The sequence below is a fragment of the Haematobia irritans genome, chromosome 4 (genome assembly GCF_050003625.1).
Source record: "Haematobia irritans isolate KBUSLIRL chromosome 4, ASM5000362v1, whole genome shotgun sequence".
In the NCBI taxonomy this organism is placed as follows: domain Eukaryota; kingdom Metazoa; phylum Arthropoda; class Insecta; order Diptera; family Muscidae; genus Haematobia; species Haematobia irritans.
Window position 1 is genome coordinate 81,726,678 of NC_134400.1, and position 72,089 is coordinate 81,798,766.

General features: G+C 33.8%; 2 protein-coding genes and 1 long non-coding RNA gene across 3 annotated transcripts; 2 read left to right on the forward strand and 1 right to left on the reverse strand.

The window, feature by feature from the left end:
* The first annotated feature begins 12,454 nt into the window (after positions 1-12,454).
* LOC142235626 (uncharacterized) lies at positions 12,455-13,543 on the forward strand. The gene has a single exon (XM_075306889.1). It carries the CDS (start codon positions 12,455-12,457, stop codon positions 13,541-13,543), a length of 1,089 nt encoding a protein of 362 aa, XP_075163004.1.
* A 31,332-nt stretch (positions 13,544-44,875) lies between these two features.
* LOC142235629 (uncharacterized) lies at positions 44,876-45,247 on the forward strand. Its single transcript, XM_075306891.1, has one exon. The coding sequence runs from the start codon at positions 44,876-44,878 to the stop codon at positions 45,245-45,247; it is 372 nt and encodes a 123-aa protein (XP_075163006.1).
* Positions 45,248-69,122: 23,875 nt separating this feature from the next.
* Positions 69,123-69,799, reverse strand: LOC142236090 (uncharacterized). The gene is made up of 3 exons (XR_012721899.1): positions 69,685-69,799; positions 69,504-69,602; positions 69,123-69,429 (listed from the first exon to the last, which is right to left on the reverse strand). It is a non-coding gene; the product is annotated as an uncharacterized LOC142236090 (long non-coding RNA).
* Between the last annotated feature and the right edge of the window lie 2,290 nt (positions 69,800-72,089).

Here is a 72,089-nt window from a genome sequence, read left to right on the forward strand (position 1 = left end):
TCTTAGTCCACGAATGAAAGTATCCAAAGCTTTATCCCTATAGGTTTGGATTAGAATATCCATGGTTCTTTACCAATAGTCATACACGAAATATTATTTATTATTAGAGAAAGGTGGGTGTAAACGTTCTGATAGAAATCTTGAACTGTGTTATTACCCTGAATAAGAGTGGTCATTTGGTACTCTAAAGTACCAAGATCACGTTTATCAGCATAATGCAATGCTAGACAGCGCGAAATAGATTCCCAGTTCAAGGGAGTATTGTAAGATTCGAGAGCAGCATCGGCCGTCCCAATTATTTTATTTCTGATAACATTCAGGATTGCAAAATATTTCGGAGTACCTCTCGTTGATTCGTACAGGTTTAAAACCCGTTCCACACTCTTCTTCCAAGAGCTAAATTCTGTGTGATTGCCGGAGAATTCCCTCAGGCAGCGAACTATATCGGGAACCTTGTCTAAATCTGTAAGGTTCTCTCTATATCGTTCGTCTATGCCCTGATCTATCCCTGAAATATCCGCATTGGGATTTAACATATTCTCTACTAAATTTCTGCATTGCTCCCTACAAATTCTAGTTACTACGTTAATAATGTCTGCCTCAGATTGAGCATTATGATTGGTAGGTGGGATGTTAGGATTGTTGGGTTGATTATTGGGAGGAGTTAGTATTGGAGGGCGGATTAGATTATTTGGATTAGACATTTTTTTTTTTTTTTTTTTTTAGATATTTGTAGTTTAATAAGGATTTGAAAATATATTACAATTTCGTGTTTGAAAAAAATTTTTTTTCTTTTTATTGTTATTAACGATTTTTAGGATTCAAGTATAATTAATCTTATGGAAAAATAAAAATCAAATACTTATAATATCTTAACTAAAAACTCACAACCAAATTATAGCTGATTTCATATTGGGGGTAGATCTTCCTTTATGTAGATTTGATCCTTTTACGTTTTCAATCTGGTGACACGGTTTCCCTTTTTGTTCTTGGCAGGTATTCAGTTCACTATTAATTGCTTTAGTATCCTTTTTTACTATTTTAGTGTTTAGTTTAAGAGTTTGCATAAATGAATTACCAGTTCACTATTTTTTATTGCTTTAGTGTTCTTTTTTACTATTTTAATGTTTAGTTTAAGAGTTTGCACCAATGATACACTTCTTGAGTGTTACTTTTCTCACTACTTTAGTGATTTTTTTAAAATGATACACTTAAGTGTCTTTTTGAATATTTTTTATCTTAAAGATTTTTCACTATTTTAGTGTTCTTTTTATTTAAAAATTATACACTACTTGAGTGTCTTTTAATATTGTTACGAATTTGATAATTATAGATATAAGTTTATTTAAATTAGTTTCCGTTAATTTAAAATTTCAAATTGTAACGATAAAATTTCGCTATCACTTGTTGGAATCATCTATTCATTTTCTAGTATTTTCCTGAATTTCTTTTATGTTCTTTTGTTTGCTTACCGAAATGTTAGTTCTTACTCTCTCATAGAATAACAACCCCTTTGCTTTGTTATTTTGCTTTCTCATTTCATCTCATTGTCTATTGTCATTGTTGTTGTAGTAATGCGAGCATATATCTATGTGAGTGTGTATGTGTTTGGCAGCCACCAGACGAATTACTTAATGGTCGTAGATCCTTCTAGCATTGTCTAAGAATGTTCTGGCGTTGCCAGAATATTGTAGTGCTAACAGAATGTTCTCGTATTGCCACACCGTCATATATAAAAGCGCTCGCATGCTGCTAACGAGTCAGTCTTAATTAAAGCGTCAAACGAATAACTTCAGTGTGAACGAATTGTAAAGTGTGAAGTCATAGTAAATAAATTGTAGATTGTCGTTATTTAAAAGAACTGTGTTTTAATTGTCGGGTAATTAAAAACGCCTAAATATAAAAACGTAACAATTGGTGTCGGAAGTGAAATAACGAAAAAAAAATCTACAATGAAGTTTAATGAGCTTCGTGTGGAAGACTTAAAAAAGGAATTGAGCAAACTGGAGCTGCCGACAACAGGCAATAAGGCCCAGCTTCAAAAGCGTCTACTGGAAGAGTTTGAACGGCGTAATATGGACATTGCCACGCATGAGTTTGATTATAAGGAGGACATTGATGAATCAATACTCGTCAATACAAGCAGTGTAGAAACTCCATCTGTGGCTTCGAGTGTTGTGGATTACACATCAATGCTCAATGTTTTGAGCAAAATGATGGAAGCAAATTCTAGAAAAATGGAAGAAAAATTCGACGAAAATTCTAGAAAAATGGAAGAAAATTCTAGATTGCAGAAAGAAAATGCCCTACAAATGGAAGCAAGTTCAAGAAAATTGGAAGAAAAATTCGACGAAAATTCTAGAATTCTCAATGAAAAACTACAACAAATTTCTGAAGGCATGGAAAAACGTGTGGACCATATAGAAAATCAAATTGTGGAATTGGATAAGAAAGTTCTTTCTGTGGATGAGAAAATTATGGTTCATGATGAGAAGTTTCTGCACATCGAGAAAAAAATGTCAGAGCTGGAAATTAAAGGTGGTCCAGTGCGCGTCATTGAGGGCTCAAAAATCAAAACTCCTGTTTTCGATGGCTCAACGTCATTTGATGTCTTCAAATTCCAATTCGAAATGGTTGCTTCTAGAAATTTGTGGAATGACGATGATAAAGCAATTGAACTTCTATTGGCATTAAAGGGCAATGCTGCTGATGTGATACAAAGCATTCCCGCTGATTCTAGAAATAACTATAATGAAGTAATAGCGGCGCTTCAACGCAAGTATGGTGGAGAGCACAAGCAAGACATCTTTAGAATGGAATTAAGAGGTAGAGTCCAGAAATCAAACGAGACTCTACAAGACTTTGCAACAGAAGTTGAGCGGTTGGTGCTACTGACATACCCAGGAGAGAGTCACCCACTTGTGGACCGCATCAAAATTGAGACCTTTGTGAATGGCATTCGAGACCCAGACATAAAATGTGCAACATATGCGTCACAAAAGGCTACATTCGCAGAAACAGTAACATTTGCACTTGCGCAAGAAACTGCGAGATTGCTGGCACGGCCTCAAATTCACAAAGTACGCAGAGTAGAGACCGAGTGTGAAGAATCGAAATCTATCATTGACTCGATGAAAGAGGCAATGAAGCAGGTAATGCAAGAATTGAAACAGGATGCAACTAAATCCCGAATCAAATGCTATAACTGTGATAAGACGGGACATCTAGCTCGAGAATGCAAAGCACGACGCAAACGGTCAAGATCCACATCACCATCTCCATTAAACAATAACCATAAGAAGGTGACCCCACAGTCAAGTGAGTCACCTTTAAACTAAATCGAGCTAGTTCAGCGGGGCAAGAGCTGGCTCCCACAGACGATGGCCCCACCATCTCCATAGCAATAGTTCAACAGAAAAATAACAATTTAACTATTGCGGGTGTTATTAATGGCGACAAGCGTACTTTGACGTTGGATACTGGTGCATCAAAGTCTATCATTAGATCTGATTTAGTAAAAGGAAAAGTTACACCACTGATTGGAGTCAAGCTACGCACGGCTACAGGGGAACCCGCAACCGTATATGGAAAGGTAGCCGTAAAATTAACTATTGCTAACAAATCCGTTACTTATGATTTCATTGTGGCCGATATAATAGACGAAGTTATAATTGGAGCGGATTTCATGATTGCTTTTGGTATCAATCTGGATATGAAGCGTCGTGTAATGACATGGTGCGATGCCGAAATAACGGTAAACGTGGGCTATAGTGAGAATACACCCGTCAGACGTTTGACAACGAGCCAGTCAGAGTCTATACCACCGAATGCCGAAGCAATTATATGGGTTCCTATGAATGGAGATTGTGAAGTCGGCCAATTGTGGGTTGTTGAACCAGCAGAAAACAAAAGCAACAACATCTTGATAGCAAATGCCCTGGTAACAACGAACGAAGAGAGACTAATACCAGTTCGTGTCTTGAACTTGTCTGACAATCACGAGCAAATTGTAAAATTTTCTGACATTGGCAAATGTACACCAGCCGAGGCAATAGTCAATTTGGAAGGCAACTCATCAAAGACACATGGAGCAGTGAGAAAACATCTAGAAGCGTATGTCGAGGCTTGGACACGTCATCTATCGCCGTCAGAGAGAAATAAAGCCAAGCAATTGTTGTGGAAAAACGCCTGTGCTTTTGCTTCTGAAAAGGGAAATCAAGGAAGAACATCTGTAGTGAAACATGAAATTAAAACCGCAGAAGAAAAGCCCATAAAACAGGCACCACGAAGTGTTCCCCTGGCAAAAAGAGACGAAGTTCAAAAGCTCATAAAGGAAATGGCGGAGAGTGGAGTGATCGAGCCATCATCAAGTCCTTGGTGTTCCCCAGTTGTGCTGGTCAAAAAGAAAGATGGAAGTGCCCGATTCTGCGTGGACTACAGAAAACTGAATGATGTCACCAAAAAGGACAGTTATCCGCTTCCACGCATTGATGACACGTTGGACACACTAGCCGGAACAACATGGTTTTCTACGCTTGATTTGCAGAGTGGATATTGGCAAGTAGAGATCGCCGAGAAAGACAAGGAAAAGACGGCTTTTGGCGTTAATGGCGGTCTCTGGCAATTCAATGTAATGCCGTTCGGGCTCTGCAACGCTCCGGCTACCTTCGAAAGATTGATGGAGCGGGTACTGAAGGGGTTGCACTGGAAGTCGTGCTTGGTATACTTGGACGACATCATAGTGATGGGCAAAACATTTGACGAGCACCTTAAGAACTTGAAAGACGTTATCCAGCAATTGTCAGCCGCTGGTCTACGCCTTAACGCAAAGAAATGCTCCCTTTTCCAGCGGGAAGTTAAATACCTGGGTCATCATGTGACTGCAGAGGGCATATCCACCGATGAAGACAAAATCCAAGCTGTCAGAGATTGGCCACGACCCCGAAATCTCCACGAATTAAGAAGTTTCCTTGGGTTATGTACATATTACCGACGATTCGTCCCAAACTTCGCCAGCATCGCCGCTAGTCTCCATAAATTGACGCAAAAAGGTCAGAAGTTCCAGTGGAGCGACGAACAGGAGGATTCATTCCAACATTTAAAAGAACTTTTATGTTCAGCTCCTGTTCTAGCGTATCCTATTCCGGGCGAAAAATTTGTTTTGGATACAGATGCTAGCGCGCATGGTATTGGAGGTGTGCTATCCCAACAGATAGACGGCAAGGAGAAGGTCATCGGATATTTCAGCCGAACGTTGTCCAAGCCCGAAAAGAACTACTGTGTAACGCGACGAGAGCTGCTAGCCGTCATAGAGAGTGTAAAACATTATCATAAATATTTGTATGGACAACACTTCTTGCTCAGGACTGATCACTCAGCTCTACGATGGTTGCTCCAATTCAAGAATCCGGAAGCTCAACTGGCACGTTGGATCGAGAGGCTCCAAAGCTATGATTTCAGTATCGAGCATAGAAAAGGTGGAAAACACGGTAACGCTGACGCCTTGTCACGTCGACCTTGCAGTATAGAATGCAAGCACTGCTCGAAAGCTGAACACAAGGAGGAGATTGTTGATATTCGGCTGTTACACGTCGAATCTGGAGTGGACTGGCCAACAGAACAGCGTAAAGATCCCATTTTGATCAAAATTATTTCGGCAAAGGAAGAGAACAAGAAGCCCAGTAAGAAAGACATCGCAGCAGAAAGTCCACTTATGAAATCATACTGGGCTCAATGGGATAGTTTAGTTCTAGTTAATGGATCCCTGCAACGTAAATGGGAAAGCGAAGATGGCAAGAGCAGCCGAAATTTGATCATCGTTCCAGATTCCAAAATAAGAGATGTTTTGGCGGAGTTCCATAATGGTCCCAGTGGAGGTCATCTGGGAATAACCAAAACCGTCGAGAAAGTGAAGCAACGATTCTACTGGGTTGGATGCCAGAAATCAATTGCTGAATGGGTAGCCAATTGCGAGAAGTGCATGAAGGCGAAAGGTCCAACAAGGAAAAGTCGAGGTCCTATGCAAGAATATAGACCAGGAGCCCCGTTTGAAAGAATAGCAATGGACGTGGCAGGCCCTTTCCCAGTAAGTGATTCTGGAAACCGTTATGTCCTTGTGGTCATGGATTACTTCAGCAAATGGCCGGAGGTGTATGCAATTCCAAACCAAGAAGCAAAAACGATTGTGGATGTTGTCAACAAAAACTGGATATGTCGCTACGGTGTGCCGTCCGAGATTCACTCAGACCAGGGAAGAAATTTTGAATCGGCCATATTCAAAGAGATGTGTGAATCCCTTGGTATCAAGAAAACGAGGACTACACCATTACATCCACAATCCGATGGCATGGTAGAAAGGTTTAATCGCACTCTGGAGGAACATCTTCGAAAAGTAGTGGACAACGGCCAGAGGGACTGGGACGAGCATATACCAAAGTTTTTGCTGTCATATAGATCTGCCATTCATGATTCCACCTCTCGAACACCGGCCAATGTTCTATTCGGAACTGAGTTGAAGTTGCCTGGTGATCTGATATTCGGTGCTAAACCTAATGAGCTCGCCATGGAAGAAAACAGAAACGACATCCCAAACACTTTCGGTGAAGTTCACGAATCAGTGCGCAACAAAATAAAAATGGTCAGCAACAGAATGAAGGCGAGATACGATCGTGCTGTAAATACTGAAGGCTTCCAAGAAGAAGAATTGGTTCTGCTATTTAACCCGCAACGAAAGAAAGGATTGTGTCCTAAACTGCAAACACAGTGGGAAGGCCCATACAAAGTAATCAAGAAGGTCAATGATGTTGTATACCGGATTCAGAAGGACGACAGCCCTAGATCAAAGATGAAAGTTGTACATCTGGAACGATTGGCTCCTTACGGAACAGGTTCTGTGCCTGTTCGGGACGAACAGGCTTAAGCGGGAGGCAGTGTTACGAATTTGATAATTATAGATATAAGTTTATTTAAATTAGTTTCCGTTAATTTAAAATTTCAAATTGTAACGATAAAATTTCGCTATCACTTGTTGGAATCATCTATTCATTTTCTAGTATTTTCCTGAATTTCTTTTATGTTCTTTTGTTTGCTTACCGAAATGTTAGTTCTTACTCTCTCATAGAATAACAACCCCTTTGCTTTGTTATTTTGCTTTCTCATTTCATCTCATTGTCTATTGTCATTGTTGTTGTAGTAATGCGAGCATATATCTATGTGAGTGTGTATGTGTTTGGCAGCCACCAGACGAATTACTTAATGGTCGTAGATCCTTCTAGCATTGTCTAAGAATGTTCTGGCGTTGCCAGAATATTGTAGTGCTAACAGAATGTTCTCGTATTGCCACACCGTCATATATAAAAGCGCTCGCATGCTGCTAACGAGTCAGTCTTAATTAAAGCGTCAAACGAATAACTTCAGTGTGAACGAATTGTAAAGTGTGAAGTCATAGTAAATAAATTGTAGATTGTCGTTATTTAAAAGAACTGTGTTTTAATTGTCGGGTAATTAAAAACGCCTAAATATAAAAACGTAACAATATTTTTTATCTTAAAGATTTTTCACTACTTTAGTGTTCTTTTTATTTAAAATCATACACTACTTGGGTGTCTTTTATTATTTTTTATCTTAAAGATTTTTCACTATTTTAGTGTTCTGTTTATTTAAAATGATGCACTACTTGAGTGTCTTTTAAATATTTTGTTGGGCGCCAGTTAGTTTATTTAAAATAAAACTATCATTTCGAGTGCTTGACTACGACTAAAACTTTATTAATGATATTAAGCTTATAAATTAACAATTGTGCTTACGCTAACATTTCTTTTTGAATTCTATTTGGCAATAAGAAAACATGAGCTTATTAACGATTTCACTTACGCTAACATTTCTTTTTTAAGTTCTATTTAACAAAATGCCAATAAGTGAGAATGGTTTATGTTGCAATATGAGAAGTGACTTATTTAAATGTCATTTACCTTTTGTGAATGGTTTATGTTGCAATATGAGAAGTGACGTATTTGAATGTCATTTACCTTTTGTTCAATAAATTGACTGAATGCAATGTTTGCAAAAGTTAAAAGAATAAAATTGTTGTTAACTTATATATACTGGGATGATCCTAACGAGTTAGTAGATCGTTTGAAGCTCTTGTTAGCATCACAACCAGCTGGTAATAATAATCATTCCAATGAAATTGTATCAATTATTGAGGAATTGCGCGAAGCAAATATAATAAAGTAGAAAAAGAAAACAAAATATTAATACATTTTTTAAAACCTATGACGGTTGACTAATTTGGACATTATCAGCAACATTACCCGGATAAACAACGGCGAAATGTTTCGCAATTTTTGGGGATCACTCTGGACTCACATAACAACCTTAATGTCAAAAATAAAAAAATTAAAAACCTTGCTGCCCCAACGGAACCCACAGACGCAGTCAACCAAACATATTTACATTCACAAATGTAGTACATACGAGAAGATTTCCAGAGAGATTTTAATAATGAAATAACAAAACTTCGGGAAGAAATATCTCAAATTGAACAGAGCATTTTAGATTTGTTTGAATTCTTAAGACTTGGGGATAACTCAGCACATATATAATTTAGTTTAATATCGTATGAACGTATACAATGATGGAGAAAAGGAATGTAGTAAATGAACTACATACACAAGCTCGTAGAAATTTTAAAAAAACGCAGGGTTATAATGAAAGGAATTGATGACCTATGGCAGGCTGTTTAGTGGAAATGGGTGCTTATTCGAACCAAAATAATGGATATAGATTTCTGCTTACTCACTCTTAGAAAAATATGTTTTTCATATGCTCCGATATAAACAAAATGTGTTTCGGGCACAATTTTAAAACACAATATATTTAAGTGCAAACATGTAATGTTCCTAAACTAACACTAAATGTTTGGGACATCTATGTTAATATGTTAGAATATATTATGTTTGGGGCATGAATGTTTCATAAAAATCGTATGAGTGAATGCAAACATGTATAAATTTACAAATTTCGACTAAACATACATATGTTGTGATATTTTATTCAAAGCGACAGAGAGAGTATAGAGAAGGAAGTAGAGATGGAAACCGGGAGAGTTGACAAACGATATCAACATAACACAGCGAAAGAATCAAAAGAGAACAATTTCTATGAAACCGCTTGTATGTTGTTTCGGAAAACTGGTTTATGATAACGCCAAAAATTTGATATGCTTAAGTCTAAATATTATTTAATTTCAATAAAGAGAATAGACATTCGGAACCAAGATAATAGACATTAAAAAAACAGCATGTGTTTTCGCCGTGAGAGCAGCATTTTATGTATGTGTGGACATGTGTTTTGTTTATCATTTTGGCATTATGGGCACAATTTTTTTCTTGGTTCGTTAAAAGGAATCAGGGGTCTTCATAAAAATAACGAAAGGGCACTATACTCTTTTTACAGTTGGAACAGTAAAATGAAATAAGGAGGAAATAGTGAACAATTACACAGTAAAATGTATAAAAACAAAGTTTAGTTCCTCTTTATTAATAAGTAGTCCACGAGGAGTTGACGGACACCTTCAAATATAAAAGCGAGCATTAAGTTCGAGTTTTGCAGCTAAAACAATTTAAAAAGTTTATTTTCTTTAAAATGAATTATTAAAGAAAAATAAAAGGCATTCTAGAGCGATGGTGTTAAATGCTAGTAAAAAAACTGTTCACGCCTAAATAAATTTATGTTTATATTACAAAATTATATATGTATGTTTATACTCGACTCCACATTCTTCTTTTGTTAGAGTTTTTGAATTCCTTCCAAATTTTAAAGTTTTGTACCAAAAACAGGTTTTTGTTACAAATTGTTATTTTTGCAATAAAAAAATAATATGTTATCCAAAAATCAGTCAATTTCGTTTATATCAAGCACTGTTACTGACTATAAATCTTTAATAACCCACATTTCGAAGTTTCATTATAAAAATTTAATATAGTATAAATATAAATGCGTAAATTAAAAAAAAACCAATGGTGTTCGATCGGAGCAGGGATTGAACCCACGACCCTTTGCATGCAAGGCAGACATGCTAACCACTGCTCCACGTGACAAACAAATGTATGTTTCTGTTAAATAATATTATGTTTGCATGGGCTCGTGGGCGCTGCAAACTATGCTATATAAATGTAACTTATAACGATATTTATCTACTGGTGACTATAACAGCTACGTAACCCAGTGGATAGTGTGTTGGCTTACAAACTGTATGGTCCTCGGTTCGATTCTCCGTGCAGGCGAAAGGTAAAATTAAAATAATTTATAAAAATGAATAATTTCTTCAACATTATTTGTATTACAGAAAAAGGTGCCAAGAACTAAAATATTTCGTGGAAGTGGGAATTACGAGTATGTTAGGGAATGAGCACAATCGTCTTTGGGAAAAATTCTTCCAAGCATATAATATTTTTGGGCTCAAAATGCTTCCAAACATATAATATGTTCACATAATTTTTAATAAAGAATTTGATGTATTAATGAAAAACTACTCAATAAATCACTACTCAACGTACAGCGTAATGAAAGCTTCGATTGTAAAACGATTCAATAGAACTTTAAAAAGGTATGATGTGGAAGGAGTTTAGTCACAATGGAACATACAAATGGTTACACATTTGCAAAAATTTGGTTAAGCAGTATAATGAGAAAAAACATCGCACCATAAACATGATTCCTGCCAATGTTAACTCTTCAAACGAAAAATATTTGCTAAAAACAGTGTATAATCATTTGAAAATTTTTAAACCATCACGATTTCATATTGGAGATCACGTTCGCATTAGCAAGTATAAGCATATATTTGAAAAAGAATATACACCCAACTGGTGTATATCTTTTCATTATTCAACATTATTTGTATTACAGAAAAAGGTGCCAAGAACTAAAATATTTCGTGGAAGTGGGAATTACGAGTATGTTAGGGAATGAGCACAATCGTCTTTGGGAAAAATTCTTCCAAGCATATAATATTTTTGGGCTCAAAATGCTTCCAAACATATAATATGTTCACATAAAACAAATATGTTAATGTTTCGGCAGTATCCAATAATATATGTGCTTCCTGCAAAATATGTTTGGAACATATGTTAAAGAGGCGATTTTTTTTGAGGGTGCTATTATCGACACATTTTCAAAGTATGCATGGGCTGAAGCCATTAAATCAAAAAAATCTATTGATGTGTGTGAAGCATTTCGAAAAGTATTGGAGTGTGGAAGAAAACCTAAAAACTTACAAACTGATGGAAAAGAATTTTTAATAAAGAATTTGATGTATTAATGAAAAACTACTCAATAAATCACTACTCAACGTACAGCGTAATGAAAGCTTCGATTGTAAAACGATTCAATAGAACTTTAAAAAGGTATGATGTGGAAGGAGTTTAGTCACAATGGAACATACAAATGGTTACACATTTACAAAAATTTGGTTAAGCAGTATAATGAGAAAAAACATCGCACCATATACATGATTCCTGCCAATGTTAACTCTTCAAACGAAAAATATTTGCTAAAAACAGTGTATAATCATTTGAAAATTTTTAAACCATCACGATTTCATATTGGAGATCACGTTCGCATTAGCAAGTATAAGCATATATTTGACAAAGGATATACACCCAACTGGACCACTGAGATTTTTAAAATACGCTCAATTCAAAATACAAATCCAATTACATATCTCTTGGAAGATTATAAGGGAAATCTAATAAAAGGTGGATTCTATAAAGAAGAACTTTTGAAAACAAAATATCCTGATATATATCTTGTAGAAAAAATATTAAAAAGTAAGGAAAATAACGTCTTTGTCAAATGGTTGGGTTTTCCCAAAGAACATAATTCCTTGATAAATAAAAATAATATACTCTAAATTTACTATATAAACAATAAAATTTATTAAAAATTAAGTACCTTTTGTGTTTTTATTTATTCGTATTCCAAACTTCATTATGTTAAGAACACTAACTTTGAGCGGAAAAACTTCAACTTTGCATTCACTTTATTCCCCTTCTATAGACTTATCAGATAATGAGTATTAATGTTGTCTAATTGATTTCCAATCATATAATTCGATTCCAAACGTGGACAATGATAATAATCTCTTCCAAATCGGAGATGATACCATAGAAGTTCCGATTGGATCTTATGAACTACAAGTTAACTTTTTAAAAAAAGATCAGGAAGATAGATTAATAAATTTTAGAGGAGAAGAAATTACATTGCGAATTCACTTGCGTCCAAAACGAAAATGATAATTTATAATAAATATAAATCTGATAATTTAAACAACGTCATAAAACCACACAATAAATATAAAAAACTATTATTCAAACTGTCAAGCAGGAAAGACCACGCTTAACCAAGGAAAATAAAGCATTCGTAAAAGAAATCAATCTACAGGTGAATCAACATGTCTGAAATTTTAAATATAACTGAAAAACCATTTTCCGATGAGGATATTATAAAAGGAGACTATCGCAGCTATGTTCCTTACATACAATCCTTTAAAAACAATGATGAAATACGAATTACTATTCAAAACCAAGACTTATATATTTTACCATCGGAAAGTTATATTTATATTGAAGGAAGCTTAAAAAATTCAAGTGGAATAGATGTCGCCCGTGCCAGATTGAGAAACAATTGTGTGGCATACATGTTTGATGAAATTCGATACGAAATTAATGGAATTGAAATTGATCGCACCCGATATCTTGGAACTACGACAAAAATAAAACAAATTATTTCACTAAATTCATTTGATAATAATATGATGACTAACGCTGGATGGAACATAGATGGTGATTTTACTCAAAATTCCTTTAACTTTTGTATTCCTCTTAACCGATTACTAGGGTTTGCTGAGGACTATAATAAAGTAATTTGTAATGCGAAACATGATTTAATACTATTGCGTAGTTCGAATGATAATAGCGTCTGTTACTCAATAGATGATAAAGAAGACATTCGCTTAACGATAACCAATATTGTGTGGAAAGTTCAACATATACAATTATCTGATTATAAAAAGCTTAGTTTTTTGAAAACAATTAAGGATGGGAAATCACTATCAATTGCATTCCGAAGTTGGGATTGTTATATTAACCCCACATTTACAGGTGGAACCAAACACAGCTGGAATGTAAAACTTTCAGCCAATAGAGAAAGACCCAGGTTTATTGCATTTACATTTGAGAAATATAATAAGTTTGTACACTGCAATCTAATTTATTTGAAATTCAATCAAAACCGCTATGCTATACTATATGATATGTATGCAAAGTTCCAACAAAGTTTTTATATGAAAGAACCTCTGTTATCATTCAGTGAATTTAAGGAGAATCCCATAGCTGTTGTAGATATAAGCAATCAAAACGAAGCAACCAAAAGTGGCCCCATTGATTTGAAAATACAATTAGAAACCAGTACTGTAATCCCAGCAAATACTGTCGCATATTGTCTTATTATACACGATCGTTTAAAGAATATATACCCCTAAGTGGAACTGTTAGAAAAATTTTATAAAACATATTAGAATGCATTATACTTACCAAATCATTTTGATTTTTTAAATAATAAAACATAAATATTTCAAATAAATGTTTATTTATTTTTATTTATATATTATATTTTCCTAGGTTTGTTACACTATATACATTTAGTCTTATTCTATGTAATTTCATTACCTTCCTGTTCTAACGTATCTATATCTTCTAATAATCTATCCAATTCATAATCTGGATTATTACCTTCTAAAATATAATGATGCCAAGCAAGAGTATTTATTCCATCATTTTGAATATATCTTTTATCATCAGTACTACTTAAAATTACTTTATTTAATTTTGTAGTACATATTTGATGTAATTTTGACTTAAATGTATACATATTATCATAAAAATTAATTTTGTTAAATAAACAATCTTTATATTTATTAATATTATACGTATTTATAATACACGACTTCACTCCTTTCGCTTTTTTGGTTTCATCACCATCTTGTATAGAGTAGGAATACATCTTTGACCGCAAACCCACAAATTCTTTCATTATTTGTCCACAATTTTCATCTTTCATAAATCCCATAACTTTCTTATTTACTGAGGGAAATTTATAAGGGTTATCTGCAGGATAATCGGAAGTGTCAAAATATTTTTCTAAATATGGTCTTCATAAACATCTTCCGTTTCTAAAGAATATATGAAAGAGTCGATATCCATATAATTTAGTTTGAAATTATTTGGAAAAATTTCCTTCATTATGCTATAATGGAAATTATACATTTTCCATTTAGAAATTTCTAACATACAAAAACCTAAATATATAGGTTTATTGTAAACCACTTTTACCCGTTTCAGTTGTATGGCAACCATATCTTCAGAGAATATCGAAATGCTATGAAAATTAGGCTTAGATATCCAATCCCTTGCCCCCAAATGGTTAGGATTCGTTCGTTCCCAATTGGTTACAATTCTGACATCCTTCCTTTTATCGACATTTTCCATGCTTTTTCCATATACCGCATTACTCATTAATTTAAAGACATTTTTTTCGAAACTATTTTTAGCTAGTTTTCTTAGGTCGGTATTAATATCAAAATATTTTTTCATCCATGGTGATTGGTTATATTTTATAATACGATGGACATTCTTTAAAATCAATCCATTTTCCAAACATTGAATTAAATTTCTATAGTCGATTACATATTCAGTTTTTGGAGCAAAATCAGTAATAAGTTTTTTACATTTAGACTGACCTACCTTTTTGTTTTCAGCACAAAAAGGTAGGTCATTATGTTCATCGTGTTTATGGTATAGACATACGAGGTCTACTTCAAATGTATATCCAACTTTACCATCAAAATCTACTTTTTTTTATTATTTCAGGATTAGATAGGAATTCGAATTCTTCACCTTCAACCCAAATAAAACCACCACATGGTAGAGATTGTGACATTGCACAACCATACAAATTATTAAAGTCTAAATACATTATATATGAAGAAGGTTTTAACACATCGTAATCCCTTAAATATTTATTATTAGATTTACAATATCTGGTAACGCATTGTACTATCACACCGCGTATTCCTTTTTTATAGAAATTGTACATATCTACATCTGTTAAAAGCTGTAATGCTATATTCGAACTTTTTAGCATTGCGTCCCACGCCAAGCCTGGAGTTGTATAATAGTGACTGGCGTCAAGTTTATACACTCTTTTGCATAAACTTCTAAATTGTTGGAAAACATCTGTTAGCAGTAAAACGTCAACTTTTAAATATAATTCCAGATACTCTTTCATTGTTTCACATTTAAAGGTGTTCCAAACATTTAGAGCGTGATTATAATTTTCCAAGCTACATTCTTTATTATTTAGAGTACTATAGAAAGTATCTCTTGGTGGTAACTGTTTTTCATTTAAAACTTCAAATGAATTTAAATATTCATACGGAAAAACACCTTTCCTTTTGAGGAGTTTGAAATGCTCTTGACATTCAAAATGATATTTTATGGAATGTAGCTGGTCATCATCAAGATTATTTGCCAATGAGTCTAAATTTGCTGGCATAAATCTGAGTGTATCTAAGAAGCGTAGTTCTATTGTATTACCATTTTTCATTTTAGAGAAATGGGATAATGAAATGTAAACTTCTTTATTAAGAGGGAGCACCTTTATCTTGCTAGATAACTGTCCTAGTTCCTTAATAAACAAATGCGAATCATAAGAGGAATAATTGTGGATATAAATTGGTATGAATTTTGGTACTTGATATTTAAGATTACACAAATTGTGTGCAGGACCCCTATATTTTCCTGAAAGATGGCAATGATCGCGAACTTTATCATTGTTTAGACGTCTATTACAAATATAACAATATTTGGCATTTCGGAAAGCATCTTTTTCTTCTATAGTTAAATTTTCCATTTTTCTTATTTACTTTCTTATTTACTGAGGGAAATTTATAAGGGTTATCTGCAGGATAATCGGAAGTGTCAAAATATTTTTCTAAATATGGTCTTCATAAACATCTTCCGTTTCTAAAGAATATATGAAAGAGTCGATATCCATATAATTTAGTTTGAAATTATTTGGAAAAATTTCCTTCATTATGCTATAATGGAAATTATACATTTTCCATTTAGAAATTTCTAACATACAAAAACCTAAATATATAGGTTTATTGTAAACCACTTTTACCCGTTTCAGTTGTATGGCAACCATATCTTCAGAAAATATCGAAATGCTATGAAAATTAGGCTTAGATATCCAATCCCTTGCCCCCAAATGGTTAGGATTCGTTCGTTCCCAATTGGTTACAATTCTGACATCCTTCCTTTTATCGACATTTTCCATGCTTTTTCCATATACCGCATTACTCATTAATTTAAAGACATTTTTTTCGAAACTATTTTTAGCTAGTTTTCTTAGGTCGGTATTAATATCAAAATATTTTTTCATCCATGGTGATTGGTTATATTTTATAATACGATGGACATTCTTTAAAATCAATCCATTTTCCAAACATTGAATTAAATTTCTATAGTCGATTACATATTCAGTTTTTGGAGCAAAATCAGTAATAAGTTTTTTACATTTAGACTGACCTACCTTTTTGTTTTCAGCACAAAAAGGTAGGTCATTATGTTCATCGTGTTTATGGTATAGACATACGAGGTCTACTTCAAATGTATATCCAACTTTACCATCAAAATCTACTTTTTTTTATTATTTCAGGATTAGATAGGAATTCGAATTCTTCACCTTCAACCCAAATAAAACCACCACATGGTAGAGATTGTGACATTGCACAACCATACAAATTATTAAAGTCTAAATACATTATATATGAAGAAGGTTTTAACACATCGTAATCCCTTAAATATTTATTATTAGATTTACAATATCTGGTAACGCATTGTACTATCACACCGCGTATTCCTTTTTTATAGAAATTGTACATATCTACATCTGTTAAAAGCTGTAATGCTATATTCGAACTTTTTAGCATTGCGTCCCACGCCAAGCCTGGAGTTGTATAATAGTGACTGGCGTCAAGTTTATACACTCTTTTGCATAAACTTCTAAATTGTTGGAAAACATCTGTTAGCAGTAAAACGTCAACTTTTAAATATAATTCCAGATACTCTTTCATTGTTTCACATTTAAAGGTGTTCCAAACATTTAGAGCGTGATTATAATTTTCCAAGCTACATTCTTTATTATTTAGAGTACTATAGAAAGTATCTCTTGGTGGTAACTGTTTTTCATTTAAAACTTCAAATGAATTTAAATATTCATACGGAAAAACACCTTTCCTTTTGAGGAGTTTGAAATGCTCTTGACATTCAAAATGATATTTTATGGAATGTAGCTGGTCATCATCAAGATTATTTGCCAATGAGTCTAAATTTGCTGGCATAAATCTGAGTGTATCTAAGAAGCGTAGTTCTATTGTATTACCATTTTTCATTTTAGAGAAATGGGATAATGAAATGTAAACTTCTTTATTAAGAGGGAGCACCTTTATCTTGCTAGATAACTGTCCTAGTTCCTTAATAAACAAATGCGAATCATAAGAGGAATAATTGTGGATATAAATTGGTATGAATTTTGGTACTTGATATTTAAGATTACACAAATTGTGTGCAGGACCCCTATATTTTCCTGAAAGATGGCAATGATCGCGAACTTTATCATTGTTTAGACGTCTATTACAAATATAACAATATTTGGCATTTCGGAAAGCATCTTTTTCTTCTATAGTTAAATTTTCCATTTTTCTCTTACTTTTTAGATGTGTATTGTGTATATTTTCTACATCTTGAACTAGTAATTCTACAAATTTTTTGGGAGCATCTTCCCCTACATATGATTTTAGAATATTTAAATTACTATCGTAAGAACACACAATGTTATATGAAAATGCACATGGTATATGCTTTTGAACATTGCTGCTTTTTGAATTCAAGTCTACATCCATACCTTGTAAAATACATTCAAAATCTGCATATATGGCAAATGGTACATCCATTTGCCGTTCGTGATGGGTAAACTCTAACACAGCTTTATCCTCCATAGGCATAATAGTTACAACTCCTCCGCACTCTGATTTATGTTTTTTAAGGTGTTCAGGCTTGATGTATATGGTAGACATGAGTTGCAAAAAAATCTCTTATTTTTTGATTTCGTAGTTTGATTTTTCAAAAGTCTGTAAGAAAGTAATTTAAGGATGGTATTTAAAAGTGAAAATATAAAAATAATTGAAATTTAAAGATGGTATTTAAAAAGTGTAAATTATAAAAATAATTGAAATTTAATTTTTTAGTTTTGTTTAATAACTTACCTGGAAATTTCTTTAATCAAAATGTAATGGAAACCTTCGATTCCTTCCAGTAATATTAGATTTATGTGTTGTTGTTTTTCGTTTTTAGTTAAATAATATGGTCCCACTACCTCATTGATGTCTTCATCGAATCCAAATACATTCACGCTCACATCATTTTGCTCTTCAAACAGTTTTATATCCCGCAGTTGTGTTGGGAAACTCATATTTTTAAAGCTGACATTAACACCAGTTTGGAGTGTTATTATATCATGGCTTATGTCATTAATTTTATAGGTTCCACATCTTTCAGGATGCATATGATTTTTAACCGAAATATCCATAGCTGATATAATTGCCCATTTAAAACAATATTCATCGTTGTTTTCCACATTTAAACATGCCAGCTTCCTTTGGAGGACTTCTGGGGTACTTATCCACCGAGATCCTTTTACTAGAGCAAACTCATTTTCGCTCTGTGTACCATTAAACTGAATTCACTTCATCGTCACCACCAAGTTTAATATATTCACCAATTATAGTGATACTGAATTTTATAATAACATGTTTTTTTATAAGCAAATTCATAATTATGTTTTTTATCTCCACAAAGAAGTGTTCAAACATTAAGTCATCTTTTTTGTTTGGTATTCCATATGTAATAATGCGGTCTTTAAAAGCACGCTCTATTATATTATAAACATCATTTTCGTCATTATTTTCGAGGCTATTTTCATTTTCTTCTCCTTCATTTGGATTATTTAATTCTAAAACGGGTTCAGAATTTAATTCCATGGATATAGGAGAATATAACTCCAGACCTCTACCTTCAATAATGTTGTTAACATCATCAGAAATTTGTTGACTGCATAGTTCCATATTTTCTTTACCAGAACTTTGTTGGCTGCATATATCCATGTCAATAGGAGCATTATAAATTTGTTCTTCTTGGATGTAATCATTTCTATTTTCATATTGTGGTACTCCATACTCAAATTCGTTGGAATTTACAAACATTTGTTGTTGAGGATAGTGAGACCATTGTTGTTGGGGCTGCATGGGCATATGGAAATACTGTGGATAGGTGGGATATTGTGGGTATATATATATTGTGGATAGTTTAGTGGTGCATACCACATATTGTGATTAATTAGTTCGTAAGAACCGGGATATATCGCTTGTTGATGTATATATTGTGGCATCATAAACGCAGGATCAATATAATTTATTCTCTCTCCATCTTGGCCAAATGCAGCTTGCTCTTGTTGTTGAGCAATGAAATTATTTATTTGACGAGGATCCATTTTTATAAAATTTGTTTTCTTCTTTTTATTAAATTACTTGTAATATAACTTTAATTTCTTTTTATAATTCTAAACACAGTAAATATGTATATATTTTTTTTTTTGCTTGGTGCTTGTTTTTTATTATTTTGTTACGTTCTAATTTGCACTTTAAAAGTTTAATATAACTTTAATTTCTTCTTTTTTAGTTTTAAACACAGTAAATATGTATATATTTATATTTTTATTGCTTTGTGTGTGTTTTTATTATTTTGGTAAGTTTTAATTTGCACATATATAATTTCAAAAATAATGAATAAATTCACTTCAATTTAATATTTAGACACAGTTTGAATACGATTTTGTAAACGAACAATCTTTGGTAGACTCGAGAGAGGACTAAAAAAAGATTTTGTAAAAAAATGTTTAAATGCTGATTTCCACACAAGAAAGTGCAGTGTCCACGGAGTGTCTTGCAGTTTAGACCACACAAGATGGTTTCGACTATATGGCATAAAAATAAACATATACTTGAAAGTGTAAGATTTTACAATCTCGGTTTACACGCATGCATCAAAATATTTATATAGTTTCCCTTGTTCATTGATCTTGATAAAAGAGTTTCAATCGATAAATACTACTTTTACATTCAATTTTCCAAATTTAACGCATCCACATATGTTAAAATGCACATTTTCCCATAATTGTTAACCTTCATAGAAGAGTTCTGACTAAATTACAGGCGCACATATTTTTAAGGCAGCATACATTTCCAAAGACCAAGAAATTAATCCATTACACAGGCGCATATTCGTTTATACCCTCATAAAAAAATGCTTAAATGCTGTACAATCTCGGTTTACACGCATGCATCAAAATATTTATAAAAAGCAGCAATTTTCGTTGACCTTGACATATTTTTAAGGCAGCATAGACACATACATTTCCAAAGACCAACAAATTAATCCATTACACAGGCGCATACTCGTTTATACCCTCATCACTTAACACCTAGCGTTTCCAAGGCATATACATATATTATCCTATAGACAACAGATGCACACATATTTTTTAATATAGCATAGAAACATATATTTAGAAATACGGATTCACGTGCACAGGCGCATAGTCATACCGACCCACCATATTAAATGTAAACCCACACCCTCTTTAGGACACTTGTTCACACATAATTAAACACTCCATTAACAAATTAATGCTCTTTGTAATATGATATTTTTAATGGGGCGGTAGCCCTTCTCTTATACTACTCTTGTCTATCGTTTTCAGTGAAACAACACAGCGACTATACCCTGGATGGGGGTAGTACGTAAAATCGAGTCAGACTGGGACTTATTTATCACGATTTGGTTCCGATAAACGTTCAGGGGTGCTTCGACGTGTGGTATCAGCTCTGTTGCATCTTCCAGGGCACTATGTGCTGTATTTTCACTAGCAGTCAAGGTGGCAGAGTCCTCGTCTTCTACTCTTCTGTCGCTAGTTATCATGGTACCTTCACTAGCTGTTACGGTGGCAGAATGTCCGCTTTGTGCCTCACTTGCAGTGGTCGTTCTCGAATATACTCTCCCTTCACTGGCAGTATCAGTAGACGACTCGTCCACAATCTGAGCACAAAGGCCAATGGGTTCAGTACTCGAGGACCGATCAGAGTCTATTGATTCGGCTGAGTCTGTCCTTAGACGTGACAAGGCGTCTGCTACTATATTGGATCTTTCTGGTTTATAAAATAGTTCGAAATTGTATTCCTCTATCCTGGAGAAGTTCTTTAATTTGTCGATCAACTTCTTCACGCATACATTGCGGGTAGGGGTAGCTCTTTGTGTAAATTGGTTCGTCGGTGGAACATCGTATTTCTGCCCTAATGGAGGTTTTCACGGCCTGTTCATTGTCTACCGGTCCAAAGATATCTTTAAATTCACGCAACAAATTAGTTAGATCGTTTTCTACCTCCGCCGGGAGTTCGTTAAAACCGTTGACTCTTTTAATTTCAAGTGGAATGCAAATTCCGGGACTTATTGTTAATGAATTGTTTTCATGATTTATTACTGCTTTAAGCTCGCGCAGGGTGTCATCGCCAATTATACCGTTAAAAGAAGAAAACCCAGGCAATACATAAAAGGTAAGAGTAATGTCATTTCCAAAAGGAGCAAAGAATTTTCCGCTTATTTTTTCCTTGATCTTAATTTTACCTGAAGCTGTGCGAACAAAAAATGGTTTGTCTATTTTTTCAGTGTGGTGACACAAAGTTAGTTCAACGAAATTCTTCGTTGCCCTGTGTCTATAAGGAATTTAAGCGTTGAATTGTCTCGTAATTTATATTTTATGTAAGGTATGCCGGATGGGCCTGAGTCATAAAATTTATTTGCTCTCCTATATGTCCTGTGTCATCATTCCCGTCTGAAACTTGTTCCATGTGGAACAGTTTCTGTTGCTATGCATGACCTTGATTCTATCCTGACCGCGTTTGTTCCGAAAAGGTCCTCCTCTTCCTGTTCGACGAATAGCTACTGTTGTTACCGTGTCGTCGGAGCTGGGTACTGGGATCGACTTCCATTGGTTCAGGTCTATTAGAACGATTGTGGTGTGTAGATTGTCGATTCAGGAATGGATTTTAATTGGGCCTAAATTGACCACTTGAGTTGAAATTCTTTGAAAGACGTCCATATTGAGGTCTAATTGGAGGGCTTTGCGGAAAACCTACTGGTACGGAGATCTTATTCGTAAAATTCGTTGGATGCAATGACATTTTGTTTCTGTAATCGCTATTTCTCAACTCTATACATTGCGAATACGCCTCCGGTAGTGTCTTAGGTCTCATGAGCATCAACATCTTAGGTCTCACGAGCATCAACATGTCCCCATTAAGACCCCTAATAAAGACCTCGAGGACCCTGTTCCTGTAGGTCTCGATTAAGACATTAATTGTCTCCTCGGAGTAGCTTTCAGTTTTTAGTTTATTAATTATGAGAGAAAATTGATGATTAACTTTGGCGTAGAATTCATCCACGCTCATGGTTTTCTGAGTTAATTGGGTCAATTGGTGTTCCAAGGTCCGAACGTCGAGTTTGTCCGCATAGTGAAGTCAAAGGCAATTTTTTATTGATGACCAGCTATTGTCAAAAATATAATAAGAAGTGAGAGCTGCATCTGCACTTCCTCTACATTTCCTGCGAATAGCCTGAAGAATGGCTCTGTATATTGGTTTATGTCGTACTATTTCATAATCTTTTAAAATAGTCTCAACACTATGAACCCAGGATACATATTGCGTGGGATCACCTTCGAAGGTCTGAAGGTCCTTAACACAATCGGGTAGTTTTCCAATTTCGTTTAGTTGCTCTTCCGTTGTCGGGGCAACCAGTGGTTGCTAAAATTTTTATAAAAGTTTTTAAATAAAATTACTCCTGGTTTTATTTCTGTTGTTTTAAACTTTATAAATGTGCAACTACATATTTGTTTGTATAACACTTTTAATACAATTATCGTTAACAGTTTTCAAATTTTTATACATATTAGTGGTATTGGGATAAAATACGTTTTTTTATTACTATCTATGATTATCCGATTTGTTTCAAGGTATAAAGACTTGTTTTCTCTATTAGGGATTGGTTCAAGGATTATTTGGGAAAAGGATGAATTGGTAAATATGGGAATGGGTAGGATAATGATTATTTGGTCTTTGTTGAAGGAATCGGCAACTTTTGTTTTTGAATAAGTTTCGAAATTATCCACGATTTCTATTTCTTTCTCGTCTAATAAGTCAGTTGGTATCACTCCTAGTTTACTCGTAAAAATTACCCTACCTATGTCGTCTATGTGGTTTTTTAGTAAATTTATGTCACTGTCTATCTGATAAACATGTCTAAGGAATACAACTTCGTCTTCTAATGTAGACATTCTATTCTGTATTTCATAGCGAAATTTATTAATATACTTGCTAACGATATATTGTTGTCTATTTATATATTTTGCACTTGAGAGGAAAGTGTTTCGCTTATTCGTGCAAGAACGTTTATTTGTCCGGAATCATTCCTGATGTCCGTTGTGAAATTTATTATTGCCGATTTAATTTCTCTTTCGTCGTCATTATCCATATTTCCTGTAATACATTTTATACCTTTGCCTAAACCGTTTATGAGTCCTCGTTTAGTTCTGAAATGTGGAGCTAGGTTATCTAATTTTGATTGGAGTAATTTAAAGTTCTTTTTGTTTGAGTCGAGTAGTGGTAGTAAATCTGATAATGGGTTGTCTAGTGATTGAATATTTTTATATATAGTTTCTATCGTTTGATAATATTTGTTAGGTTGATAAAGTGAAATATTCTGCTGTAGTGGTCGATCATCTGTATATCTTTTTCTTTAATAGAGCAAACTCATTTTCGCTCTGTGTACCATTAAACTGAATTCACATTCATCGTCACCACCAAGTTTAATATATTCACCAATTATAGTGATACTGAATTTTATAATAACATGTTTTTTTATAAGCAAATTCATAATTATGTTTTTTATCTCCACAAAGAAGTGTTCAAACATTAAGTCATCTTTTTTGTTTGGTATTCCATATGTAATAATGCGGTCTTTAAAAGCACGCTCTATTATATTATAAACATCATTTTCGTCATTATTTTCGAGGCTATTTTCATTTTCTTCTCCTTCATTTGGATTATTTAATTCTAAAACGGGTTCAGAATTTAATTCCATGGATATAGGAGAATATAACTCCAGACCTCTACCTTCAATAATGTTGTTAACATCATCAGAAATTTGTTGACTGCATAGTTCCATATTTTCTTTACCAGAACTTTGTTGGCTGCATATATCCATGTCAATAGGAGCATTATAAATTTGTTCTTCTTGGATGTAATCATTTCTATTTTCATATTGTGGTACTCCATACTCAAATTCGTTGGAATTTACAAACATTTGTTGTTGAGGATAGTGAGACCATTGTTGTTGGGGCTGCATGGGCATATGGAAATACTGTGGATAGGTGGGATATTGTGGGTATGTATATATTGTGGATATTTTAGTGGTGCATACCACATATTGTGATTAATTAGTTCGTAAGAACCGGGATATATCGCTTGTTGATGTATATATTGTGGCATCATAAACGCAGGATCAATATAATTTATTCTCTCTCCATCTTGGCCAAATGCAGCTTGCTCTTGTTGTTGAGCAATGAAATTATTTATTTGACGAGGATCCATTTTTATAAAATTTGTTTTCTTCTTTTTATTAAATTACTTGTAATATAACTTTAATTTCTTTTTATAATTCTAAACACAGTAAATATGTATATATTTTTTTTTTTTGCTTGGTGCTTGTTTTTTATTATTTTGTTACGTTCTAATTTGCACTTTAAAAGTTTAATATAACTTTAATTTCTTCTTTTTTAGTTTTAAACACAGTAAATATGTATATATTTATATTTTTATTGCTTTGTGTGTGTTTTTATTATTTTGGTAAGTTTTAATTTGCACATATATAATTTCAAAAATAATGAATAAATTCACTTCAATTTAATATTTAGACACAGTTTGAATACGATTTTGTAAACGAACAATCTTTGGTAGACTCGAGAGAGGACTAAAAAAAGATTTTGTAAAAAAATGTTTAAATGCTGATTTCCACACAAGAAAGTGCAGTGTCCACGGAGTGTCTTGCAGTTTAGACCACACAAGATGGTTTCGACTATATGGCATAAAAATAAACAAATACTTGAAAGTGTAAGATTTTACAATCTCGGTTTACACGCATGCATCAAAATATTTATATAGTTTCCCTTGTTCATTGATCTTGATAAAAGAGTTTCAATCGATAAATACTACTTTTACATTCAATTTTCCAAATTTAACGCATCCACATATGTTAAAATGCACATTTTCCCATAATTGTTAACCTTCATAGAAGAGTTCTGACTAAATTACAGGCGCACATATTTTTAAGGCGGCATACATTTCCAAAGACCAAGAAATTAATCCATTACACAGGCGCATATTCGTTTATACCCTCATAAAAAAATGCTTAAATGCTGTACAATCTCGGTTTACACGCATGCATCAAAATATTTATAAAAAGCAGCAATTTTCGTTGACCTTGACATATTTTTAAGGCAGCATAGACACATACATTTCCAAAGACCAACAAATTAATCCATTACACAGGCGCATACTCGTTTATACCCTCATCACTTAACACCTAGCGTTTCCAAGGCATATACATATATTATCCTATAGACAACAGATGCACACATATTTTTTAATATAGCATAGAAACATATATTTAGAAATACGGATTCACGTGCACAGGCGCATAGTCATACCGACCCACCATATTAAATGTAAACCCACACCCTCTTTAGGACACTTGTTCACACATAATTAAACACTCCATTAACAAATTAATGCTCTTTGTAATATGATATTTTTAATGGGGCGGTAGCCCTTCTCTTATACTACTCTTTTCTATCGTTTTCAGTGAAACAACACAGCGACTATACCCTGGATGGGGGTAGTACGTAAAATCGAGTCAGACTGGGACTTATTTATCACGATTTGGTTCCGATAAACGTTCAGGGGTGCTTCGACGTGTGGTATCAGCTCTGTTGCATCTTCCAGGGCACTATGTGCTGTATTTTCACTAGCAGTCAAGGTGGCAGAGTCCTCGTCTTCTACTCTTCTGTCGCTAGTTATCATGGTACCTTCACTAGCTGTTACGGTGGCAGAATGTCCGCTTTGTGCCTCACTTGCAGTGGTCGTTCTCGAATATACTCTCCCTTCACTGGCAGTATCAGTAGACGACTCGTCCACAATCTGAGCACAAAGGCCAATGGGTTCAGTACTCGAGGACCGATCAGAGTCTATTGATTCGGCTGAGTCTGTCCTTAGACGTGACAAGGCGTCTGCTACTATATTGGATCTTTCTGGTTTATAAAATAGTTCGAAATTGTATTCCTCTATCCTGGAGAAGTTCTTTAATTTGTCGATCAACTTCTTCACGCATACATTGCGGGTAGGGGTAGCTCTTTGTGTAAATTGGTTCGTCGGTGGAACATCGTATTTCTGCCCTAATGGAGGTTTTCACGGCCTGTTCATTGTCTACCGGTCCAAAGATATCTTTAAATTCACGCAAAAAATTAGTTAGATCGTTTTCTACCTCCGCCGGGAGTTCGTTAAAACCGTTGACTCTTTTAATTTCAAGTGGAATGCAAATTCCGGGACTTATTGTTAATGAATTGTTTTCATGATTTATTACTGCTTTAAGCTCGCGCAGGGTGTCATCGCCAATTATACCGTTAAAAGAAGAAAACCCAGGCAATACATAAAAGGTAAGAGTAATGTCATTTCCAAAAGGAGCAAAGAATTTTCCGCTTATTTTTTCCTTGATCTTAATTTTACCTGAAGCTGTGCGAACAAAAAATGGTTTGTCTATTTTTTCAGTGTGGTGACACAAAGTTAGTTCAACGAAATTCTTCGTTGCCCTGTGTCTATAAGGAATTTAAGCGTTGAATTGTCTCGTAATTTATATTTTATGTAAGGTATGCCGGATGGGCCTGAGTCATAAAATTTATTTGCTCTCCTATATGTCCTGTGTCATCATTCCCGTCTGAAACTTGTTCCATGTGGAACAGTTTCTGTTGCTATGCATGACCTTGATTCTATCCTGACCGCGTTTGTCCCGAAGAGGTCCTCCTCTTCCTGTTCGACGAATAGCTACTGTTGTTACCGTGTCGTCGGAGCTGGGTACTGGGATCGACTTCCATTGGTTCAGGTCTATTAGAAAGATTGTGGTGTGTAGATTGTCGATTCAGGAATGGATTTTAATTGGGCCTAAATTGACCACTTGAGTTAAAATTCTTTGAAAGACGTCCATATTGAGGTCTAATTGGAGGGCTTTGCGGAAAACCTACTGGTACGGAGATCTTATTCGTAAAATTCGTTGGATGCAATGACATTTTGTTTCTGTAATCGCTATTTCTCAACTCTATACATTGCGAATACGCCTCCGGTAGTGTCTTAGGTCTCATGAGCATCAACATCTTAGGTCTCACGAGCATCAACATGTCCCCATTAAGACCCCTAATAAAGACCTCGAGGACCCTGTTCCTGTAGGTCTCGATTAAGACATTAATTGTCTCCTCGGAGTAGCTTTCAGTTTTTAGTTTATTAATTATGAGAGAAAATTGATGATTAACTTTGGCGTAGAATTCATCCACGCTCATGGTTTTCTGAGTTAATTGGGTCAATTGGTGTTCCAAGGTCCGAACGTCGAGTTTGTCCGCATAGTGAAGTCAAAGGCAATTTTTTATTGATGACCAGCTATTGTCAAAAATATAATAAGAAGTGAGAGCTGCATCTGCACTTCCTCTACATTTCCTGCGAATAGCCTGAAGAATGGCTCTGTATATTGGTTTATGTCGTACTATTTCATAATCTTTTAAAATAGTCTCAACACTATGAACCCAGGATACATATTGCGTGGGATCACCTTCGAAGGTGGGATCACCTTCGAAGGTCTGAAGGTCCTTAACACAATCGGGTAGTTTTCCAATTTCGTTTAGTTGCTCTTCCGTTGTCGGGGCAACCAGTGGTTGCTAAAATTTTTATAAAAGTTTTTAAATAAAATTACTCCTGGTTTTATTTCTGTTGTTTTAAACTTTATAAATGTGCAACTACATATTTGTTTGTATAACACTTTTAATACAATTATCGTTAACAGTTTTCAAATTTTTATACATATTAGTGGTATTGGGATAAAATACGTTTTTTTATTACTATCTATGATTATCCGATTTGTTTCAAGGTATAAAGACTTGTTTTCTCTATTAGGGATTGGTTCAAGGATTATTTGGGAAAAGGATGAATTGGTAAATATGGGAATGGGTAGGATAATGATTATTTGGTCTTTGTTGAAGGAATCGGCAACTTTTGTTTTTGAATAAGTTTCGAAATTATCCACGATTTCTATTTCTTTCTCGTCTAATAAGTCAGTTGGTATCACTCCTAGTTTACTCGTAAAAATTACCCTACCTATGTCGTCTATGTGGTTTTTTAGTAAATTTATGTCACTGTCTATCTGATAAACATGTCTAAGGAATACAACTTCGTCTTCTAATGTAGACATTCTATTCTGTATTTCATAGCGAAATTTATTAATATACTTGCTAACGATATATTGTTGTCTATTTATATATTTTGCACTTGAGAGGAAAGTGTTTCGCTTATTCGTGCAAGAACGTTTATTTGTCCGGAATCATTCCTGATGTCCGTTGTGAAATTTATTATTGCCGATTTAATTTCTCTTTCGTCGTCATTATCCATATTTCCTGTAATACATTTTATACCTTTGCCTAAACCGTTTATGAGTCCTCGTTTAGTTCTGAAATGTGGAGCTAGGTTATCTAATTTTGATTGGAGTAATTTAAAGTTCTTTTTGTTTGAGTCGAGTAGTGGTAGTAAATCTGATAATGGGTTGTCTAGTGATTGAATATTTTTATATATAGTTTCTATCGTTTGATAATATTTGTTAGGTTGATAAAGTGAAATATTCTGCTGTAGTGGTCGATCATCTGTATATCTTTTTCTTTAATAGGAATGTATCCTTCGTTTTCGGTGAGGTCTTGTATTTCCATGATTTGGAGGTGAGCAACATGTAGATTTAGGAGAGTAAATATTATCGTTGATGGAGTTTCATCTGTAAAAGAAAAGTAAATATTTTGTTCTGAGTTATATTAAGTTGGATATTTACAATCCTTTTCCTTTTTATAAGCGAGTTAAAATTTCGTTTTGTATTAGGATGTTTTTTGTGTCGAAGGGTTACAATTCATTCTTCTTTTTATGTGCGATTTATAATGTTTGTAATTTCCATCTGTTATTACATGATAATCGTCTAATTTTGAAACGTTCAATTGTCTGAGTTTTGAGTGGTTTTTACCGCCTCTTTCGTCTTTTATATAGACTTGACCGGTTTGTATTTCAACATTTTCTCTATTTCTATTAAGTTTTTCTATGATTTTTTCTCTTACTTTGATTATTTTTTCTCTTATTGAGGGGTATTCGTCTTGACTTATTTTGCCGTTTTTAAAATCAATTGGTTTTTTACCTGTAGTAGAATGGATTGTGTTATTATAATATATCATTATTCTATCAAGTTTTTCTTCAACAGACTCTGTGTCCTTATTTGGATCATGTTTTAATATTCGTATATGCTCGTTCATTGTGTTGTGAAGTCTTTCGATATCGGAGTTGGAAGTGTGATTATTATTTGACGTGTAATGGGTATCAATACCTTGTTCTCTTAGGAATGTCAAGAGTGGTAACGCTTTGAAGCCAAGTTCGTTATCGACTATAAGTTTCTTGATACTACCTATTGTAGAAATGTATTGTGTGAGTGCTATTTTGAACTCAATCCAAGATCTGTTTCTAATTTTAATAGCTTGGGCATGTTTGGAAAACTTGTCAATAAAAGTTAAAAATAAAGTTTTATTGATAGAATAGAATACATAAGCGTGAATAATTTCTCCTGGGGCTTCGGGAGTCTCTGTTATTTTGAACTGCTGTTTAATCGGATTTCTATCGTATTTTTCCTTGTTGCATATGTCGCAATTGTTGATGAATTGGTTAATGCGTAACTTCAAGTTTGGGTGATATATATTTGTTTTCAATTGAGAGAAATTTTCATTTATTCCTCCGTGGTTATTTTTAGAATGCTCCCTTTCTATTCTTTCGAAAAGTTCATTTTCATCAGTGATATCTTGTAGGACTGTCTTACATCTTGTAATTTTGAAGTTTTCATTGTCTCCGAAGTACTTGTTTATAACTTCACGTAGTTGCTCGAAAACGTTTTCATCGTTGATATAAATTGCATTAACTTGTTCTGGGTTAAAATGATTTTTAACCAAAGTCTTTAAAGTATCTTCATCAAAATGTTTTGCCGATATTATTTTCCTGTAGTTTTTGAATATTTGTTCAGTTTTTATTTTGAGTGATCCAGATGTAGTTTTATTTAATACAATTTGTCTGCGATAAAAATTTAAAGGTGTATTTGTTTCTGAAATAACTTGATTTTCTGGTATATCTAGGTTCTCGCTGATTAATATGTTTGCTCTTGAGAGTGCATCAGCATTACCGTTTAAAACTACTCTTTTATACTTTATTTCATAATCGTATTCCTGTAATCTTAGCCTCCATCTTACTAATTTTGAGTTAGGTTCTTTAATTGAAAATAACCATGTCAGGGGTCTATGATCTGTTTCGGTCAAAAATCGTCTAGCGAATAAGTACGGTCTTAATTGTTGTGTGGCCCATACGATCGCTAATAATTCCTTTTCGATAGTACTATAATTTTGTTCATGGTCATTAAGTGTACAACTCGCATAGCAAATAGGATGTCCATCTTTTGATAGAACCGCTCCTAGTGCGAGGTTGCTGGCATCTGTTTGTAATGTAAATTTTTTATTGAAGTCGGGATACGCTAGTACTTGCGAGTTTACCAATAGTCTCTTTAAGGTTTCCAAACTTTCCTTATATTCCTGATCTTCAGGATAAATACGTGAATTCTTTTTTAAATATTTAGTCATCGGCCTTGCGATTTTTGAGTAATCTTTTATATAAAATAAAATCCAGTTAATTCTAGAAATTGTTTAATTTCTTTGGGAGTAGTAGGAAGTGGAAATTTTTGAACACATATTATTTTATCCGGATTAGGTTTAATACCGTTTTCGGTCACAATATGTCCCAGAAAATTGGTTTCTCTTTTCAAAAATTCGCTTTTGTCAAGCTGAATTTTCAAGTTGACTTCTTTTAGTCGTTGGAAAATTTTAGTTAGTGATTCTATATGTTCCTGTAAGGAAGTAGAGAATATAATGATATCATCTAGATATACTAGACATATCTTGTTGATGAAATCTCCTAATACGTTGTTCATTAATCTCTGAAAAGTAGCAGGCGCTGTCTTTAAGCCAAAGGGCATACGAAGGAACTCGTAATGACCGCCTTCTACACTAAATGCTGTTTTTGGAATGTCTTTTTCGTGAATTTCGATTTGGTGGAAACCTTTCGCTAAATCTAAAGTGGTAAAGTATTGACAACGTCCCAATTTTTCTAATATTTCATCTATGTTGGGAATGGGGTATTTATCGTCTATAGTCACCTCGTTCAATTTTCTGTAGTCAATAACGAGTCTCCATTTCTTTTTCCCATTCGCATCTAACTTTTTCGGTACTATCCAGACTGGTGCTGAATAAGGTGAATGACTATTTCTTATAATTTTTTTGTCTAGCATTTCTTTTATCTGTTTCTGAATTTCTTGCTTATGTGTGTAGGGATATCTATACGTTTTTGTAGAAATTTGAACATTATCGGTTGTTCTTATCTCATGTTTGATGGCATTAGTGAATGAGAGGTCACTTTCATCAGTGTAAAAATTACTGCTGTATTTTCTGATTATTGGTAGGAGTTTCCGTTTTTCTTCCTCATTTAGATGAGATATTCGAATTTGATCCATTATTGGTTTATTCGGAGTTTGGGTTTCCTCATCAATATCTTGGATATAGAAATTCTCTTCTGTAACTTCTGTTACTAGCGGAACGTATAAATTAAATGGTTTATTTAAATCTCCATTTCTTTTACTAGGGCGTTTATTTCATGGTTATCCGTAAAATAAACTCCTTCTATAATCTCGATGTCTCCATTACCTATAAACGTTTGAGGATTATACACTAATCCTTCTTTTTGGTTAACTGGCAAAGTGACTTCGTGTATACCAATTTTTTCAAAACAGTATTCCGCTTTTTCGTTCAAATAGTAACGATTAGCATATTATCGCTGAAGCTTATTGTAGCTTTAAGCTTCTGTAAAATATTATTTCCTATCAAACCGTCGTATTTATGGTGGAATTTACAAACTAAGAATTCTATCTTTTCATCTATGTTTTCACCTAACTCTTTGAATATTGGAACCGTAACTTTTTCTTTTACTTGTATATGGTGTAAAAGTGTTTTTATATTTATGGTTTCAAATGGTATTTGCCATTTTGGATGGCATAAACCCGGATTAATTATGGAGTTGGATGCTCCAGTATCGATAATGAATTTTAAGAAGCCTAATTTTGTTTTAATTGCTATATATGGATGTTTGCCGTTGAGACTCTCTGCTGAAAATTTTCTGCAGAATTTGCTTCCATTGGTTCTGGAGCAATTTGTGCTTGGTTATTATATCGATTTTGATAATAGTTTTTGTCTCTAGGAAATTGGTTGTATCCTTGTATCCTAAAGTTATTAGTGTTGTTACTATTTCTGGTGTTGTTATTGCTGTTTTGATGAGTGGTTGAGTAATAGTCATTTCGGTTGTGGTTATTGTAGTTATTATTCGAATTATTTCCATTATACCTTTTTTGTTGATCTTGATTGCGTTGGCGATTTGTTACATTATGTCGTTTATTTTGGAAATTAAAGATGCGCCCATCTTTACCCATTTTCTCGTACCCACTTTCAAATAATATATCCATTGCGGATTCTAAACTATCTGGATTTCTACAAGCTAGAACCGTTCGCATTGGTTCTGGCATTTTATTTTTGAATACGTGTAGAGCAGATCTCTGATTGTTGAGTGCTACTTCATTAGCAGCTTCTCCTGCTCCGAGGACCATTGCAGCCTTATTATTTAAACTTCTCAACCTATATTTAATGTCATTATAAAAATTTAACGTTGTTCTATTGAACGTTACTGATCTAAGATCATCGAAAAGTTCCTCGCATGTTTTCTTTTCACCAAAATTATTTTGTAGTACTGTTTTATTTCGTCCCAAGATTGGACCTGTGTATTTATTTCGATGATTTCCTGTGCTTTTCCTACCAACCTACTTTTTATTATGTCCGAAAATACAAGTTGTGAAAGTTCGTCATAAGTCCTAAGGATAGGGTGTATCCTGTCTATCAGTTTGATGAAATTGTTTAAGTAATTTTTGTTGCCATTATATATAGATATATTGTTGAGGTATTTAATCGGATCTAATAGAATATGATTTGGTTGAGCCATTTTCTTTATTTAATTTAATAATTTTCTTTAAAAAAAATATTTAAAATCTATGTACTATATAAAACAATATATGATAAATATATATTGTTCGATGGGGTTGGATCAGCCTTTTGGTGTTGAATTTGTTTCCTTGTGTTGGATCGGGCTCTTGGTATTTTAGGTTTTTTTTTACTTTATTTAGTCAGTCAAATTTTGGTTTTCACTTTGGTATTTGGTTGAGTTTTTTATTCTCTCACAATGTTCACAATTCAATTTTTTTTTGGTCTTAACAGAACTACTGTCTTTTGGTCGTTTTTCTTTCACAATGTTCACAATTCAATTTTTTTTATTTTTTTGTCTTAGCAGAATACTGTCTTTTTTTCACAATGTTCACAATTCAATTTTTTTTTTTAAATTTTTATTGTCTTAGGCGAACTGCTGCCTTTTTGGTCGTTTTTTTTTAAGCCACTTAGTTTTGTGTGTGAGTGTTTTTTTTTTTTTATAAACTGTATATATTTTGTAGGGGTTTTCACTGTCACTTTTATTGTGCTTTTTTTTTGGTATCGCGTCAAACAGTAATATGTAAAAAGGATTTATTAATTCTTTAATCGTAATCCTTTTCGCGATATCCCATCCTCGTCGCCAATTTTATTTTATGGGTTTGTACCCGAAATAAAAAAATATTATTATTTTTTTGTTTATTATTTTATCACTTTGGTTTTTACCAAATAAAAGATATAATTAATTTTTATTTTGTAGCTTCTGCTACATCTTTATTATTCAGAGTGAGTTTTATAACTGAATTAAAGAATTACAATTTGTGTTTTTATGTCTTTTGCTGATTGATTGAGTTGCATATTCGTAGACACTGGTTAATAAGAATTTGATTACAAATATAGGGCAAACGGAAACGTATATTTAGGGAATATGAAATGTGTGCAATATTCATTATTAAGAAGAAAAGGTAAAAATTATTGAAGTCAAAAATATGTTATGAACGGAAGGCAACCATCAAATGAACACATTATTCTATATTATAATAGGGTGGGGTTTAACCATAACTTTTAAATTCGATCATTTCTTTGGTACATGCCCTTCCAATAGTCTCCTGTGATTCCTTCCCGAATATTGAGGTGTCCAGTTCCTTCAGTTGATTTCTAGCCCAAACAAAGTTTGTGGCGTTGTCTGAATATATCGTTTGGCATCGCCCGCGGCGCGAGATGAATCTTTTTAGGGCTCCAATAAAGGCGTCTGTGGTTAGATCTGTCACAACTTCCATGTGGATATACACCTTGTGGGGACGCAAAATGGACCGCAATAATCTACTCCGGTGTTTAAGAAGGGTCGGCATGGCGTTATTCTGTCTTCTTGTAAATCACTGATATTGATACATTTTTGGTTTGGCCTTGTACAACGAATACAATTGTGAACTGTGTTCCTTGCCATTGTTTTGCCCTTTATAATCCAGAATCCCCTTTCTCTTGTAGTGTTTAGCAACGTTTGTGGACCACAGTGATGGTTTTCATTGTGCAGCATCACGAGGATTAGTTTGATGATGGGGTCATTACAAAGCAATATTATTTGATGTGCTTTTTTTTTCGTATGAGAGATTTGACGCTTCTAGTCTTCCGCCAACACGAAGCATATCTGATTCGTCAAGGGGGATAGACTGATAGTTGGGCTGGATCTGCGGAGCTCCTTGGTTGTCTTTAACTTGTTAATGTCGTCTTTGAAGTTAGCTGATTGTATGGGTTTGACTATTAGATGCAAGGCTGAAGTTAATTCTATTGGGCTTAGAAGCTTGGTTGCTGGTCGGTCGGCTGACGATGTCCTGCTGTTTTTGATAAATCGCTGCATATAAGCCACAACTCGTTGAAGACAACCGAACGAATTGCGGTGATTGATTTTGTAGATGATTTCCTCTAATCCTATTTGCGCGGCTGCAATGACAATAACAGGCTTTCGTTTGAATTCTAATTCACTTGTTGGATGCAATTCTTTCGCGAATTCCTAGGCCAACTGTCTTCATTTCCATGTAGGAAAAGTGGTCCATAGAACCACATGTTGCACTCCGGTAATTGTTCTGGTTTTAAACCTCTGGAGATTAAGTCTGCGGGATTGTTTTTGGAGTCGACGTGTCGCCATTGGCTATTGATGGTGAGGTCTTATATTTTGCTGATTCGGTTAGCAACAAAAGTTTTGAGTGATGATGATGCCGAATTTATCCAATGCAAGACAATTTCGGAATCAGTCCAGAAGAAGAGCTGTTTGTCTTCGTATCTTAGTTCATTTTTTGTTTTGTTGGTCAGTTCTGCTCTTAGAAGTGCTGCGCAAAGTTCTAGCCTTGGCAGCGATACCCTTTTAAGAGACGCAACTCTGGATTAGTCCCAATGCCTTAATTGACGCGTTTTCAAAATCAAGGTTGACTTCTTGATCGTCTTGCGATATGTCTTGGAGGAGTTGGCGATGGTTTGCACACCACTTCCGCAACTTGAAGCTTCCTTACGTAAGGAGGTGAGTTGAGATTGCATTTCCTTAGCTGTTACCAAACTATGTGAACCGCTCATCCCGTCATCGACGTAAAAGTCCTGCCTCAGGATCGTTGCGCCAAGGGGATATATGTCCATCCGGATAGTTGCTAGCCTTTGAAGACACTTTGTCGCCAGAGAGGGAGCTGATGATGTTCCATAAGTGACGGTGCTTTGTTGAAAGTGTCGTACAGGCTGCCCTGGATTATCTCTCCATAAAATGAGTTGAAGGTTCCTGTCTCGTTCATCCACGAGAATCTGACGATACATTTTGTCGATGTCGGCGGTGAAGACAAATCTGGGTAATCGGAATCGTAGAAGCATTCCAAATATGCCCCCTTGTGTGATGAACGCCTTAGACAAACATTTCATGGTTTAAATTTATTTAATACATTTTTTTAGAATATTTATTCATGAAAAATTAGGAAAAAATAAAACTAAAAAAACATATATATAATAAGAAAATTATAAAATAAAATGAATAACTAAAACATATAAATAAAATAAAATAAAGAAATAAAATATATACATAAAATAACATAGGTAACAAAATAAAATAAATAAATAAAATGAATAAATAGCATGAATAACATAAATAATAGAAATTAATAAATTAAAATAATATAACAATTCCGAAAAAAAATGGGCAAGTAGTTTCCTTCACAATTCCACATTAGCATTGTTAATTCTTTCCTGAAATAGCGTTTTTTTTACTGACGGCTAAAGTGGCAACTACCGTATTTCTTTAATAGACATGCGATATTGGTAATTCGAACCTTATGACAGATAATTCTACAGCTTTATTAAGTCAGCGATAGATTCTCCGACTTCGTTTCTGTTTGAGCTTTCAACCTATTAACATCGGAAAATAAAGTGGAAATTAATTTTTATAAAATTAAAGAAATCTTAAAAGATTTTAAGTTCATATTGTTCCCCTTTGAAATATTTAAGTCTGTCATACAAACAAAAAAAGGTAATTTTTACAAAAATTCTGGAAAATCATTAAGAATCTTGGCGGCAAAATTAACAAAATTTTTATGTGGTTTTCCAGTATCTTGCCCGGAAATTTGTGGCCCTAATACACAGAATTTGGGCAAACAACATAAATTTCGTATTTGCAAGCTCCAAATTCTTGGTCTTCAAAAAACGCAAAAATAAAAAGAGGCCACATTAAATTCGGCCCACGTGGCTGCCGCAATTTTCCGAGCCCATTTTTTGGAATTTATTGACGTCATTTGGTGGACATTTCTTTGAGAGACGGAAAAAAGCCCTGTAATTTGCATGAAATCTGGAAGTCAGGAAAAAACCATAAAATCTACCTAAATACGGCTTGTGGTTATTTTCTTCCATCTACAAATTTGACTGAAGTTGATTTAAATCTACTCAAAGCTTTTCAAAAAACCACCAGAAAAACTACACTCTTAATGTTGGTGGGGATGCTGCGTTATTTCTAGTTGCATTGATCTTCATCTCCACTTTTTCATCAACATCAACTCGCCAGTTTAGTGAATGAATTTCTGCCAGAAGGCAGCAAAACGTAATTGTTGCATCATCGACGAGACAAAAATTATTTATTAATTTATTTTCACCTGGTGGACTAAATTTTACCATATCGGATATTAGTCTTCGAAAATCGTGACCGGTTCTATGAAAATTTCGTAGAAAATATTTTATGTGTTTCTCATAAGCCAGTATAAAGTTTTGAAAACTCCATCGTCGTGTCGTTGAAATGAAATCATTTCATTGATAACTCAAAATCAAAAGAGTAACTCCAGTTTAATCCTACATCTCTACGAATCATCATAAAAAAGCAAATATCCTGAATTTAATTATCATTTGGCATGAATTAAGTAAAATTAAACAGCATCAACATTAGTTAAGTTTAATTAGCATATGTAAGTATTTCAACGCTAGTCAAAAAAAAAAGTGAAGTTCATTGGAATAAGAAAAAAATCCTAACGCAAAAATCATCATTCCAAAACAACAACCCCTTTACCCTTTAAACCTCTAGCAACAGCACGTCGAACAAAAAACTAAGGAGGCCTCTGCAGTCATTGATCGAAACGTGAGTATGTCATAACTAGCTATATTGCTACATACATAATTACATTTTGAACTTCATTATCGTGACTACTAGCATTGAAAAAATAAATGATGATCGAAGAATAATGAATGAATGTGTAAATTGTTGATAAAGTGTCATACTCTATGTTGAAGTGTTATACATTACTCTCCGATTATCATTTATGTAGGGTCTCTTGTTATGAATGAAATGTTATTTTTTTTTCTGTTTCTATTTGCTTCACTATGCTTGTTCTTGATTAATTTTTAACGAATTTCTTTCTTACGAGTTTTGATGCATAGCAAAATCATATAATCGTTCAATTTTTTTTTATTTTGTTGTGATAAATTCATTCATAAATTGCATTCCATGGAATACCCTACAAATGATATATTTGATTCACTGCATTAGTTTTTCACAATTATATAAATTTAATTATTTCCTTAATATCTTTTGATTTTTTTATTACTATTCTAAAAAAACTTTTATATTTCAAATATTAGTATGGTATGTTTAATGATAATTTTTATTACTGAAATGTTATTTTCCATCTTTTGAATTTTTTGTTAATAAATAAGACGTACATTCTGTCAACATGAATTGGTAAATAATTTCTTGTGTTTTCCTACAACGATGGTGAAGTAGTCGGTTGCTAAAATTTCGGATATGGGGTTCTATGAAATTAAGCCTTTAGGACCAAAGGTTAGGGTGGGTTGTGAGGCCAGGCTCTCTAAATAAGACCAGGAGATGTCTTGAGTTTGTATTTGATCATTCATTCGTCAATCCATTTTGTTTTTCAGTCAGATTCAAAAAGAATAGTGATGCTAGAATTTCAGGGCTTAGTTTTTTTCAGTATCTTTAGCATCATTTGGTCCCTCCAGTATTATAGATTTTTTTTAAATAAAAAGGGAGTCTATATAATATTTATTATAATGTGGGAAAATTGAGTATGAAATGGCAGGACACGAACCCACTGCACTGACTGATTAGCTAGTTTTAAAGGCTCCCGAAGTCCTCACCAGTTCATGACTCTTAGAGATTAGAACATGATATTTTCCAAGGAAAATTATTTATAAACACTGTGTGTTCATTACAGTAATTTGGCGCCCAACAAGTGGGACCGGAAAGTGACTATTTATCTTTTCGGTTCTACATTAAATTTCATTTATGTACTTGGATTTGATAGAAATTTGATTGTTTGTAAAATTGTTTGGGAATAAAGTATATACATTTTCAGGATCTTTTGGATACTTGAGGTTACCCCTCAAAGTTCGAGTAATTCAACCGTAAATTTATATATTTCCTTTTTCACTCAGTGGAGCATACTCAAGGTTTTTTTTTCAATTTAGATATTAGCCCTAGTTGAGCTCCTGGAATACAATGTTTTCGCCGGAGGCAGCTCATTGTCCGGAGTAAAACTAGAAGTCAGTTGATCGAATATTTACGACTTTGCTGGTTTATTTTAATATATGAAGTATTTTCTTGCTTACGTTCAACACCATAGACCTGTTTTCTTAAGCTCGGTATTGACTATGAATGATTTGTTTTTACAACCGCTATTTTAAAAATTCACCATCAGTAGGGAAACCATATTATGCTATATATTTTGTTATTTGGGATAACTTTAAGAGTAATTCTTAAAGTCGCTCATTTTAGAAAATTTCTCGATAATATAATTTGTGGAAATTTTAATTTTCATTAGAATTTTTGCGTTATTCGAAATGGCCCTTGCTCGTACGCCGCCGATTTCGAACAGTTTGGTGCAAAATAATGCTGACTTGATTTGTACAATTTGTGGTGAGCAAATCATTAGCTCACAAGATTGTCTAATTATAAGTGAATGTGGCCATATATTTCATCGACCTTGCATAGAGACATATCTAGAATCCTCTTCAGAATGTCCAATGTATAAAAGGGTCTTTCAGTTATCTGAACTCAGGAAGTATGATTTCCTTGCGACAGGCTTACCCGTTGTAGATATCGGAGCATCTGCTAACGATACTAATTCGGACGGTAACCAACCAAATCCAAGCGGGACGATACCTAAACATTCGCATAGAGGGAGGGGCAGAGGAGGTGGAAAGGGTTATTATAAAACAAGAAGTAGGACACTATCACAACAAAATCAGTCACTTAATGTTACACAAGATAACAATGAGCGTACGCCAAATCGGAATTCGTACAATAATCCTCCTAACTCGACTCGAACTCCTAATAAGGCCAATGACAACAATGGGACTGCCAGTGTTGACTATGGGCAAATCAATCATATGATTGAGCAAACGTTGACCCGATTATTAGGAAGTCTTAATATCATACCTCAACATTCACAGCGACCAAATCCTGGTCATGCAAATGATTGTTCCCTGGATCTGCCCAGACGGCAGGATGATTACGACTTGGATCCAATAAGGCCAAGGAATGAACTTAACCCGGATAGACCAACGACAAATATTCCGAATATTTTATCTCCTGATAACCATGTAAATGGAGTTTCGACTACCCCTAGTTCTGTACGAATGTCATTTACTTTCGATAAAATTTCAGCTATCGTACAGAGTTGGAATTTGAAATTTGACGGGACACCGGAAGGTCTAAATATTGACGAATTTCTGTACCGTGTTCAATCTCTGACGGATGATACCTTTAATGGGGATTTCTCAGCTATATGCAGAAATCTTCAAATTTTGTTATGCGGAAAGGCCAGAGACTGGTATTGGCGTTACCGCAAAAGAGTTCGATCTGTTCAGTGGGAACATTTCTGTGAGAGCATACGCGCTCAATATCGAGATAGCAGGTCATCATATGATATTCGGGAAGAAGTACGCAATAGGAAGCAGAAACCAAACGAATCATGTGATGCATTTTTTGAAGCGGTTTCCGGCATGTTAGACCGATTGCCCTCGCCTATGTCAGAAACGGATTTGATAGAAATCCTGTCCAGGAATTTAAGACCGGAAATCCGCCAAGAACTTTTGTATGTACACATAACTTCTGTATCTGAATTACGAAGGCTCGTTCAAATCCGAGAGCATTTCTTAAATGATGATTACGTAAAGCGTAACCTTTTAGGAAGAGGGACTCAAAACTATCCTCCACGCAAACATATTGCGGATATAGATTGTTCTTCAGATATGGGAAATGAATCTGTCGAGACGCCATTATCAGCTGAGGCTATTCGAAGTTTCCCGTATCCGGCCAGATGCTGGAATTGCGACGACACGGGGCACCATTGGCATGATTGTGTTCAAGACAGGCAAATATTTTGCTATGGCTGTGGCGCAAAAAATATTTATAAACCAAATTGTGCTAATTGCAGTTCTAAGAACTCAAAAAACTTGAATACGTTTGTTCCGCCAAGGGAACAAAAATAGGAACGACAACAAATTTGGCTCCGCCTCAGAACCATGTCAATCAAGAAGGCAAATCTGAGGAAACAACTGAAATTATAACCATTTTGAAGCGACCTTCTATAACGAATAAATGTAATCTTAGTAAACCCCCTTTGCTGCGTCCGATTTTACCCTATCATGAGAGAATGGAAAACTATATGAATCGTCGAAGAGCCATATTCAATACTGCGTCCGTCAATTTGAATGAAATTTCAAAACCCAAAAGATCAACTTTAAGAATGAGGAAATATTGGCATTTAAGGAAAATGTCAAGAAAGCTTTTGGTACCCCCTTTGCTGCGTCCGATTTTACCCTATCATGAGAGAATGGAAAACTATATGAATCGTCGAAGAGCCATATTCAATACTGCGTCCGTCAATTTGAATGAAATTTCAAAACCCAAAAGATCAACTTTAAGAATGAGGAAATATTGGCATTTAAGGAAAATGTCAAGAAAGCTTTTGGTATCTGGAATTGTAGCGAATCCTACGGATTTGCGATATTATGCCAAAGTCGAATTTTTAAAGTTTTCGGAACTTGGGTTAATTGATACAAGTGCCAATGTGAGCTGTATTGGCGCAGATCTGGCTTTATGGGATTTTTCCCAATTTTCCAATTACGTGAATTTTAGAACTTATGCCAAAACCGCAGATGGAAAACCCCAAGTGGTAATCGGTTGGCTAGACGTTGAACTTAGGTTCAAAAACCAAACAAATAGGATCATAGTACCATCTCTGTCACAGTGCTTGATATTAGGTATAGATTTTTGTAGGGTATTCAAGATTTTTGACAACATAATTGCATCCGTGGATATGTTTAACATCAAGGATATGAAAGATATCCCAAAAATTTCTTTTGAACCATCCGTAACGTCAGAGAAAGTAGTAGAAGATACATCTCCTACAATACCAATGGATGTATATTACCCTCTCTCGACTTTACAGAGGAAACAATTAGATACTGTAATATCCCTTTTCCCGAATTTCGAGAAGCAAGGTTTAGGGCGAACATCTTTCATAAAACATTCCATTGATGTGGGTAATGCGACCCCGGTAAAACAACGTTTTTACCCTGTTTCTCCCGCCGTGGAAAAGGTGATTTATAAGGAAGTAGATAGGATGCTTTCCTTAGGCGTTATTGAGCCGTCGAATTCTGAATGGAGTTCTCCTATGCGTCTAGTGCTAAAACCTAACAAAGTTAGGCTATGCCTAGATGCTAGGAAACTCAACCTTGTTACCAGAAAGGATACATATCCCTTACCTTCTATTGAAGGGATTTTTGCAAGACTCCCGAAGGCTCATCTGATATCGAAACTGGATCTGAAAGATGCCTATTGGCAGATCGCTTTGGATGATAAGTCCAAAGCCTACACAGCGTTTACCATTCCGGGGAGGCCGCTATATCAATTTGTTGTTATGCCCTTCGGGTTATGCAACGCCCCCCAAACAATGTGTAGGCTGATGGACGAAATCATTCCAAGTGATCTTCGCCACAGCGTATTTGGCTATCTTGACGATTTAGTTATCGTATCAGAAGATTTTGAGACTCACTTAGAAGTTCTTATTAGAATTGCGTCCCAATTTAGAAGAGCAAATCTTACACTTAACGTATCTAAGAGTAAATTTTGCGTAACAAGGGTTAACTACCTGGGCTATGTCATAGGTAATGGTGGAATTTCAACAGATCCTGAAAAGGTAAGTGCAATTGTGAAGTGGCCGGTACCGAAGAATTGGAAACAAGTCCGCGGATTTCTTTGACTTGCAGGAAGGTACCGCCGCTTCATTGAAAACTTTTCATCCGTTGTATTCCCCATTACCGAAGTGCTATCTACCAAAAAGAAGTTCGTATGGACAACTGAGGCTGAATTGACATTTCAGAAAATTAAATCCCTGCTAACCACCGCTCCAGTTTTGATTAATCCGGATTTCAACAGGAAATTCTATATCCACTGTGACGCCAGCGACTATGGCGTAGGCGCTGTGCTGGTTCAACTAGACGACGAGCAAAACGAGCGTCCTATTGCTTATATGAGCCGAAAGTTGAACTCAGCACAACGCAATTACAGCGTCACCGAGAGGGAGTGCTTAGCAGCAATCGAAGCCATTAGGAAATTCAGATGTTACGTTGAAATGCAAGATTTTGAAGTCGTAACGGACCATGCCAGTCTCGTATGGCTAATGCGACAACAAAATCTGAGCGGTAGGTTAGCTAGGTGGACTTTGGAACTACAGTCCTATAATTTCACGGTAAGCCACCGTAAAGGCAAGGAACATATCGTACCAGATGCTTTATCAAGGATGTTTGAGGGTGAGATATGCTCGCTTGAATCGATTGGAACGGAAGTGGACTTGTCATCCACTCACTTTGATGATGATGACTATCTTGAACTTCAAAAGAAAGTGACAGAAAATTCGGAAAAATATCCGGATATTAAGATTGTGGACAAATATGTTTATATACGCACTGAACACTATACCGGAGATGAGAGTCAGGAGAGGCAAGCATGGAAGCTCTGGATTCCTTTGCATTTGCGTTCACAGCTTATGCGAAGAGCCCATGACTCCCCTTTACGCTCTCATGGTGGTACTTTTAAAACGCTTGAACTGATTCGCCGATTATTTTACTGGCCTGGAATGGTGCGAGACGTTCGCAACTATGTTAAGTCATGTGAAATATGCAAAATGTCTAAACACCCGAATCAGGTCCTGGGTCCTCCAATGGGAAATCAAACTATATCGATACGACCATTTCAACGATTCTACGTTGACCTCCTGGGACCCTATCCCCGGAGTAGATCTGGATTTATTGGCTTGTTGATAGTGCTTGACCACCATTCAAAGTTTCATTGGTTGTGTCCAGTTCGAAAATTTACTGCCTCAGTGATTCAGGAATTTTTGGAGAAACAGATATTTCATATTTATGGAGTCCCAGAAACAATCGTTAGCGATAATGGTAGTCAGTTTAAAGCCAACGATTTTAACGCTTTCCTGACTTCTTATGGAGTGAACCATATGTATAGAGCTATATACTCACCGCAGGCTAATGCCTCGGAAAGAGTCAACAGATCGATCATTGCAGGTATAAGGGCATACCTTAAAAAGGATCATAGATTATGGGATTTGCAATTAAGTGCTATTAGTTGTTCGCTACGAAATGCTTACCATCAGACAATCAACACCTCCCCTTGTTCGGTTTCAACATGATCACCCAAGGGTCATCATATGCCTTGTGGAAGAATTTGAACTTGTTAGATGAGCCCTGTGCAAATCTTACGAGAGATGATGTTTTACAAAATGGGAGGCAGGATATCAGGAAACATATTAGAAAGGCATACGAAACGAATCAAAAACAATACAATCTTCGATCTCGGTTACCCACATTTAAAATAGGACAAGAAGTATTCCGGAGGAATTTCGCACAAAGTAGCATGGAGAAAGGATTTAACGCTAAGTTGTCGCCAGTTTTCCTTAAGGCCCGAATACGAGCAAAGGTTGGAAATCAATATTACATTGTTGCAGATTTGGAAGGCAAAGATTTAGGATTTTTTCACGCAAAGGATATTCGATCCTAGGCGTTCGTTTTCGAGCTAATCCTGTTCAGTACCTTCCAGTATTATCTGGTTTTGTGATGAACGCCTTAGACAAACATTTCATGGTTTAAATTTATTTATTAAATTTTGTTTAGAATATTTATTCATGAAAAATTAGGAAAAAATAAAACAAAAAAAAAACATATATATAATAAGAAAATTATAAAATAAAATGAATAACTAAATCATATAAATAAAATAAAATAAAATAAAATAAAGAAATAAAATATATACATAAAATAACATAGGTAACAAAATATATAAATAAATAAAATGAATAAATAGCATGAATAACATAAATAACAGAAATTAATAAATTAAAATAATATAACAATTCCGAAAAAAATGGGCAAGTAGTTTCCTTCACAATTCCACATTAGCATTGTTAGCTCTTTCCTGAAATAGCGTTTTTTTTACTGACGGCTAAAGTGGCAACTACCGTATTTCTTTAATAGACATGCGATATTGGTAATTCGAACCTTATGACAGATAATTCTACAGCTTTATTAAGTCAGCGATAGATTCTCCGACTTCCTTTCTGTTTGAGCTTTCAACCTATTAACATCGGAAACTAAAGTGGAAATTAATTTTTATAAAATTAAAGAAATCTTAAAAGATTTTAAGTTCATATTGTTCCCCTTTGAAATATTTAAGTCTGTCATACAAACAAAAAAAGGTAATTTTTACAAAAATTCTGGAAAATCATTAAGAATCTTGGCCTCAAAATTAACCAAATTTTTATGTGGTTTTCCAGTATCTTGCCCGGAAATTTGTGGCCCTAATACACAGAATTTGGGCAAACACCATAAATTTCGTATTTGCAAGCTCCAAATTCTTGGTCTTCAAAAAACGCAAAAATAAAAAGAGGCCACATTAAATTCGGCCCACGTGGCTGCCGCAATTTTCCGAGCCCATTTTTTGGAATTTATTGACGTCATTTGGTGGACATTTCTTTGAGAGACGGAAAAAAGCCCTGTAATTTGCATGAAATCTGGAAGTCAGGAAAAAACCATAAAATCTACCTAAATACGGCTTGTGGTTATTTTCTTCCATCTACAAATTTGACTGAAGTTGATTTAAATCTACGCAAAGCTTTTCAAAAAACCACCAGAAAAACTACACCTTAATGTTGGTGGGGATGCTGCGTTATTTCTAGTTGCATTGATCTTCATCTCCACTTTCTCATCAACATCAACTCGCCAGTTTAGTGAATGAATTTCTGCCAGAAGGCAGCAAAACGTAATTGTTGCATCATCGACGAGACAAAAATTATTTATTAATTTATTTTCACCTGGTGGACTAAATTTTACCATATCGGATATTAGTCTTCGAAAATCGTGACCGGTTCTATGAAAATTTCGTAGAAAATATTTTATGTGTTTCTCATAAGCCAGTATAAAGTTTTGAAAACTCCATCGTCGTGTCGTTGAAATGTAATCATTTCATTGATAACTCAAAATCAAAAGAGTAACTCCAGTTTAATCCTACATCTCTACGAATCATCATAAAAAACAAATATCCTGAATTTAATTATCATTTGGCATGAATTAAGTAAAATTAAACAGCATCAACATTAGTTAAGTTTAATTAGCATATGCAAGTATTTCAACGCTAGTCAAAAAAAGTGAAGTTCATTGGAATAAGAAAAAATCCTAACGCAAAAATCATCATTCCAAAACAACAACCCCTTTACCCTTTAAACCTCTAGCAACAGCACGTCGAACAAAAAACTAAGGAGGCCTCTGCAGTCATTGATCGAAACGTGAGTATGTCATAATTAGCTATATTGCTACATACATAATTACATTTTGAACTTCATTATCGTGACTACTAGCATTGAAAAAATAAATGATGATCGAAGAGTAATGAATGAATGTGTAAATTGTTGATAAAGTGTCATACTCTATGTTGAAGTGTTATACATTACTCTCCGATTATCATTTATGTAGACTCTCTTGTTATGAATGAAATGTTATTTTTTTCTGTTTCTATTTGCTTCACTATGCTTGTTCTTGATTAATTTTCAACGAATTTCTTTCTTACGAGTTTTGATGCATAGCAAAATCATATAATCGTTTAATTTTTTTTTTATTTTGCTGTGATAAATTCATTCATAAATTGCATTCCATGGAATACCCTACAAATGATATATTTGATTCACTGCATTAGTTGTTCACAATTATATAAATTTAATTATTTCCTTAATATCTTTTTATTTTTTCATTACTATTCTAAAAAAAAACTTTTATATTTCAAATATTAGTATGGTATGTTTAATGATAATCTTTATTACTGAAATCTTATTTTCCATCTTTTGAATTTTTTGTTAATAAATAAGATGTACATTCTGTCAACATGAATTGGTAAATAATTTCTTGTGTTTTCCTACAACGATGGTGAAGTAGTCGGTTACTAAAATTTCGGATATGGGGTTCTATGAAATTAATCCTTTAGGACCAAAGGTTAGGGTGGGTTGTGAGGCCAGGCTCTCTAAATAAGACCAGGAGATGTCTTAAGTTTGTATTTGATCATTCATTCGTCAATCCATTTTGTTTTTCAGTCAGATTCAAAAAGAATAGTGATGCTAGAATTTCAGGGCTTAGTTTTTTTCAGTATCTTTAGCATCATTTGGTCCCTCCAGTATTATAGATTTTTTTTTAAATAAAAAGGGAGTCTATATAATATTTATTGTAATGTGGGAAAATTGAGTATGAAATGGCAGGACACGAACCCACTGCACTGACTGATTAGCTAGTTTTAAAGGCTCCCGAAGTCCTCACCAGTTCATGACTCTTAGAGATTAGAACATGATATTTTCCAAGGAAAATTATTTATAAACACTGTGTGTTCATTACACTTGCACTGTTGGACCAGTCAGTTAAATGTCGTTTAGTGACCGATTTGTTGACGTTTTTGCTGAAGCATCAAATACGACTCGAAGTTTAGTTGTGCTGCTCTCCGGACGCAAAACACAGTGATGCGGAATGTAGTACCGAGGGCCTGGCAGTTTTTTAGGATCGATTTGAGTCATGTGACCAAGATCTTCGTATGACTACATGAAGTCCTTGTATTGTTTTTCAAGATTGTTATCGCGTTTGAATCGTCGTTCTAAGGCAAGGAACCTGGAGTGTGCAGATGTTTCTGATTCACCAAGTGTTGCGGCATCTTCAGACAGGGGTAGACGAACAACAAATCTTCCATTGAGATCTCTGGTTGTAGTTTGACTGAAGTGAGTTTCACACGCCTGTTCTGCAACTGTGAGATTGCTTTCTGCAGGAACTTCTTCGATTTTCCAGAATTTTTCAAGTAGTTCGTTTGTTGATATATCGTCTTCACTAAAAATTGCACATGTTGCTTCGGTTGTGCTGTCGTCAGCTAATCGTCAACTGGCGATCCACCCAAGTTTTGTGTTCCTCAGGACGGGTAAATTGTCTGCTAAGTGTAATTATCCTGATAGCAGCAGATGGAAGTAAAACTCTGCGCCAAGTAACACATACATTTTTGCCGAACTTTGGAACGATGGGTCTGCCAGCATTATGTTTTCGGGAATAGATCAGGATGAGATGTCGAATGATGCACTTGGTTGATGTGGTATTATGTGTGGGAGAACATAAGCCTCCAGCCTGGACGAAAACTTGATTGTGAGTAACTCGAATTTTTCGTTTACTCGCTGTGTGGCCTGTCTGGATCTTCCACTAATTCCTTGAATACCTAGTGTTGCTCGTTCTGGTTGAATGGATAGAGCTTTAATTAGTCTCACAGAGACTATGTTAATTTAGGATCCTGAATATAACAATGCTCGGAATTTTCCGGATCGCCCATTGTTGGCTGTTATTTCTATTACTGCTGTTGCGAGTAGAATCCTTGCCGGGCGAGCGTTCGCTGATGCCACTGAGGTTGAGCGTAATGCTTCACTACTAGATTGTGAGGGTCTGTTGCTGGCAATTTGTTGTTTTTCAAGATGCAGCAGCGAATTGTGTTTACATGAACACTTAGTGCATGTCATAGATGTGCATTCCTTGGAACGATGATCGGGTTTAATACAGTTTACGCAAAACCCCTTCTTTTGTACCCACTTAAGGCCATACGCAATGCTCATTGCCAAGAACTGTTTACAGTAATATATTGGATGGCCTTCCGAACACAGGGGACATCCGCTTGATTTGCACGTTGTTGTTGTTGTTGCTATTTGCTTTGCCTTGTCCTTTCCACCAACAGCTTCAAGTGCTTGGAAGCGGTTTCGTAAGACCTTCGGGAAATTGTTTAACGTCTGTAGCTCTGTGGGTTTTCCAGCCATTGTTCGTACATGATGTGTGTTTGTCGATCCAATTTTTTGACCAACATATGTTAAAGTACCAGGTCCCAGTTGTCGATGTTGATCCCAATGTTCGTCAGTGCGGACAGACTTTCGTTGAGGACGTCGTGGAACTCTTTCAGAGATTTGGTCTCGGCCGTTAAGTTTCCCCAGCAATTTTTGAAGTATTGTGGACACCAGGACTCGCTTGTTGTCGTACCTGTCCTTCAAAGTGTTCCATGCCGTTGTGTTCCCTTCAGTGAGATCCAGGTAACGTATTAATCGTTCTGCTTCCCCGCTCAAATTGGACTTGAGATACCACATCTTTAGGATTGCCGGAATATCTTGTTCATGTATCATTTTCGAGAATTTGTCTGAGAATGGTTGCCACGATAAGCAATCTCCATTGAACCTTGGTATGGATATCTTTGGTAGCTGTAGGTTGGAACTACCCTTTGGTTGTTGCACTTTCCGAGGTTATGCTTTCGCTTGATTGTGTTTTAGAAAGAGACGCTATTTGAATTGCTACGTTCTCTTCCAAGGCTTCACAGTCTTCACTGTCATAACCCTCAGCCGCCGGGTTGGCACACATTCCCCAAAAGTCCAAATGAATAGTTTCGATCTTATGCCATCATCTGTCTATAGCAGATAGATATTGGACGGGTGATTCCTTCGTAACGTTACATTGAATTAGACGTTTCAATGACGAATTAAGTGCTCCTTGACGTCTTATCAATCCATGAATGTTGTTTGTACTGCTGGACCTCGATGATGATTGGTTGCCTGGGGTTGAACCTGCTCCTTGATCTGCTAGCAGTGATGAAGTGGATGCGGATGGGTTGCCTGCGGTAAGCCCTGCTCCTCGTTCTGCTGGCAATTGTTTCGTTTGCCTGCTCAGACCTTTAATTAGCTGCTCTACTTCCTCAATAGTTGTATTGTATACGATTCCTATTGATTTATGGATATCTTCGGCAATATACGGGTCATCTTCACACAACATCAGATTGTTGTGTATGATATTTTTCGCTGTGTCAAAGGCTATCCATTGAGCAATTAAATCTTCTATTCAATTCTATTCAATATCGACTGCGTGCTCTGATTTACTAATGAATTCCTTACCACTTGTCGGGGGAAACTCGAAATCAATTAGTATTTTAGGGGTCACCAAAGAATAATTTTGAATATTCAGGGAAAATTCCTTTCCTAATGTTGCTCAAGTACAAAACAAGAACAGTTGTATATGGGACATAGGGTACATGAACCGTATGTCGATGTAGATTATGTAGATGTAAATTGTTCTATCATAATGTTTTATTCCTTTCACGTTATTTACACTAAATAACTGATGATTAATCATAATACTAAATTATCACGTACCGTATACTTTAGCAGCCTATGCTATGTCAATGAATTAAATAATATTTATGCTGACTTAGTACTACTGTTTATGATATTAGTGTTAATGAACTTAGTGCAGCAGAAGACCACCAAAATCCAGCAAAAAAAATTTATGGAAAGAGGCCCTCAGGATTACCATACATAGAGTATGAGACCGCTGACAAAAGAATATTAGAATTTTTGATCTATACCGGCTCGAACAAAAATTTCGGATGCCCAAAACTATCAGTCGGAAGTATTTCATTACCAAAACCATTTATTGCCAAGACCGCAAGTGGAGTTATAGAAATAACACAAAAAATTATTGGATTTTTTTTTCTAAATAAGGGTCACAAAACATTACAACATTTTATATATTACCTGGACTTGATACGTTTGATGGTATAATTGGTGACGAAACGCTAAAGAAACTCGACGCGGTAGTCGATAGGAAGGAAAATAGTCGTTCTCTGAAAGACATTTTTAAAATTCCACTCAAAGCTAACTTTTCCAATAGCGTGAACTATATTTTTAATGAAGCCATGCCAATCGAGACTAAAGAAAAAATTAACGAGATAATTGGGAAATATCAATATCTATTCGGTCCATTAGACGGCAATCAAGCAGCTATGACAAGTGTACAAGCCGAAATAAAGACTACCACTATCGGAAACGCAGCACAGACATCAAAATCATCCACACAATAAACATACAGGAATATCCCGAAATTGCCGATAACATCGCAATGCAAGTCCTAAAAGACGCATATACAAGAAAGAATTAGAGAGTTACAAGGCCTCAAGAGCGCTATCATTGGCTAGTGCAGCAATTCTAAAAGAAAAACAGATCGAATTTCCCTTCACTGAAATACGCTGAAGTACCCCTGCCTTAACATAAACGAAGCAATTGTATGCCATCATCGCTTACCCCATTACCAGAAAATGCTTGAATACCTCGTCTGCTTAAAGGAGGATACGCTAACTGCGAGAACAAAACGATAAAGAATCCAGTGGTGGAAATGATAACATCCAATACGATTTTTGTGACAAAGGATTTTTGAGCACTCCAAACCACATAGAATTACTCAATGGAACCTACCTCGTGCAAATACAAAATAAGACCATTATACTCGGCAATGAAACGTTCTCCAGTACCACCATCTCCAAACTACAGCCACTACCTTCAGCCCTAACAAACCTGACAACTGAGAAACTACTTGTGGACATTACAGAAGTCCATAACATCACGTTACGCAATGCAACATCTCAAGGAAAATTTTACAATCTCAACGAGCGTGCAGTTCGGTACTATGGCGGCAATGATTATCTCCATTGGTTTAATATGGTACAGATTGACTCTACCAATGAGACAATAATTGTAGAGTCATCAATTAATTAATGGCCCAATTCTTACACGCGTAAGAATTGCAACACGCTGAATAAGACAACTTCAGCATCAGCATTTGGGCCATGCACTTTAGACCAAGTGCATTGAACCGAAGCGAACTCGGCATTTTGGCGAAGAACCTTAAACCAAGTATGATGAACCAGCATAGCAAGGCATAGTGGTGACTTCTGATGCTTAGGGCAGTCTAAGCCACGCGTTCGGGCATTGTACATGTAATATTGCAATCACGTCGTTTAAAATTATTTAATACAGTATTAAAATTGTGAATTGTTAAACTAAAAATTAATCAATCGTTTTACTTTACCCTCGACGTGATTATCATTTTTTTTATCCATTCACCAATAAAGGCCCTTAACTTATCTTGATATATCAGGATATTATTGACATTTATTGAATTCTGTCCTCTTTTTTTTTTAATTCCGCCTACAATTTATCGATTCTAAACCACATCTCCGTCGCAAGGAGGTTGGAGTCTGAATTTATCTCGGTCTTCAGGGTCGCAATACCCCTGCGGAGACGTACCAAACGGCATCTGCGTCGATGCTTGGGCTTCACAGTCTCCGAAAATTTTGTCAACCGTGACTCAAGATTCTTTTGTTGTCTTTGATAATACTCCTCGATAGTCAACCGACGTGGTCCTGGAACTTGCTTTTCAAAATCTTCGTTTGACATCTAGGAATACGGCATCCTCTTGTTTGGGTTCAATTGTGGTTTTATTTACTCACTAAAAATCTAAAGTCAATATTTACATTTGTTTCTTAGCATACGCTTGCGATAGTTCTGTTGCTACAATGTAACTCGAAATTTTTGAACTACTTAGAGGGAATCAAATAACGATCAAGAACTCGGTCATAAAAATATGTTACTTACCAGCACAACAAAACAAAATAAAATATACGCGAATAAACCAAAGCAAATGTATTTGGACAATATTCAATAGTAGTCGTTAAAATTATCCTGAGGAATTGATTTACATTGTTCAATTCTCCTCTATTAAAAATGTAGTGAATCGAGTGCTAGGACTCGATTTGAACTTCACAGAGACCTTTCAAACTTAGTGAAAGTTGTACTTGTCTCATTTGGTTATAAATTATCCTAACAATTTTCTATAGCGGGAGACATGATTCATTTACATTGTTCAATTCTCTTCTATTAGAAAATTTAGTGAATCGAGTGCTAAGGCTCGATTTGAACTTCCCAAAATCCCTTTCAAACTTCGTGAAAGTTGTACTTGTGTCAATTGGATCAGCTGGAGGTTGGGATTGTCGTAGTTGCAAACTACGGATTATCGTTGTTATTGTAATTGATATTCCGTCTTGGTATATGGTTTTTATACCGATTGGCATCTTGGTTATACAAATTTGAGTTAAAGAACTGGTTATTATTATTAGGTGTTAGGAGTCGGATTGATCCATCAGGGTTTCCACGAAATGGATTTAAATTATTTCCATAATTTCGTAGGTATGAAAAGTTCCACGAATAAAGTGTTTGATCGTTCGATGGCCAACGATTTTACGGCATTTTTTGAGTCCGATCACGAATAAAGAATGTTCTGTTCTCCTACGCAATATTCAAATGCCATGATTATTGAGTTTGGCCTATTGCTCTGACTTTGGATCCTGTTGCTTCGCGAAGACCGGAATGTAAAGAATTTACGCACATTTCATAAAAAGAGCTTGTATACTTTTCATGAATTGAAAGGTTATTTTACAGTAAAGATTGTATCTCTATGATTTCGCTAAAATATTTTTCTAATGATCTTCCATATTGTGTTAACGAATGGAAATCTCTGGTGAGGGATGTTTCTGTTCGCTTGTCGGAATAGTGGGCAACTAGATTTCTCTTATTGTCATCCCAATTGAGAGGTGTCCCATACATATTTAATACTTCGTTAGCCAGTCCATTAATGTTTTCCTAATTGCTCTATGCAAATTGCTCTTATGGGGTATTTTCGGTGTTCTTAACTAACAATAATATTTCCTCTACATTATTAATAAATTCATAAAGAAAGCGTGAATACTTGCTAAATCGTTATCAAAAATAGAGTGATAAAATTTTTTGCATGCGCTAAAAATCTAGATTTACTACTACTCATTCGGCGTTAAAAAATCAACAAAACAAAGGAACAACTAATGTGTCCCATATTTACATAGGAACTGGTTGAGGAATTGCATGATGTGCATTGGCCCCTTTGTTTAATTTGTACTTTCTTAGTACATTTTTTAAAATGAGCGTTCATCTAAAATAACTAAATTTCAAACTATGTACTTTATAGTAGGATAACCTTTCTGAGGTCAATCTCTTCTTGTCTTTACTTGCACCTATATTGGTTCCCACTAATCTATACTTTTGGTCTTTATGTACAGTTTACTGAGCGGCCCTACCGCAAGACCTTTGGCCCATTAATAGCCAAAGGTCTTGCGGTAGGGCCGCAATGTCCCGTGTTTTCCTTTAAGTTAGTGGGCTGTGTAGTTCGAACAATGACGACTAAGGCATCGCTCTGGTTTGGAAGAAAGGATGAAGGCCCATGCTTCTCGTTTTCATGAAGGAATTATCAGCAGATCTAGTGCAGTGTTTGTGATAGCTGTTGTGGGTCTAATATAATGTCCTCTGAGTAGTTCTTAGAACTTACATGCCTTTATTGTCAAAGTAGTTCTCGAGGAGGAAAAATGTATTTATTGATTTTTTAATACCTTGGCATTACTGAGGTGGGATAATCCACAGCTGAAAATCTTTTTTGGTGTTCGGTCGAACAGGAATCGAACCCACGGCCTTGTGTATGGAAGGCGGGCATGCTAACAATCGCACCACGGTCGCTCTCAGCGTGATAGTCTTTGTGGTATTAGTAATATTAAAAACTTCAATTATAAATTTAATTTCAAGAAAATAAAGGGTGATTCTTTTGAGGTTAGGATTTTCATGCATTAGTATTTGACAGATCACGTGGGATTTCAGACATGGTGTCAAAGAGAAAGATGCTCAGTATGCTTTGACATTTCATCATGAATAGACTTACTAACGAGCCACAACGTCGAATTTTCAGTGAATGGGCCCTAGAAAAGTTGGCAGAAAATCCGCTTTTTTATCGACAAATTTTGTTCAGCGATGAGGCTCATTTCTGGTTGAATGGCTACGTAAATAAGCAAAATTGCCGCATTTGGAGTGAAGAGCAACCAGAAGCCGTTCAAGAACTGCCCATGCATCCCGAAAAATGCACTGTTTGGTGTGGTTTGTACGCTGGTGGAATCATTGGACCGTATTTTTTCAAAGATGCTGTTGGACGCAACGTTACGGTGAATGGCGATCGATCGTTCGATGCTAACAAACTTTTTGTTGCCAAAAATGGAAGAACTGAACTTGGTTGACATGTGGTTTCAACAAGATGGCGCTACATGCCACACAGCTCGCGATTCTATGGCCATTTTGAGGGAAAACTTCGGAGAACAATTCATCTCAAGAAATGGACCGGTAAGTTGGCCACCAAGATCATGCGATTTGACGCCTTTAGACTATTTTTTGTGGGGCTACGTCAAGTCTAAAGTCTACAGAAATAAGCCAGCAACTATTCCAGCTTTGGAAGACAACATTTCCGAAGAAATTCGGGCTATTCCGGCCGAAATGCTCGAAAAAGTTGCCCAAAATTGGACTTTCCGAATGGACCACCTAAGACGCAGCCGCGGTCAACATTTAAATGAAATTATCTTCAAAAAGTAAATGTCATGGACCAATCTAACGTTTCAAATAAAGAACCGATGAGATTTTGCAAATTTTATGCGTTTTTTTTTAAAAAAAAGTTATCAAGCTCTTAACAAATCACCCTTTATTAAAAAAAAGAGATCGGAAAAGGAGATCACGAAAATCCATAGGTGTATTTGGCATTTCGAATCTACCTGTAACTTCAAGTTGCAGTGATTCCTAACACTTTATGACAAACAAATTTGTTCATGTTATAGAGCTTTCAAGTTTGTTCACATTACGGAGTAGTTAGTGTAAGAAAAAGGCGGAATTCTGGTTACCGCGAGTGCACTGCATAAGATGGATTAAAATAGTCTTGAAACCTATATTGTATCGTGCAATCGATTGAGCGCGGTGGAAGGGCTAAGCTCTCTTGTTATGAAGATCTGAGCAATAATTTTCCAACGTTCACAAAATGTTTTATAGAAATAATCAGGTAGTCGAGAAAGCATAATTATCTGATATTAGCTATAAAACATTTTGTGAACGTTGGAAAATTTTTGCTTACGACTAATTTTGGTGAATAGGAATCGCAATGACTACATGTCAATATCTCGAATGTGATTATAATGATTGTGGGTAGTGTCAATTAATCTGGTCTCGCAACAATTTCCGGGATGGAGCAGTGGTAATGTTTACTGGCGCTTGCGAGCTGGATGATTGCTTTCCGAACCCTTTATTATAGATTTTACCTCCAGTTTTGATTCAATAAATGCGATTTCGTTCCGAAGAATTTCGTCTTTGTGAAGTGAAGTCTTCGTCAAGTTTACTTCCACAAATCCATTAATTTATTTTAGTTGGCTGACTTGAAGTTGTTTTTGCTGCTGTAGATTTCTCTATCTTTCTTGTTACATTTCCAGTTGAAGTTACTACGATAGAGTCATTTGTTCATTATGTTTTCGCTCCTCTTCATGGAATTCACGTTTTGACGTTTTCAAGTTCAATAGCATTCTCAGGCATACATAGAAAAAATGTCCGTAGTTAAACTAGTGCTGCATTTATCTTATTTACGAGTATATTGTAAAAAAAAATTATTTGTTTGTAGTTAAATTTTATTACTTTTTGGGAAAATTTCCACAGCCCTATGAAATTTTCGTGTTATTAAGTACGTCTCAAACATTTTATGAAATAACCGTGGGTATAAATTTCAATGACCGCACACATAAGTTCAATATGAACTAAAGCACATGATAATTTTCGTACGATTCACAAAAATAGTAAAAATGAACTACTGTATGGTTAAAATGGTCATGATATGGCACCAATGATTTTCTTCTTTTTACTTTTAGTTAATTTTTTCTTCTATGAGAGGGTATAATTTCGTGAACTGCAATTAAAAGGTACAACAGGGCATTCAATTTTCCTGGTTTTAACAACGCTTTGGTTTTAACAAAATGTGAAGTTCAATTTTCGTACGAGTTTGTTTATTCTTCCTATAAAACAGTTTATTTTTTCGGCGTGTTATTATCAAAAGCTATTATTATTACTATTACAAAAACTATTTTTCTGTTGAACATGTATGGTTTATTTATTTTTCTTATTTAAAAATTATTTTTTTACACATAAAATTAATTTTTGAGAGCCAAGACTTAACATAAGATGATTTTTTATTCATTTATATTGATCTTAAAGCTAAGAACTAAACATTGCACTACACACTCACCAAAACTCATTAGTTTCTTATGAAATATAACAGCTGTCTTCCCAACCATTTTGAAAAGCATATTTGCCTTGCCATAACATAATAAATATTTGCCTTTCCATAACATTCCAGCAAAAAAATTTGCAAGCTATTTTAAAGGCACAACTTTAAAAGCACTTCCAAAAATGTCCTCCCAAAGAAATTTTTTACTTTAGCTGCACAGGAAGTTCATTTGGGTCAACTTTTTTTAATGGAAAATTTTAAATTTTTCGTTTCAAATAGATTAAGAATTAATAAAATGATAAAAATTTTTTAAATTTTGAAAAAAAATGTCAAATGCATTCAAGAAAAATTGCGAATTTTTGAAAATATTCGATTTCAAACGTTCTACACAAGCCTAAGAATGCATTAAAACACATAACAAATTTTAAAAATTATTTACTTGTCAAAATATCACAAAATGTATTAATTCACATCCAAAACACTGAATTCGCATCACACCTTAAGAAGTGATGCAAATTCAGTGCAACGGCTGTTAAAATGGTGGACATCCGTTCTATGACAAGCCGATGTTAATTTCATCGTTTCTGCGCCAATTTTGCACCACATCCGAATCCAAAAAGAACATTTTCACTACTTTTTTGGCGACGCTTTTTTTGCTGGGATAATGAGTAATGATAGGGTCATATAGGAGCCATAATATCATTAAAGGGTGATACGGTCAAAATTTGGTCAAGGGAAAACGCGTGTAAATCGGTGAAATCGTTTATTTAAAAAATCAAATTAAATTTCTTTTTCAGGTTCAATTAGTATAAAATTCAGGAAAAATATTCAGTTAGGCTTTCGCTTTTCCAAATCCGAATTGCCGGGCCTCACGCTTGACACCTGCCATCAGATTTTGTACAGCCAACTTGTCCACTTTCTTGCCTTGAACTGCTGCTCGTCCTTAGCAGTTTTTTTGGTCTTCTTTAGGTTCCGCTTGACAATAGCCCAGTATTTCTCAATTGGGCAGAGCTCTGGCGTGTTCGGAGGGTTCTTGTCCTTGGGAACCACCTGCACGTTGTTGGCGGCGTACCACTCCATGGCCTTTTTACCGTAATGGCAAGATGCCAAATCGGGCCAAAACAGTACGGAACAACTGTGTTTCTTCAGGAAAGGCCGCAGACGTTTATTCAAACACTCTTTCACGTAAATTTCTTGGTTGACAATCCCGGAAGCTATGAAATTGCTGCTTTTCAAGCCACAGGTACAGATGGCTTGCCAAACCAGATATTTCTTTGCGAACTTTGACAGTTTTATGTGCTTGAAAATATCTGCTACCTTTCCCCTTCCTTTTGCCGTATAAAACTCCTGTCCCGGAAGCTGCTTGTAGTCGGCTTTGACGTAGGTTTCGTCGTCCATTACTACGCAGTCAAACTTCGTCAGCATCGTCGTGTACAGCCTCCGGGATCGCGCTTTGGCCGTCGTATTTTGTTTATCATCGCGATTTGAAGTCACTACCTTCTTGTAAGTCGATAGTCCGGCTCGTTTTTTGGCTCGATGCACGGTTGTAGACGATACACCCAGCTTATTTGCGGCATCTCGGAGAGAGAGGTTAGGGTTTCGCTTGAAACTACCGGCAACTCTCTTTGTCGTCTCAGCAATTTTTAGCGATTTTGCCAGCTTTGCGTGCGAGTAGCTCGGATTTTCGCGATGCGCGAGCAAAATTTTGATACGCTGCTCTTCTTGCTTGGACGGCATTTTGTCAACTGAAGAGTGAATTCCAAAATCAAAATAGGAGCAACATTCTACACACACACCTTCAAAATGAGGGGTGTTCAGGTTTTTTAAATGCAAAATTGAAAGAAATACGTCAAGTTTATATTGACCAAATTTTAACCGTATCACCCTTTACATGTACTAGAGTACTATAATATACTTTGTAAAACAACAGTCTCGAATGCGCATCATAGATGATCAATGCATTTTAAAATATAAAACTATATTTTGTTCATCTAATTTCAAAGATTGTAATTTAGAAAATCGCATCAAAGAAATAAACAGCAAACTGCATCAATTTTTTTAATTTCAGTATTCCAGTCTTGAAGCTTTGTCCCATTTTAAAAGAAGAAAAAATAATGATTAACCTAATTTCATAATATTTCTCCCTCCGAAATTTCGAGATAGATTCAATAATTTGTTGCATTAAATATATTTAATTCTTATTTAATTTTAAAATAAATACTATTGGGTCCACTAGATTTGAGATTATTTTGTTTAGATAATTTCGATCTTTTTTGTATTAAATTGAAAAGAATTTTTCAATGGTGATTTCTTAAGATGGGTACTGTATTTGGGTTTTCCCACAAACCACAATATTAGAAGTTAAGAAATCTTTTCATATCATTGATGGAAAAATTTTAAAGCAAGTACCCACCATCAAGCGTGAAAAAAATCTTTTAAATTTCTTTTTATTTATTTCGAAAACGTGTTGAAATTTAGGAAAAGTAAATCAGCCATTGGGACAAACACACTGAAAAAAAGCATGCCCGGTTCCAAAGATTTTGTCTTTGCTTTAACAATTTTGGTATTGATTCCGGAGAATACAAGTAAAGATAATTTTAAGACACAATTCTATTTTAAATTTGGGCTTTGTGTACTGGTTTCTAGGAAGCACATTTTAATTTTTCGTTTTTTCAGTTTTTTTTTCTTCATATGCTATCGAAGTCCTTTAAAAACGAGTTAACGATAACTTTATTTTCCAAACTCAGACTCGACTTCCAGTAGAAAATATGCTATGTTTCAAGTAAAAAACGTCTTTAAAATAAAGTGTTAAAAAACATGTCCTATTTTTGAACGATTTTTTGCTTTGTCAAGATGCAAAAAGACAACAAATTAAAAGACAATTTCATTAATTTTAAAGAATGAATTATTAAAGTCAAATTGACCTTAGCCCAAATTTTTTTCATGTTATGATACCCATTTTTAAGTCAAATCACTTAATTATAAGGACAATACGACTTGATTGAAAAATTTTTCGACTTTTGGATAAGGAAAAAATCTTTAACATATATTAGAGAAATGCGTCTTCGATGCTAAGCAAAACTTGCATTCATATTTTAAGGACATGAAATCTTTGACCTTACGACAATATTTTGTTCAGTGCAAGCTTGACTGCGACAAAATGTGAAATAGGTCTCTATTCAATAATATAGAAGTTAGCCACATGTGTCATCAAATTTTCCAAGGTTCAAGATTGTTAAATTTTTGCTGAATAAATGAATTTAATTTTCATGTTAGCCTAATACTGAAACAGGCGATTAACGTCCAAACGCATGATATCGTAGTTTACAAATAATTATTATTCGAGCTTTATGGAGAAATTAGATTAAGGAACTTGATCAATAGAAAAGAAAACGCCAGATACAAATCTATACACGCCTAGACTGTATTTGTTTCAGTTCGGGCGAATGAACTTTTCCACAGCCTTTAGTATAGATCTGGCTGGGATAGATAACTCAATTTTGGGCCCTTTATGCTAACTTATTATTGAGAAAACATTTGGGAATTTTCCTCATACAAATTGAATCATCTGTACTCCTACTGTGCATCATCTTTTCATATACGAGTACACCCTCGAAAAAAAAAACGCTTCTCTAACATATGTTCGAAACATATTTTGCAGAAGCACATATATTATTGGATACTGCCGAAATATTAACATGTTTGGTTTATGTGAACATATTATATGTTTGCAAGCATTTTGAGCCCAAAAATTTTATATGCTTGGAAGAATTTTCCCCAAAGAAGATTGTGCTCATTCCTCACATAATTTTCACTTCCACGAAATGTTTTAGTTCTTGGCACCTTTTTCTGTAATACAAATACTGTTGAAGAAATTATTCAATTTTATAAAATTTTTAAATTTTACTTTTCGCCTGGACGGAGAATCGAACCGAGGACCATACAGTTTGTTACGTAGCTGTTATAGTCACCAGTAGACAATTATCATTAATAGTTACATTTATAGAGCATAGTTTGCAGCACCCACAAGCCCATGCAAACATAACATTATTTAACAGAAACATACATTTGTTGTCCACGTAGAGCAGTGGTTAGCATGTCTGCCTTGCATGCAAAGGGTCGTGGGTTCAATCCCTGCTGCGACCGAACACCACTATTTTTAATTTACACATTTATATTTATACTATATTAAATTTTTATAATGAAACTTCGAAATGTGGGTTATTAAAGATTTACAGTCAGAAACTGTGCTTGATATAAACGAAATGGTCTGAGTTTTTGGATAAAATATTATTTTTTTATTGCAAAAATAACAATTTTGTAACAAAAAACTGTTTTTGGTATAAAAGATTGCAAATTTGGAAGGAATTCTAATGTACACTGAAAAAACAGTGAACCCTTTTCCATTGCAAAATGAACTAAACTGTAGTAATATTGACCATGATTTAGCCCTTAAGATTTTTTTCAACTTGTCTAGTTTATAATTCTCTTAAATATTAGTTAATCTATAACATTGTATTTTGGTTCATTTTTATAACACCATAAGATTTATATACCCCTCCCAAGTTAAAAAGTCAGTATTATTTTGGTTTACCTGCTTATTTTTTGGGAAACACGATAATAAAAAGTGGTTAACAGTCTCCTTAAAATGTCGACGACTAAACTATTTTTAAATCAATCATTCCACAGTACAGAGAAATTAAATAATTAAAGGAACAACAACCCGTTTTATTATTTTGAAAATTTTCATACATTAACATTCAACTTTCTTTAAGCAAAAGTACTTCATTATAAAAACTTATGATGAGAGTTCTTAATACAATGTTTTTGTGAATAAAAATTATGACCACGTGGAACAAGAAAGTAGTTTATTTTAACTCGCTATTTGGACATTTTAATATATTCACATATCTTAATATATTCACATATCTTGCTGAAAAAAATGAAAGGAATAATGAAAATTGTTAAAAATTAACATGTAATAAAATATAATATTTAATCTCTTTAAATTAGCTTGTAACTTACCATATTTGGGGGCATTTTATTAAATGGTGTAAGGAATTCAACTTTTCTTAGATAAACGTACCTCATAAAGTTTGTACCTGAAACGATTAGAGAAATAATGAATCAAGTAATATATTAACTCATAAACTGTGTTGTTATCGATGTGAATGACATAATACAATAAATATTCTTGTCAAAAGAAAGCCAAAAACTTACCAATTCTCTATTAAATTGTACGCTGAGGTTAAAAATTCATTTGGGGATACTCTGAAATTAAATATTTATTTTTTACATTAAATAGAAAACATTAAATTGGTTTCCAAAAAATTTAATTAAAGAAATAATATGCATAAAAAAACTAAATATTCTGGTTAAAAGAATGTTAAAGAAAGCTTACCAATTCATAAAAATGTTTCCAAATTATTATTCTGAAATTAAATATTTGTTTTTTACAATAAAAATATTAAATTTGTTTCCAAAAATATTTGATTATTGTAATACTAAAATAAGGTATTAAAAACATGTAATTTTGATAATAAAAAGGTCATAAAATTTAAATATTCTAGTGAAAAGAAAGAAATTTTAAAAGAAAACTTACCACTTCTCTATTAAATTATACGCTGAGGAGGAATATAAAAATATGCCCGAATCCATCTTGGGGTTGCTATGAAATTAAATATTTTTTTTTACAACAAAGAAAAAATTTAAACTAGTTTCAAAAAATAATAATAATAATTAGCAAATAATGATATAAATAAAAAATATCCTTTTTAAAAGAAAACCACATTTTAAAAAGAATACTTACCAATTTATGATTAAACTATATGCTGAGGTGTAACAAAAATTTTCCAAAAATATTTGATTAAAGTAGTACTAAAATAAGGTATTAAAACCTGTAATTTTTGACAATAAAAATGTCATTAAAACGTAAATATTCTAGTGATAAGAAAGCCAATTTTTAAAAGAAAACTTACCACTTCTCTATTAAATTATACGCTGAGGAGAAATATACAAATTTGCCCGAATCCATCTGGGGTTGCTCTTAACTTAGATATTTTTTTACAACAAAGAAAAACATGAAACTTGTTAAAAAAAATAATAATAATAATTAGCAAATAATAATATACATAAAGAATATTATTTTTTAAAAGAAAACCACATTGAAAAAGAACTCTTACCTATTTATCATTAAACTATACGCTGAGGTGTAACAAACAATTTTCCAAATTCATCTGGAGTTACTCTGAAATTGAATATTTATTTTTTACATTGAATAATAAAAATTAAATTAGATAAAACAATTTCAATATACTTTCCATTTCAGCATTTTTTCCTAAATATTGAACATTCTTAATAACTTTTTTCTAAGCTACCGATCATCACTTCGCCATCGTACATCTCATCGCTAAAATATTAATAACTTTCATTTCAAAGTTTTAATAAACAAACACCAATAGATGTCTAAAAAAAACAAAATATTCCATACCTTTATATTCCCTTGTTACATACTTGCTAAAAAGATGCAACAGCCCACGCCAACGCCAACTATATAACTGAAGCATGCCAAACAAAACCAAGCAAAACCAAAACATTCCTACAACAACAAAAACACATGTGCCTTCATTGAAAACAACACCAGACAAATAAACCATTCGCCAATAATAAACACACACACAAACCACTGAAAGAACAAAAACAACCCCACGCTCAGATATACACAACATCCCCATCACTCGCTACCATTTCTCATTATTGCATTGCATGCTCTCACTCTCAAAAAAAATTCAAGTAACATCATCTTTACATTAAACATATTCCACTTTGACGAGAAAGATCTCTGTACTAGGCATTAGATCATCGCATCTGTCCACAATTTACTCTAAAAACAATACTCTTAAATGCATATCAGTATAAGAACAATGAAACGTTTAACTTAAAATTAGCAAAAACTTCATGAAATGATATCTACCCATTTTTGACGAAAATGTCTATAAATTTAATTACATGTGAACTAAAAATATTTCATTGGGAAATTTTTTACCAACAATTATTAACCATAGGAATTGTCAGTAAGAAACTGCTATCCACTTTCAAGTTCATTTTTCGTAAAAAAATATTTTCTCATATAAAAAAATCTTATGGTAAATTGCACTTATTATTTGGAAAATACTTTACATTTCACAATTAGTTTTATAGCATGACAAACGAATTTTTAACTACCAGTTAAGAATTTTTTTAAGGAAATTTCCATCGTATTTTGTAGGCCATGAACTAAACGATTGCTACTTAGAATTTGTAAAATTTCATTTCGAGTAGTTAATTTTCGTTGAAGATACGAAAAATGAACTAAAATTCTGGAAAATTCTTGTAATACATTATTGTAAAAATCTTCTTAAATTTACGTGTGTAGTGTAAACGGTATTATATGTATGAATCAGCTGTTAAGTAGTTTGAGAATAATTGTATTTTTTATCATCTGTTTAGTTATAAGTTTAGATCATATGTTATGTTTAAGGATTGTTGTTTATTTTTAAGGATAATGTTGAAAAAGAATTAAAAATTATAAATACCGTTATTTAAGTATAAAAGATGAACAATTTTCAATAAAGTGAATCATTCAAGTACTGAAAGCCTAAACCCGAATTTCTTGTTCAAATAATTATTTTGCTATGGCACCTGGTTGTGCCTGCAAAGGAAAATAAAAACCTTTATTTCTGCCCGTGGCGTTATTAAGCGCCGGCAAACCAACTAGGCAGGCATTCCAAAACAACATACACATTTCACAAATCCACAACAACACTAAATTAAAAACGACAAACATTTCACTAAAACTCTAACAAAAGAAGAACGTGGATTCGAGTATAAACATACATAAATAATTGTATAATGTATACATACATTTATTTAGGCGTGAGCAGTTTATTACTAGCATTTAACACAATTTTAAATGCACACTGAAAAAACAGTGAACCCTTTTCCATTGCAAAATTAACTAAACTGTAGTAATATTGACCATGAGTTAACCCTTAAGATTTTTTCAACTTGTCTAGTTTATAATTCTCTTAAATTTTAGTTCATCTATAACATTGTATTTTAGTTCATTTTTACAACACCATAAGATGTATATACCCCTACCAAGTTAAAAAGTCAGTATTATTTTGGTTTACTTGCTTATTTTGTGGGAAACCCGATAATAAAATTTGGTTAACAGTCTCTTTAAAATGTCGACAACTAAACTATTTTTAAATCAATCCTTCCGCAGTACAGAGAAATTAAATAATTAAAGGAACAAAAAACCGTTTTACTATTATGAAAATTTTCATACATTAAAATTAAACTTTCTTTAAGCAAAAGTACTTTATTATAAAAACTTATGATGAAAGTTCTTACTACAATGTTTGTGAATAACAATTATGACCACTTGGAACAGAGAGTAGTTGATTTGAACTCGCTGTTTGGACATTTTGGAAAAAAATGGAAGCAATAATGAAAATTGTTAAAAATTAACACCATGTAATGAAATATAATTTTTTAATTCTTCATTTTTGCTTGTAACTTACCATATTTGGGGGCATTTTATCAAATGGTGTAAGGAATTCAACTTTTCTTTGGAAAACGTATCTCATAAAATGTGTACCTGAAACAATTAGAGAAATAATGAAGTATTCTATATAAACTTATAAAACTGTGTTGTTATCGATGTGAAGGATATAATAAAATAAATATTCTAGTTGAAAGAAAGACAAAGTTTTAATATAAAACTTACCAATTCTCTACTACATTGTACGCTGAGGGGAAATATAAAAAGTTGTCCAAATTTATTTGGGTTACTCTGAAATTAAATATTTATTTTTTACATTAAATAAAATTATTAAATAGGTTTCCAAAAAATCGAATAAAAAAAAATAATAATATGCATAAAAAACCAAATATTCTGGATAACACTAGACAGTCATCATTCGTCAAAATGACGACACGTAATTTCATTTTCGATTTAAAATGGATTTTAGTCTATTGGGAAATGGTAAATTTAAGTTATACTGATTCGACCGTTTTATCAATTTTTGTTTTATACTAATTAAAGCCAAATTGACTACGAAAATAAATTCAAGTTTTGTTCACTTTTTCGCTCACGGTGAAAATTATAGCGTCTTGAAATGAGCCGTTCAAAATGACGAAGGATGACGTTAATGTACAAAAAATAATAATGACTGTCCAGGGTTAAAAGAAAGTTAAAGAGTCCTTACCAATTCACTATTAAATTACAGGCAAAGGAGTACTAAAATCTTTTCCAAATTTTTAAGGGGTTATTCTGGAATTAAATATTTTTTTTTACATTAAAAATATTACATTGGTTTCCAAAAAATTGGATTAAAGAAATATTAAAATAAGGTATTAAAAACGTGTAATTTTGATGATAAAAAAGTCACAAAAACTTAAATATTCTAGTTGAAAGAAATCTAATTTTTAAAAGAAAACTTACGAATTCTCTACTTTTTAAATTTGTTCGAATGCTCTGAAATTAAATATTGCTTTTACAACAAAGTAAAACATTAAACTGGTTTCCAAAAAAAAAAATTAATTAACAAATAATAATATACATAAAAAATATTCTTTTTAAAAGAAAGTCATACCAAAAAAATACTTACCAATTTATGTCTAAACTATACGCTGAGATATAACAAAAATTTTCCAAATTCATCTGGAATTGAATATTAATTTTTTACATTGAATAATAAAAATTTCAATACACTTTCAATTTCAACATATTTTCCTAAATATTCTTAATAATTTTTTTTCTAAACTACCGATAAAATATTAATAACTTTCATTTAAAAGGTTTAATAAACAAACACCAATATATGTCTCAAAAATCCAAAATATTCCATGCCTTTAAATTCCCTTGTTGCATACATGCTTAAAAGATGCAACAGCCCACGCCAACGCCAACTATACAACTGAAGCATGCCAAACAAAACCAAGCAAAGCCAAAACATTCCTACAACAACAAAAACACATGTGCATTTATTGAAAACAACACCTCATCCAGCCAAATATTTAAACCATCCGCGAATAACAAACACACACACAAACCACTAAATGAACAAAAATAAAAACAACCCCACGCTCATGTATACACAACATACCCAGCCCTCGCTACCATTTCTCATTAATGCATTACTCTCACTCAAACAAAACTCAAGTAACATCATCTTTACATTAATCACATTCCACTATGCCGATAAAGATCTCTGTACTATGCATTAGTTCATCGCATCTGCTGACAATTCACTCTAAGAATAATATTCGTAAAGGCACACCAGTTTATGAGTTAAAGGTTTGGGGTTCTCCGTTATTAAAAAAAACAAAAATTCTTTCTTGTTTTCTTTCTTTTTGTAGCTTTTGCTACTTTCAACTTTATTTTATTGAATCAAAAATATGACTGACATGATATCTTCACTTAAAACTATTACAAAGTTATTTGTCAATCAATAATATGTTTATTAAGCATTTCCTTTGTTTGCACCTTTATTCTTGGTATCGTGTTTCGTTAGCGAAAATGAATGAATGTGGGAATAAAAATTGCTATTGGAGACTTTTGTCTGCAATGTATATTTCTTTGGAAAAATAAATAATTTATGTTTCTGAATAATTCAAAATAAAGTTACAAACAACAGGAAACTCGTGTATGTTGCAATAATTCTTAATAATAATTATTAAATTAGAACACGGTGGGGCGATACTGTAACTCCCCTTCCGTTAGATTGAGGCTCCGACGAAATATGAAGAATTGTTGCATGTCCTTTACAAAATATAGGTACGACATTTACTAATATAATTATTATTGAGATTGTAGTGCTACTTGTAGTTATGTTAATGATTTTGTTGATCTCTTGTTTTTTATTTAGGTCTGTAAAATTGTCTTCATATTTAATTTGTTTTATATATAAATCTTCTAAATCAATTTCAGGTATTTTTTTGTTTTCTTTTATTTCATTTAAAAGGGAAGTTTCAATTACTTTTTCTTTTACGCACCGAAAAAAAGTTTACTATTTTTTATGAAAAATGAACTAACCCATAGTAAGAATGACCATGATTTGGCGCCAAAGATTTTTTTCATCTAGATAAGTTCATGATTTTCTTATAAATTAGTTCATGTATTACATCGTATTTTAGTTCATTATTACTATGCTGTGGGAAGAATATAGTTAAACTCATTCAAAATATTCCTGCTATCCGGAAAAATTAACAATTTTTTGGGAAACATGTATTAAGAAATTGGTTTGAAATAAACTGTTTGTCGGTATAATTTTCAAAAAAGTAGAGAAATTGAGGAATCAAAAGTACAAAAAGCCTGTATACAACTAAGAAATTTTTCGTACAAAACAAGTCAATTTTCTATAACCACCAGTATTTTATTTCAAAGAATTATTATTATATTACACAAAACTATGGCTTATGATATACAATAAAGGAAATATTTTTATTAGTACGTTGGACGCATTTACTTGTCGGTAGTTAGTAATTGCTTCTTCAAAAGAGTAATATTCTATGTTATTAGGACTAAACTAATTAATTTAAATGTCCATGTTTTCTATCCATATGAAAGATATATGTGGCATAAGTTGCTATATTCAATTGAATTGTCCAATTTCATCGATTTTGGCTAACTTTTGTTGGGCGGATTTGGCTTAGAGGCATCTGAAGTTATACAAAATATAAGAAAAATATTATTAATTAATTAATTCTATCGTTCATATTGATCTTTAACTTACGGTTTTCAAGAGTATTTCCTAGAGCCAATAAGGATATCAGCTTAATTAGTATTAAACAGTAAGAATATTCAAAAAATTACCATTACGAGACCTGTCTACCTGCAAGTGAAAAAAAAATTTAATAAATTGAAATTTTGGTTTTATTAAAAACGGACAAAATACCGTTTATAGAAAAACTTACCACATTGAAAAATCCATCCAGTAGATACATTATTGGAATCATATCCATGGACAAATGGGACGTTATTGAAATTATTCTCAGAATATATTTGAAATAAAAAATATTATAAAATTAGACATAATTTCCACTTGTCAGTATAGCATTTAGTATTTAAGGTGGATATTAAGTTCGAGTTTAGCGGCTAAAAGTGCAATTTCCATGAAAAGTTTTCTTTAATAATCCATTATAAAAAATAATCTTTATAAAAACTTGATTTGGGCTATTCTCCATCAAGTTATATTTAAATTTGTATCGAAGACGTATAATTTTATACTTTGCTTAGTGATTTATTTTTAATTTTAGCGGCTAAACTCGAACTTAGTACTCACCTGTAGGAATTGCTGTAACATAAAAAATATAGATTCAAAAAAATGGTTGCTTCTCAACCTGTGATCCAGATGTAGAATAAATATAAATCATCCTATTACCACTCATGTTGTATATTTTTTATGTAAATCAATTTAAAATCCGCACTAATTTTAAACTAACATATTAACAGAAATATACAGTTCCTTAATCTGTTATTTGTTTTTTATCAATAAAAAGCATTTTTGATTCCTCTAACATCACATCATTCACTTCTCAGTTTCTAAAATGTTTCGAAATAAATGTATTTTCATTAATAAACACCAATACCGCACGTACAATTTTGCAAAATTAAATCCACGTGTGCACTTCATAAATGCATCAACATAACGGAATGCAACAATAAAACTGAAAGACACAAATAGTCATAATGCGCTTTACAGACTATCAGTTATTCCGGACGACAGTGCTCGTGTCGAACATATCCCATATATTGTGCACATTATAAGTTAAGTCCGACGGCATAATCGATACTGCTGCATGTTTATGGGATCGATAACACATTTACCGATTATTTAGTCATCGCCGACAAGTCGTATCGATCCGACACACTGTAAGATTCTTTACAAACACCGACATTCCGTCCGGAATAACTGATAGTCTGTAAAGCGCATAAGGGATACATACCTGCCGTAAAGAAAAACAACTCCACACACACACACGTTCCCTTTCTGATCTTGCTATTGCAAAAAAACAACTCTCACCACAAAAGATACCAACAACACACAAGGAACATTCCATTGTCTCTACCCACCTGACCAAAGTGCCGAGAAATGGCGAATGTTCGCTAAAGCGAACATTTTTCGAAATAAATTAACGCGCACATTATTCGAGAAAAGTTCGATAATAGAAAAATTTCGAACGTTCGTTGTTTCGAAGTAATAACGAATATTTTTCGGCTTATTTGTTGGTGTTCCGCCATGTTTGTTTTTGACAAAGACAGAGATTAAAAAGTCATTTCAGTTTAAGAAATTGTTAAGTGCGCGTGAAGTGTCTTAGCGAATCTAAAAGAGGTAAGTAATTTATTTATATAAGTTAGTTTATTTTAAAACAAAACTATCATTTCGAGTGCTTGACTACGACTGAAACTTTATTAATGATATTAAGCTTATAAATTAACAATTTCACTTACGTTAACATTTCTTTTTTAATTCTATTTGGCAATAAGAAAACATGAGCTTATTAATAATTCACTTACGTTAACATTTCTTTTTGAATTCTATTTGGCAATAAGAAAACATGAGCTTATTAACAATTTCACTTACGCTAACATTTCTTTTTTAAGTTCTATTTAACAAAATGCCAATAAGTGAGAATGGTTTATGTTGCAATATGAGAAGTGACTTAAATGTCATTTACCTTTTGTGAATGGTTTATGTTGCAATATGAGAAGTGACTTATTTGAATGTCATTTACCTTTTGTTCAATAAATTGACTGAATGCAATGTTTGCAAAAGTTAAAAGAATAAAATTGTTGTTAACTCTTCCCCCTTTAGATTGATTGTCCACAATCAAAAGTATGGTATCTGAGTAATTTTTGCAATTGGATAATTGTTGGAATCATTTTGACTGAGAGTTACATTCTGTGATGGTCGTGAAGTGTCTACATTGATTCTAGTAGATATCTGATCTTTCTTATAATTACGTTTCCTATTTAGACAGATCAATAATATCATGATAATCGCAGAGATCACTAAAATGTAATTTATGACATAATTTAGTCTATTTTCGATATTCAAAAGTTCTATGGCCTCTGTATTATTAGCATTCATTTCTCTTATTAATTCCAATGTAAGAGTCTCCTCTACATACGGGTTTCCTACTATTGGTTGCACGATGGCAGGTAATGGATTAGAAAAGGAGATTTCTGAAAATGAGAAAGTTTTACCATTTACTCTCAACGTTTCGTTGTGGAATTTAATAAGGTAAGTACCTTTAAGGTCATATGATTCTTGACCCACTAAAATTGTACCGTTAAATTTGTTTAGTAGAAGAGTGCC

Bases quoted from the DNA above. Each gene is read 5' to 3' on its own strand.
- LOC142235626 (XM_075306889.1), top strand. From the start codon at position 12,455: ATGTCTGAAATTTTAAATATAACTGAAAAACCATTTTCCGATGAGGAT.
- LOC142235629 (XM_075306891.1), top strand. From the start codon at position 44,876: ATGATCACCCAAGGGTCATCATATGCCTTGTGGAAGAATTTGAACTTG.